This window comes from Ochotona princeps, chromosome X (assembly GCF_030435755.1).
Source record: "Ochotona princeps isolate mOchPri1 chromosome X, mOchPri1.hap1, whole genome shotgun sequence".
Taxonomy (NCBI): domain Eukaryota; kingdom Metazoa; phylum Chordata; class Mammalia; order Lagomorpha; family Ochotonidae; genus Ochotona; species Ochotona princeps.
The window spans coordinates 100,531,469-100,603,557 of NC_080865.1; the positions used below are offsets into that span (position 1 = coordinate 100,531,469).

Genomic DNA, 72,089 nt, shown 5'->3' on the forward strand with positions numbered 1-72,089 from the left:
ATCAGACACAATTTTTTTACAGTGTGACAAAGGCTTTAAGACTGCAGAGACAGTATTGAACTCTGCATATGCTGAGCTGGGAACAAACTCAGTCATTGTACTGATTCCACAGGGAAAATGATATCAAATTCAGCACCATATAAGTCAAATTAGGTCCATGTGGCTCACAGACATAATGGCAAGAGGTTCTGGCAAATCAGCACCACCATATGTAGGACTCCCGTTTTCTCCCTAATCCTGGGAACTGCTTGAATCAGACATGGAACAGAAGTTGTACAGACAACAATAGAAGACTAAATCAAGTAACAACACATTGCTAAAATGACAGGACCAAATTACCACCCATACATATTAACCCTGAATGTAAACGGCTTAAACTCATCAATCAAATGTCATGAACTAGTAGACTAGATTAAGAAAAAGAATCTTTGTTGCCTACAGAAGACATATATCAGCAACAAAAATCAGCGGAAACTGTATTTCATGGATTTTTATTTTTGTGATTGTTTTACAACTATTCAAACACTTTATTCCTCATTAAATTATTCACTGACTCATAGTTCATTCGGTAGCACCATTTTCTCCAATAACAGTCTTGATTTTCTTTTTCATTGCTGCATGGACACATTAGTCATTCAGTAGCATGTTATTTAACTTCATGGTGTTTTTCATTTGTTTTTTTTTCTTCCTGTTGTTGATTTTGTCCTGTGGTTTTTCATTTAACAGGATGTATAGTAATTGTGTAATGGAGAATATCATATCTAGATGTGAGGATACAATGCAGATTGTATCTCTACTTCTAAATCAAAGATGGACTCCCAATGAAATTGTGAACTATATCTTAACAATAGAATGCTTGACCCTTTGCCATTGTCCATGTCCACAATGATGGACATATGACTGTTTATGATGAACTATACTATATTAATAATACAGGGAAGCTCAGTGTGTAGGGGGGAGGGATATTGAGGAGGGGATTAGGGAAATCCCAGGGGGTAAGAAACTGTATCATTAAGGGCCCGACACAATACCCTAGAGGTTACAGTCTTACATTACATGTGCCAGGATCCCATATGGGCACTGGTTCTAATCCCGGTGGCGATCTTCCCGTCCAGCTTTCTGTTTGTGGCCTGGGAAAGCAGTCGAGGATGTCCAAAAGCCTTGGGATATTGCACCCATGTGGGAGACCCGGAGGAAGCTCTGGGCTTCTGGCTTCAGATTGTCTCAGCTCTAGCCGTTGCAGTTGCTTGGGGAGTAAATCAACAGATGAAAGATCTTCCTGTCTCTCCTCTTCTCTGTATATCTGACTTTCCAATAAAAATAAAATTTTTTTTAAAGTTAAAGAAAAGAAAAAAACTAAAAAGCTTCTGTACAGCAAAGTAATGATCAACAAAGTGAGAAAGCAACCAACGGAATAGGACAAAACTCTTGCACATTGCACAACTGATGGGAGATTAATATCCAGGATTTATAAAGTGCTTCAGAAACATGTGACAACAACAACAACAAATTGCCCTGTGAAAAAATTGGCAAAGGAATTGAACACATATTTTTTCAAAAGCACAAATTCAAATGGCTAACAAACATATAAAAAGATATTCAAGTTCAGTTGAGATTCCCTCATTGCAAGCATATACCAAACATAGAGTCCAGCATCTTATTGTCCAGTCAAGTTCAATGGCTTCTTAGGTATACCCTCTCTGGTTTGAAGACAGAGCCAGCAGAGTATCATCCCGATTAATTAAAAGCTCCAACATACCATCAGCAAAAATTTACATCATTATGGAATTAATTGACATAGTAATGAGTAGCCAATATGTTAAAAATAAATGCTAGTTCTTAACCACCTTCTGTGAACTGTGGTTATGCAACAAGGTGAAGGAATCCACCATGGTGGGAGGGTTTGGGGAGGGGTGGGGAGAATCCAAGTACCTATGAAACTGTGACACATAATACAATGTAATTAATGAATTAAAAAAAGAGAGAAAAAAAGATACTGATTTATCTTATAAAATGGAAAAAAATAAAAAGAACGTATATTTTACAACACTAAAAAAAAAAAAAAAAAAAGATATTCAGTTTCCTTAGCCCTCAGGGAGATGCAAATGAAAACGACATTGAGATTCCACCTAACTCTAGTGATGTTGGCCTAAATTCAGAGCTCTACAAACAACATCTCCTGGCATGGATGTGAGGAGAAAGGTACCCCCCTTCACTGTTGGTGAGAGTATAGGCTAGTACAACCACTGTGGAAGTCAGTATGGAGATTACTTAGGGAACTGAAAGTAAACCTGCTGTATGACCCAGCTATTCCACTCCTAAAAATAGAACAAAAGGAAATAAAATCCTGCATATGAGAAAAGGATCTATAATTCTGTATTTATAACAGCACATTCCACAATAGCAAAAATGTGGAAACAACCTGGATGCCTGTCGAAAGAGGAATGGATAAAAGAAACTGTGGTACATCTACTCCATGGAATACTACTTAGCCACTAAAAAGAATGAAACTCTACCATTTGCAACCAAATGGTCCCAATTAGAGACCATTATGCTCACTGAAATAAGTCAATCCCAAAAGGACAAATACCATACATTCTCTCGGATATAAGGCAACCTTCATGCAAACTGTAAGATCAATAGGCCTTTTAATACTGATTTTGTTGCAACTTGTGGGTTTAGATATTGTTGCTTTTATCTTGATTTCTTCAAAATAGTTTATTTTCTTTTATTAAATTCCTCACTAACTCATAGATAACACAGTAAGATCAGTTTCTCCAAAAAGATTTTTTGTTGTTTGCCTTCTTTTTCATTTTTTCATTGACACATAGGTCCTTCAGTAGCATGTTATTTAACTCCATGGTATTGTAAATTTTTTTAACTTTATCCCTGTTGTCGATTTTGTTTTATAGCTTTCATTTAAGGGAATGTGGAGCACTGTATAATAGAGACTATAAGGAGATATTCAGATATTCAGATATTCAGATGTAAAGAAACAATGCAGCATGAGTCTCTACTTCCAGAATAAAGATAGAATCCCAATGAAACTGTTCAATATATCTTGACAATAGGTTGCTAGACTGTCTGCCATTGTCTGTACCTGCATTGTCAAGATACACTTAGATACTAGAATGATGGACTTATGACTACTTATGGAGGCCTATATTGTTGTAATGATATGGCAGAAATCAGTTGGCGGCAGGGAATTTTTGGAGCAGGTAAGGGAAATCCCAGAGCCTATGGAATTGTACCATAAGACTAAAAATAAAATGAAAGAAAGGGAGATGGGGATTCTCCCTCAACATCCCCCTTCACCTCAGATACATAAATAGGATAATAAAAATATATATTAAAAAAAAAGAAAGGGAGAGAGAGAGAGAGAGAGAAATAGAAATAAATAAAAGAAAAGAAAAGAAAAGAAAATAGTCTAATCCTCATCCTGTTGTGCAGGCATTTCATATTGGTGTAGGTTCATGTCCCAGTGGCTCTGCTTCCGATGCAGCTCCCTAATTATGACATGGGAAAGTCACAGAGGATAGGCCAAAACATATGGACCTGCCACCATATGTGAATGCAGAAAGACACTCCAAGGTGCTTATTTCAAATTTGTCCAAATCCGGCTTTGTGACCATTTGCAGAGTAAACCACAAGATGGAAGATCTTTCTCAATGACTTTCCTTCTCTCTGTGAATCACTCATTCAAAACATAAATAAATAAACCTTATAAAAAACAGAAAAAGGTAATAATAAAAAATCCTAAAAGTCAATACAGGAATATATTATCAATTCTAAACCAAAAATGTTTTATCCAGATATTGCACAATATTCCTGAGATCTTTGAATCCCAAGCATAGACAATCAAAAGCTTTTTTTCTGGCAGGATTCATGGGAGAAATTGGCTCCACTAAAACGGACTCTGTACAGCTGGAACATGGATATCCTCTCAACCCAGTGCAAAGTAAAGACTCCGGTCACCCGAGGAAAATCCTGTGCTTATTATGCATATCTGTCTCCTAAACCACATGATTCTTCTCAAAATTTCTTCTCAAAATGGCCTGAATTGAGATTCCTTAGGATGTGAATGACCAGGGACCGGGTTCAGGCATTTCTCACTCTTAAAGGAATTATTCCAATTCTTAGCATTAAACTGTTCTCTCAGACAAAATGTCTATGAATGAATTTTCCATATATTGTCACAGAATTCAGTCCACAGTTTGAGCTTTTCAGATTTAGCATCCAGGTTATGGGCTAGTTCCTAAGCCTGGGCCTAGCCTCTTTAGCCAAATTTTAGAGCCTTGGTTGTCCAACAGCCCTGGGCTGAAGGCTGCAGGAACTTGTCTGGTGCTGAGGAGGGCTGGGAGCTCATTGTTCAGGAACTGAAAGGCAATGGATATCCCTGGGCTAGGTCCCTCACTGTTTAACCGAGATGGTTCCAGTTGCTGGTGTGAGTCCACTTCCAGTGCTCCTTCACACCCCTCATCCACATGAAGGCCATCTCATCCAATCTCATCCATACGTGCTGTCTGGGGTTCAGGATATAGCGGCATGGAAACTAAGCCTTACTATCCACGTCAAAGAGGGCATTCTTATTTCCACGCTACAACCCAGGGTGGTAATCTCACACCTGGAACCTTCTGCTTTTTGTCATTGGTTTTCCTTGCAGGGATACTTTTTGTGGAGTGAGAACTGGAGAGCCCCATTGCGGGGAATTTCTGACAGTGATTCTCCTTATTATTCCTACTATGATTCTCTCAAGTGACAAAATATTAAGAATGGAAAAACTAGAGTTTATAGCAGTTGCTACTACATGGATTAGGCAAGAGATCTCATTTTGTGAGATGCCACAACGTCCTATAGCTTGCTGGTTCTTCTGTTTGTACTGAAGCAAGCCAGCACGCACACAGAGGGAGATGCATACAGACTGCTGAGCTGTAAGTAGTCTCAGTGCCTTGGTTACTCAGCGTCAATGTCAGCTTCAGGGCGTTATGATGAATGCATTACATCACGTCAAGGGGTTGCATTAAAGAGTGTTGAGGAAGGGGACTTGCAACATGATTCCACATCTTGCTTGGTTAAGGTATTTCCAAATAAATACCTGTTAGAAATGCAATGAAAACAGAGGCCGACTTGGGTGTTGCGTTTTGCAAACAGCGGGGGAGGAGCCATTTCTGCTAGTGTTCTGGGATGGGCGGAAGTGACATCAGAATGCCAGAACAGTTGTCATAGCTTGGAACCTGAGATACCCCGCAGAGACTGGATTTTGGAGGCAGTACTGCGAGGCTGAGCTGGTGGTGACTGCAGAGGTGCGTTGAGGGCATTGGCGGCGGCGGCAGTGGTGGCAGGAACATCATCACCCAAACTTGTGAAGTACCTTTCCAGCCCGTGACTTCGCCTGTAAAGTTACATAGAGCAGCAGCAGCACAGGCCGAGAACTAGGCTGGACTCGCAAAGCCAAGCCATGTGTCACCATAAGCGGACTGGCCCCAAGAGACACTGCTGAGCTGACTCTGGGCCCTGCCTGCGTCACTGGGAAAGGCTCTGCCTTCCTTTGTATTCTGTAGGCCTGCTTCCAAGCTCAGCCCCGGGGAGGAGCCCCTGTGCAGTCAGTGTCCCCTCAAGCTTGTTGAATTTCCACTAATGACAGCACTTTCTAACGCAATGGCGAGTACCAGCGATGCCTTGAACGAATTCATTGTAGGAGGGAAGTATAAACTGGTCAGAAAGATAGGCTCTGGCACCTTTGGAAGCATATATCTGTCTGTTGATGTCAGGACTGGGGAGCAAGTGGCGGTCAAATTAGAATCGCTAACTATCAGATACCCTCGACTGCTATACGAGAGCAGGTGCTACGCAATTCTACAGGGTGGTGTCGGGATTCCCCGCTTAAGATGGTACGGGCAAGACAAAGGCTACAATGCACTGGCCATGGATCTTTTGGGACCCAACCTGGAAGTCCTCTTCCGCTATTGTTCACGGACTTTCACTATGAAAACGGTTCTAATGCTAGCTGATCAGATGATTAAAATAATTGAATATGTGCACACTAACGACATTATACACAGGGACATTAAACCACACAACTTCCTGATTGGCCGTGGACGTCACTGTAATAAGGTTTTCCTGGTAGATTTTGGTATAGCAAAAAAGTACATGTACGGTCCCTCAGGCAAACACATTCCTTTCAATCAACGTAAAAATCCCTTGGGCACTCCTCTCTATGCCAGCCTCAATGCCCATCTTGGCTTTGAGCAGAGTCGCCGAGATGACCTGGAGGCGATAGGGTATGTCTTGATGTATTTCGCCAGAGGTGGCCTGCCATGGCAAGGCCTACCTGGTAACACGAAGAAACAACGTCATGAGAAGATTACCGAGACGAAGCTGTCCACCCCTGTAGAAGTTTTATGTGAAGGCTTTCCGTCCGAGTTCGCCACTTACTTAAACTATTGCCGTGCTCTGCAGTTTGAAGAAACTCCAGATTACGTGTATCTGAGGAGGTTATTCCACAATCTTTTCCGGAGTCTGAATGACCCTCCTGACTACACCTTTGACTGGGCAACAGTAAACACAAACTCAGCACAACCAGCTACAACTGTCTCCAGACAGGTTCAGGAAGACCATCTTCCCGCTCACTTACAAGGATGAATTGTGGAGCAACACAGGCTAGGAGCAAGAATCTAGAAGTTTTCTTCCATTGTATGGTAATCTATGGCTGTCCGGAGCGATTTGCTTGGCCTTCGACACTAAGCGCATTAAACACTGTCTGAAAAGCCTTGGTACTACTTTTTTCTGACTTGCAGTCACTGTTATTGTGAATGTTCGCTGAAATACAGAAACATGGGCTCTGGCGTGTTGCATTTTCTTAGGTAGAAAAGCAAGGGCTTGACACACACAAATTGGAGGAATGGTCCTGATGCCCATTTTTGGTAGGCTCTTTTACTGGACTGGACTGCTTTGATGTCACATTTCAGAAGAGTGCACAAAAATTTTCAGCCACAGTAGTGGTGATGATAAAGTCACACAACTTTGCATTCTCAGGTTATGCCCTTCTTTACAGTTTGCAGTTTGCATACTTTAGCATTTATGAAATGATTGGTCTCTGGTTTGCACTCCGGTTGATTGATCGGGTGGTCAATAAAGATGCCGAGTGTTTGAGCACATGAGGGTGTACCCGCTTACCTGTGCTGGAACTAGCAGCTTCTCATGGGAAGCCTTTATTTAAACATTTCTTACACCTCAGGTTAGCAAGCAATGGATCTTCCAAATGCTACGAATGCAATATTTTATTACAGTAAAACCCTGGAACAGCTCATCTGCTCTCTCCCATATAGACTGGCCCAGTCAGAATGTCCGATAAATGAAATCATTCAGTATGTCTTCTTTGATTTCTGACTTGTGTGGCCATTTGGGGGACAGAATTATTGTATCAGGTATATCTTCATCACTTTGATTTTTTATACATTAGTCAGCTTTTCCAACCACTACAAAAGCAATGGAAATAACCCCGATTACAATGACTGAATGAATTTGTGTGGGTAGTGCTAAAATTGGTTGACAATGCGTATAATCAATACAATACAGTACTCAAAACTTTTGCATTGCAAGTTAGATTCTTTCATTTCATTTCCCAAATAACTGTGAAGGTTCTTCATGAATGCAATTGTAGCTTATGCACAGAATGAAACTCTAATTTATCTGCTGAATGTTTTCTATGATCTGTGGGAATTAATACATGAAGTAAAAAAGAGAAATCACTATTTGTATTTATATTTCAAAGATATAAAACCTAAATGCTTACATAAAATTTTGCATTGAGGGAATGTGTCTTTCTTTTAAAAAATAATTGTAATTATTGGAAAGGTAAATTTCAGAGGGAAGGAGAGACAGAAAATGCTCTTCCATCCAAAAATAGCTACAACACCTGGACTGAGCTGATCCAAAGCCACCAGCCAGGATCTGGGATCCAGGAGACTCTTCTGGGTCTCCCACTGTGTCCCCAGGCCATTGGCAGGGAAGTGGATTGGAGGAAGCACAGTCTGAATAAAAAGTGATGCCCACTTGGAGTGCCTGCCAGTGCAGACATGGGCTTAGCCAGATGAGCTGGGCCACATTACACACTGAAGTGAAATAATCCTATTTCCTACAAGTGTAGTATCAAACATGCTGCAAAAATAAAGACACATGACCCAAATCAGTGTGCATGTGCACATACACACACACACCATATCTCAAAAAAAAAAAAACCTTAAAAGCAAGAATCAAGTTCATTTAAGTGAGAGATTAGTTACATAATGGTGCTGTGAAATACAAACAGAAAATATGAATAATGGTATAACAAAAATTCAATAACAGTCAGAAAATTTGCAGAATGCAGTCTAATGAAAGCACAACTTCCATGATGCAGCAACACAGCTCAAAATGCTTGATATTTACAGTTAATAGAGGCAGTTAGCATGTCAAGCCATACTCTCAGGACCTGAGTGATCCTGATTATCTAGGAACTCTGTGTTCTGTACTAATCGTGCTCAACCCCAAATGGTCACATACACCACCCCTCATCAAAAGTATAATTCATTTTAAACATTGTTACCCATCACCATGTCAGTTTCTCAAGCAGCTCCATAAATGGCTAGAGAGCGTGGGTAGATGATGCTTTGGGAGTGTTAAGGATGTTACAGGAAAGGGCTGGGGGAGTATTTCCTCTTTGAGGTTGAATGTTGGTATGTTTGAATTTCCCAATGACACATTATAAAACAGCACAGTTTACATAGGAGCATAATTAGGAACCTGTGATTGGACACAAGAAGTTAAGCTACCACCCGTGACACTAGCAGCCCAACATAGGAGTGCAGGTTTGTGTTCTAAAGGCTATGCTTCCTTGTGCAACCAGAACAACAGGGTGTGATACGCACTTGGGCCACTGTCACCTGTTTAGAATAACTTGAATGAGTTTCTTCTTCCAGCTATGTGAATAGCCAAGCCCAAAACTACATGACCATTTGATGAGTGAACCAGCAAAAGGAAGGGTCTTTGATTTTGCTTTTCTTTTCTTCTTTTTCCTTTTCTTGTCTTTTCCTATATTTTCTTCTATTCTTTATTTTCTTCCTTCCTTCCTCCTTTCTTTCTTTCTTTCTTTCTTTCTTTCTTTCTTTCTTTCTTTCTTTCTTTCTTTCTTTCTTTCTTTCTTTCTTTTCTTTCTTTCTTTCTTTCTTTCTTTCTTTCTATTTTCAAATAAATTTATCATTATCAACACAATATAGAATGAGAAAGGAGGAAGGATGATGATTTTGGTCAAAAATATGTCACCAATGATCCATGGACATTGGAACTACATCATAACCAGTGCCTGATGTTTAATATAAAACGCATACACCAATGTTTAGTTTACCTGCCTGTCATACCCACCTCTTTGAAATCTTGCAACACAAGTATTAATATGAGATGCTCTACTGTGTTGGCACTAAACAATATGACACACAAACACAGGAAAACCAAGGACTGAAAGTAAAAGGAATCAATATGGAACAAATATGTCCAGACAATTGGGAAACGTAGCAAAAGAATAACAGCTGATTTTATACTATAAGCTACAAGAGTACAAAAACAACGGAAGACTAACTCTGAATTATTTACTTCACAGAGCATGAAGATTTATATCATGGTAAAACAGAACTTACTTGTTGGAATGTTAGAACATCGGAGTGAACAGAGCGGTTAAAGGAAAAGTTGTGTGCATTGATTCACTATGATAATGACCACAAGAGTACTTGGTACTGTCCAAAACCAGAAGCCTTAAACTCCATATGGATCTCCTACATGGACATCAGAGGCTGCGGCACTTGAGCCACCAACTCATGCCTTCCAACTTGACATTGTATTACATTTTTATGAAAGAAACAAGGGCTCCTTGAAGACATGAATGTTTAGTGACTGGATAAGTAGATATAAAAAGAAATTAGGGAATATATTTTTCAACCCTGAAAATACACACTGTTCAAAATAAATGTCAAAAAAAACTACCATAAACCAAAGTCACTGCTGCATAGGTATCAACTAAAATACTTTGAGCTAGTTGGAGCTCCTGTATCCCACACAGCAAAACAAATAAGACAGTATTAGATTATAAAATAAGCACCAATATCCAGGTCTCATGATGATTAATTAAATCACATAGACATAAACAATAGGTAAAGACAAAGCTACCATAACTAATAATTTCAAAATGCATGTAAGTTTTCTACACAGGAAAACACTGAATTAATGTAGCTCCTGTGAAGTACCTTCTTTAAAAGTGTACCGCTGTGAGGTTGAGGAACAGGGAAATGAGCCTCCGGTGAAGAAAACTGATGGACACCGTGTCAGTTATTCCAGCAAGATGTACACAAATTATAAATCATATTCATAGCCTGTACCTTGATATGATGGCCATTACATTTCAGAGCTTTTTCTAAAGTCCTTATACCAGAAGGTTATGCAAACATGTCATACAAATCCTGATGATACAGATTCAAAAAACAATACTGAGCCATGTGACTTCTGAGTTTTTCTTCACTAATCCAGTGTAAGGTCTGAATAGGAAACTCTACAATGACAAGAAGCCAAAAGTGACAGTAAAGCCAGCTTAAGTGTGTCCACTACACTGTTGTAATCCTGCAACAGATAAAGGGAATTATGAAAAAACTAACAAAATTTTGACCCTGTTTGCAGTTTAGTTAACAATATCTCAATATTGGTTTACTAGTTCTAACAAATGTACAACATTAATATCAAACATTAAAAATAGTGACAATCAGGAATGAGCTTATACGAACATTCTGTATTATCCACAAATTTCTGGCTATCCAAAGTTATTCTCAGACAGAGAAATCAAAAAGGTATTAGATATGTTTGTAATATGGTTCAAACAACTCAGGAAAGGGGTGATATAAGTATATTTTAAAGAAAATTTCACTGTATTGACCAACGCTGGATGATAAATTCTGACCCAAATTTCTGTTTTACATATGTATATATATAATATTTTTACATATTACATATATAATTTTCACAGCTACAAGTTTTTTTAAAGCTACAACATACAAATTTTAAAATAAGTTTTCAAAACAGAGAAAATGAAACTTTGTTTGCAAAGGTGTGTATACTTAATCAGAATTCCATATGAAGATTGTAAGGAGTTATTCCAATACCTGGTGCCATTCCTTCTTCCTCACAGCTCATGAAGTTCGCGCCGGCCTAGCTATCCACCAATCGGATGTAACCTGGCATTCCACCTGAATCCCACCTCCCAATCTTCCAGCCCCCCCCAACTCCGCCCACTCGCCAATCATCCCTAGGCATTCACCTGCAGGCACCAATCCCCTGGGGGCCTACCCTCAATCCCTCCCAATCCCCACCCCCTACACCTGGCAGACAAAAAGGCCCCCCCAGGTGCGGCTCTTTTTCTTTCCCCGCTCTTCCCTCGCCCCCCGCCCCCGCTCTTACCCCGCTCTTTCCCCGCTCTTATCCCGCTCTTATCCCGCTCTTATCTTACTCCTACCCCACTCTTATCCCTCTCTTATCCCTCCTTCTCTGGACTCTCTCTTCTCTCTCTTGCTTTTCTTTGCTCTCCGGTCTTCCTCCGGCCTCCCTTCCCCTTCCCCTCCACCCTGTTCCTGCCCCGTTGGAATAAACCTCCTAAGACACCTCTTTGCGTCTGGTGTGTTTCAGCTCACGGTAAAGAACCAGGTTGTGGGAATTAGCTGCACGTAATAATATCGTAATAATATAGTAATATCCTATGAACTAGAACTCTAACATCTTTTTAAATAACTAACAAAGATCATGATGTGATAACTGAGTTGGGGGCCATTGGCAAGTAGAGGTATTCTTGGGCCCAAGATGAAACCTTTTTCTCATTTTGACTTAGTGTTTTTCTCTGTTTTTTTTCTGGTGCAAATCCTAAAATTAGGCTTTGAGTGCTTTATATTTGAATTATTCCTTGTACATAAATTTGGGAATGCAATGACGAATTCATGGCAATGAAAAATTTTTGAAAATCATTATAAAACAAATAAACCTGCTTTTCACACATAATTTTAAAAGGGCATCTTGATTATGAAGCATTTACATTTAAACATTAAAATAGAGAATAGAGTTATACTTTAAATTGTATAAAGTTTATTTCAATGGAAATATAAATTTCATAATATTTCCTCAGTAATTCCGTTGAATTCCATTCCAGGTGTCATATATCCATTTCCTTGGTATTGAATACTGAAATATTGCATTTTGTGGTTGACATTATATCTACTTGTTTTTGTTATTTTTTTTCTTCCACATTATGCTAGTGACTGTGCATCTGTATTCATAAGTAATAATTCCGTCTTTGTCTAGAAAAACCCCTCACAACTCTACCTGCCCAGGCCTGTGTGTACACGGGTTTTGTAGAACCTGAGTTCATGGTGGCCATACAATTAATTAGTGGAGTGTCTTCTGTTAGGTCTGGGAAATGAATTTGCTGAAGGAGGGCCCCAAAAGTCATGGCCTTGGTCTGGAGACAGGAAGAAAGTACTGAGACAATGGAAGCCTGCAGCTGGTATCTCTAGTTCCAAGCAAGTGCTAAATTGGCGCTCTGAAGCTAGCTACAGGTGTTGACTTGCTGTTTACTGGGAGTGGAATTTCATTCACAGCAGGTACTCAGCAGGTTCATCATCCTGATGATTATACTTTCATTGGCCAGCCCAGGGATTTGTGATAGACAAAAGTCTCTGGCTATTGACATCAACGTGGTGTTGTAACCTAGTCTGTCACATAGGTATGAGCCAAGTGATACATGAGCCCATCAGGTGCTGGAGTATTCCTAGAAGCCCATTTTTGCCAGAATTGAGCTTTAAGGTTGGATCTCAGGATGTTTCTGCCCCAGCATTTTACTGATAGTGTTCAAGTTCTAGATGTTGAGGTAAATTTGAGTCTTGGGTGTTTTATAATTTTCCCAGGTGGAAATGGACAAACTTCCCTTGGTGCAGGTGAGAGTTTAAATATTTGGTTTTCTCGTTGGAACCAAAGAAAAAGCACAATTTTTGTAACCACTATTAATTATGCTAAATCACTGACTAGTTTTGTAACATGGTAGATTAGATGACTTTCTAGCATCCCAAATTAGGAGCACTGGTTTGAGTCCCAGCCACTTGGCTTCTGACCCAGATTCCTGTTTATGTTCCCAGAAAGAGTAGAGGACATGACACAACTGTAGGACTGACAACTGATTCTACAACATAAATTATCAGAGGTTATATACAATGGAATGCATCTAGGATTATTTTTATATATTCAAAAAACCACAGTCATTAACAGAATTAATACTTAATATCACACTTAAAACAGATGTGTCTACTTATGTGGAAGGCTGTATATTAGAGTGAAAGAGAGAGAGAGTGAGAGATTCTGATTCTCTTTGAGCCATTTCTAGCTGCATTCAAATGAACAGATATTATTCTTTTCTAATGAAATAATTCAGGGTTCATTGGGTGTAGGCATTACTGAAGGAATGGAAAATTTTATCTAAAAGGAAACTGTGGAATATTTGAAAGATCCAGAAATGAAAAGAAAAATTTTCAAGAAGGAAAAAGAATCTGCTATCAGGCTCTATCACTGTCACATAGGATGCAAATGAACAACTTTGAATCTGTCAGAACTCAAGAAATTTCACAAATCACAATATAGAGTAGCATTAGTTTATAAAAATAAGAATCCAGTATCCAAAAGCACATCATTTTATACATCAATAACATTAAAAAAATAAGTAGAAATGAAGATCCCATGCATAAGCGTTGACAAAAACTTATGTGAATTGTCTACCACTCAGGAATATGAGCATACAAACAAATTCTACATAGTTGTTTCATATAAAGTACAATATCAAAAGGGAAAATGATGAATTTTTAGTGGAGAAACTAGATAGATTTCAATGCAACATGACTTGGGTATCACTATGAAACAAACAAAAAAAACCAGTGTAATTCACAAGTAATTCTGAAGAGAATAATAGAATATGAAAGATGTATGATATACCATTGTTACTGAATCTTATTTGTAGATTGATTTGAGTACTTTATGTGTTTTGACAGGATGAGTTACTTCAATCAGTGAAATGGTGTTTTTTTTTATTAAGTCATTTACAGTTTCTTTAATCAGTGATTCATACTTCTCAATATACTGATCACTTCCCTCCTTTACTACGTTGATTCCTAAGTGGTTTATATATTTAATTCTTTATTAATTCAGGAAAGAGGCACACAGAAATGCTTTGCATTCAATCAGTCACCCATAAGTATTTTACAGCTTAGCATGAGAAATCTAAACAAAACAAAACAAAACAAAAAATACATAGGATACATCATACCGACTCAGAAATTAGACACTGTGTATAAAAATTTAGCAAAGAGTCTAAGTGACAATTACTCAGCAGCCAACTTAAAAAAACATGCACTGGTTGGAGATTTTGGCATTTGAACACGAAAACACATATAGTAGCATTGGGTAATAAACATAAATTTTAAATATACATAAACCCATAGTTATTTCATTAAATTACTTGATAAGACCAATATCCCATGTATAAGATGAATCTGCAATATATAAAAATTCTGCAACCTTTTGTAAATTTCTAACCCAAGCACATGAAATACAAATCTGACTTCTGAATACTTACATGCTTAAAAGTGCATGGCGAAGTGAAGCGAAAATGTTAAGGGAAGAGAACTAGTATTACTATATCAAGTACTTAACCAGCATGTGTAAATTTTATAAGCCATGTTCATAGTGTGCACCTTTGTTAGATATGATAGATACTCATTTACGTTATATCTCATATCAACCCAATATTCCTGTCAAATTATCATAAAAATTGTCTGACAAATCCTAATAAAGATGGATTCCAACAATATTTAGTTACTAGTACTGAGTATCCTCAAACCTTATCGAAATAAGGGTAATCTATAAACTGTTAAAGTGAAAATATACCAGGGGATATATAACTAGCAGGAATAGTATTGACAGTGTAATCTTACGACAGATTAAGGCACAGTAAAAAATTATTTTTAAAAATCCAAATAAAGTGATGATTTCAGGTAATAATATATCAATATTGATCCACTAGCAGTAGTAAATGTATCAAACTGATATAAAATGTTTGCAGAAAATAATTAGGTAGAGTTGTTCCAGCAGGGGTCCCTCCACATTCCCCCTACCAGCTTTACCCCCTCCTTGCCTAGTTCCTACTAATGCTGTGGCCCAGTCTGGCATGGCCCCCATCATCTTGGCATTTGCTTGGGTTCTGTAGCCTGGTCTGGCCCAGCCCACCCCCAATTCCACCTGGTGAGGGTTACAGTCTAGCCCAGCCCAGTTTGTACCCTAACCCAGCTGTAATGTGTACTGGTATGCGTTGCCAACATAGGCCTGACCCACACTGTTCTGGTGCACTTACCTACAGGGACTGTATCCTACACTTACCTACAGGGACTGTATCCTGCTAGAGGAGTTGCCCAGGCTCCTCTATAAGAACCTCTCCCAAAGCCACATTTCGCACATATCTGTGGGTCCATGAGCCAGCCCTATTCAGTGTACCTCCTGTCCTAGCAAAAACAGTGGCCTTCCTGACTGGCCTTCAACCCATTCTGGTTCTTACTTGTTGGATGTTTCATCCCAGTCAAGGCTCGTCCATACCCAAACACAGCTCACACACGGCTCAGTAGGGGCAGAGATCTATCCTAGTCCATCATTTATTTACCCTGGTCCTCCAGAGCACCAGATGGTGCTGGAGTCTAGCCCATCTTGGCGCATTCAGTCCCAGTCCACTCTTGTGCCAAGGGAGACTGCAGCCATATCCAGACCAGAACGCAGCCCCCACTCCAGCTCCCCATGCTCCTCAGGGGAAACCCTAACCCAGCTAGGGTGTCCCCTTAGCTCCCCAGCCAGGCCTGTTCCCAGCCCTAGATTACACGCATGCCAGTGTTTGCTGTGACCCAGATTGGCATAGCCCCTCACCTGTCTTGGCCTTTGCCTTAGATGTTGTGGTCCAGCATCCCTGGCTCATGCAAACCATCCAGTGTAAGAGCCTAGCTCGGCATGACCTGTGCTCCATCCTGATTTCTATTTTTGTTTGTGAGATAACGTTTGCTCAGCCCTGCCTTGTCCACCACATTCCATTACCAACCCTCACATTAGCCAACCATTGGAGCTACTTTGCCCAGTTTGTCTGACCCACAGGCCTGGACCATGTGTTCACCAGCGAGAGCTATGATCCACCAGGGGAGTTTGCCAAGTTCCTCCACTTGACCCATTCCCAGACCCAGTTCTCATACATGTCAGTGGGTGTTAGGCCAGTGTCTGGTATAGTCTGGCCTTCCATTTGGCCTTGTATGAGCTGGTGAACATTGCAGCTGGGCCACCCCACACCCTATTTAGGATGCACATTCTGGTACTGCTGCCTTGACCAGCCCAGACTGTTGTCAGTTCCTTTACCCGTGAGTGATGGCAGGCTAATCTTTAAAGTTAAACTACAGAACCATCCAGAAAGTGCATGATCTGGGAGTGGACTAGGAGTGAAATAATGGGCACCTCCCTCTTGGGCTACCACTCCCACTGGAGAGCATGAAAACCAGGACGGGGCAGGGGTGGCTGGACAGATTGGCACCAACCAGCATGTGTGTGGGCTGGATAGTAGGGTCTGTTGGGTTGAACTAGGCTTCAATGCCTGTAGATATGTATGAGAGCTGAATGAGCTGTGGACTAGTCTGCTGTACATACTGGCAAACAGGGGAACCAGGCCAGGGGGAGGTCCTGGTGGGGGTTATTGTGGGTCCTCCAACTAGGCTGCAGCTCCCACTGGTTTATGGGAGGGCCAAGTGTGTGGACAGCATAACGAAGTGTACATGGAGGATATGGCAGTCTATTGGAAACTGCATAGGACACCTGGTACTACAACAGATGACAGAGCAAATCAAACAAGTACCCCAGCCAAGTGTTGGTAGTGAAAATCTGGGCAAACAGAGACTCTAAGGTGGACTATGTCAATCAGTGGATTCTGCAGCGACTTCATTGTGCTTTGAATGGCGAGATTGGCAGCAATTCAGAACTAATGAAGTATCAAAACCACTTGAGCAAGACCCTGGGAGCATGCCCCACATCTGGGACCTTGGATGGGTGGGAGACTGGGTGGGGCTTCTCCTTTTATCTCCCCCTTTACCCCAGATTCAGGAAAAAAAAAATGTGGAAACAATTATCTTACGTACCACTTTTCTGTAGCCCTTGAACCTTTGTGCCTTAACTATGTAAAGATTGTCAAAAATAAAGAAAAAAGTACATGATAACTTTCCATGTTCTTTACAAGTTTCTGTATGTCTAAACCTATCATTAAAAACTCAAAATAATTTTATACAGGAGCCTGGCATGGGAGCCTAGTGGCTAAAGTCCTCGCCTCATAGGGTAAAAGGTAAAATACCATATTCAACTCTGAAAATAAGGCTTAGCAATCCAAGGGAAATTGAACCATTCATTACAAAGTTCTATACATTCATTTCTACAGCTATAGATCAAAACACTTTCTTTTCTACAGTGCAGATTTTTAAAAATTATTTTATGTAGCAGCATATAAGCAACGGGGATCTCCCTCCCCTTTAAAATGTTTTCTGCCCTCCCCACTATTCCCCCCTTCATTCATACAAGGGGTGTCTTTTGTGAATTTTCACAAGTCCATCATGCTGCTACGGAGGTGTCTCCTAGCAATGCAGAAGTTTGTCAGCCTTTTTGCTGAGAGACCATTCTTGTATTGCATGCACGGGGACATATTTCACTCTGTTTCCATCTATGAACATACTAATTTCTGCGACATTTAAGCATCCCCTTAGGCACAGTCCAGCACAGGGAGAAAAAATAGTGAACCTTCATCTCCATGAAGTTAACAAACATGTAGTGAAGGTGTCAGTGTGATGCTAGGGTGGTGAAAAGGAATGTCCAACTTCTTCATGTAGCAATAAATGCCAGCACACATCCCATGTGACACTAACGAAAGTACAATAAGGGCTAGATCATCATTACTTATGGGCAGTATTAGTAACAGTGATAAAAGGGACATTAACAATCATATGATTACAAGCAATCAGTCACTTATGGATGATTGATTAATGGATTACATCACAACATCTTGTTACAAAAGGTACAAATAACTAGGAAGTGTAATAATGTAAAATTCACATTAGGTTTGACATCATATTATCTTCTATTAGAGCAAACATATGATTTCTAACCTTTTGGTATTGGTTCACTTCCCTTAGCATAATCCTCCAGCTCGGCCCATTTGGCAACAAACAATTGTATTTCATTTTTTAAATAGCTGAGTAGAATCCCATAGATTACATGAAACACTGTTTCTTTGCCAGTCCTCTGTTAATGGGCATTTAGGTTGCTTCCACATTTTTGTGATTATTGATTGTCCTGCAATAAAGATTGGGGTGCACTTTGTTTTCTCATGTAATAGGCGTCTGGGTGTATTCCTAGAAGTGGTATTGCTGGCTCATATACTGGGTGGATTTTCAGTTGGCTATGACTTCCATAGTGGCTACACCAGCCTGTAATCCCACCAGCAGTGGAATAGTGTTTCTTTTTCTCCACAACCTCACCAGCAGATGTTGTTGGTAGCTTTCTGTATGTGGGCCATTCTTACTGACATTAAGTGGAACCTCAGTGTTGTTTTTGTTTGAATCTCCCTTATTACCAGGGACATTGAGCATTTTTTCATATGCCTGTTCATCATTTGGATGTGTTCCTTTGACAAGTGTCTGAACATTTACCTTGCCCATTCTTGACTGGCTTGTTTGTTTGGTTGTTCTGGTTGTTCTGGAATTCTTTGTATATTCTGCAAATTAGCCCCTTGTCTGCTGGGTAGGGTGCAAAGATTTTCTCCCATTCCGTTGGCTGCTTTTTTACTTGGTTGATTGTTACCTTTGCTGTGCAGAAGCTTCACAGCTTAATGCAGCTGAGGTTTGAGTTATAGCCACAGGCTATTTCAGGCCTTTTGGGCAGAATTCTTGGAGGAATATGGTCCTCCCCATACTAGACTTGCTGTACAACTGGAATTTTCCAAGTTTCTCGAGCAAGTAGGGGGCAAAGTCTGTTTCAACTTCACCAAAACCTGCTGTTGGAATATCTGCATTCTTAGCTCACTTGCCTCTCCTTAGAAGTCTCTTTCCCAGGTGTCTCAATGTAGGCACATGCCAGATTCCATGTCAAGGGAACCGGATCAGTCATCAAACTCCCCTTAACCCAATGTGATAATGTGATTCTATTTTTATTTGTTAAATAAATTATTTTTTAGTAGAAAGGCAGATGTACACAGAGAGGGAGAGACAAAGATCTTCCATCTGCCCTCTACTGCTTTCCCAGGCTACAAGCAGAGAGCTGAATGGGAAGTGGAGCAGTCAGGACTCAAACCAGTGTATGCAAAGCAAGGATTTAGCCAAGTAGCCATTGCATGGAGGCCTTACTGTTCCATTCTTAATACTTCCTTCTTCTTCCAGACCCAGTGTTGTAAATCAGCTTCTGTAGGTTGAATTGGATGATTCTTCAGACAATAAGGGTGGAATGGTAGGAATTAGAAATAAGTTGGGAACTGAATGGAACAAATAAACTTAAATTTCACTTGATCTTAGCCAAAACGCCGAGAAGCGATTAATGTGAGTCAGACTGCTTATGATCTACATCAAAAAATTGAAAACCTAATATACTTTTAAAACCCTATGCTACTCGGAAATGGGGTGGGAATCTTCCATCTCCTTAGATTGTGTGAGGAAGATGTGAAGTATAACCTATCACGAACATAACAGGTAACTTATAAACAACAGATTCAAATCAGCATTAGACAATAGTAAAAACTATAGAGACATATAGGGGGAATTAAGAGCGATCCTGACAACCTCTTAACAGGAGGTCATATGCACAGAGCAGGGGGAACCCCAGAGTGGAGCAGGCAGGCAGGAGGAGGCTTGTATCCCAACCCTGGAGACTCCAGGATCCTCACCAAGGACTATCAGTACGGGCACCAAGGACCACATCCCAACTGCCAAGGAGACCACGGGGAATTGGAGTGCCTTCGGAGGCCGAGAACTCTGAGATCATCCACCTCCGTTTTGATCTACCACATGGGATAGAAGAAGCCCAAATCCTTCCTCGCATGATCCAAGGTCATCGGAACAACAGCCAGGAACCCTGAGCGGTCTGCAGAAACAGAACAGTAAACTTCCTTCGGGACTAGGGAGGGGAGCTTTTCTCTTGTCCTTACTCAGTTCCAACTTTGGATCCCCACCCTCTCTTGCAATGACCATCAGGGTCACTCCAGAGGCCTCCCCAAAACACACACACACAAATTAGAATAGATAGAGAACAACAAAGAAAGCTTAGAGCCAGACAGGAAACGGTCGGCGTGGACTCACACATACCTTACTAGGTAGGACACAAAGATTAGTTACTCCTCACTAAGGTATTGAAGATTTCTCTGCACACCCCTCCTAAAACTCTTCTGCACCTCGATTGTTGATATATGCTTTGTTAGAGTTATAACCCAGTTTAGACTATCCTAAAATCTGCCAAGTTCAGCAAAATTATGCTTCAACACTATAAACTGCTAAATACTAAACTGAAAACAGATACAAGACAGCTGAATAGTACCCTAAAGCCATTTTAAGGTGTATAGCAGCCAGTGCAGTGTATAAGCTAAAATTAAAATGCCAATGAAGTAGTCACAGGATGTAGTTAAGAACTTGCATTTTTAAAAAACATATTGGTTACTCAATACCATGTCAATTAATTCCATAATGTTGCAAATTATCATTGATGTTACGTTGTGGCTTTGAATTGATCGGGATGATATTCTGCCAACTCTGCTTTCAGACCAGAGATGGTATCCCCAAGAAACCGTTGAATTTACCTGGACAATAAGATGCTGGATTCTATGCTTGGTATATGCTTGAAATGAAAGAATTTTGACTGAATTTGAACTGTAATACAGCAACAAGGTGGAGGAATCCACCATGGGGGGAGGGCACAGGGAGAAGTTGGAGGAATCCCAGAGCCTATGAAACTGTGTCACATAATGAAATGTACTTAATAATATATACAATATGATAATAATATATTACTATATATGTGTATATATATATATATATATATATATATATTTAAAAAGAAATAAGCTTACATTTCATCTGGAATTCACAAGTGGAAACTGGGCTATGAAGGACTTGAATTTAATTCTTGAAATACAGAAAATTGACATTTTAGGATGCATAAGGTTTTCCATTTTTAGAAAGTAGAATTGCTTAATGGTTCTTAGAAATATTCATTTGAGTTCTTCCACTGTTGTTCCATATGCATGTCCTCAGTTTTATCTACTGGATAATAGTGTTCTAATGGTTGTGACATATCTTTTACTTCTTCCTTATTTACTCCTGATTTTCTTTTTGCCTCTTGCGGATCACTACACATGTGCAAAAGTAAAGGCAGATTCCAGACTCTGTAGGGTGTGTTTGTCTAGGAAAGCCCTTCACCAGACGTCATGTACAGGTTTTGGATCAGTGTGTACTTGGGTAGTGCGAGAACCTGAGTCCACAGGGCCAACACATGCACTGGGATCTATTCTTATAGAATGGCTCTAGAGGTGATGAAATAGAGCCCCAATAGACCAGGCAGTGTGGGTGGAACCATGAAGAATGGTTTGAGACCAGAAAGACCCACCACTGGTGTTTATAGCCAACTTCAGTTTGCAGTGAAGAATGCTGAATTGGTTCTCAGTTGCACCTACATCCTGAGGCTGTAGAATCAGTCTTGGGGGATTCGTCTTCCTGAGATTGTTTTACAAGCTGAGTCTTCCAGTCCCATCCAAAGGCAGAGGCTTACATGGGCCTTGACACCTAATGCAGTGGACCAGAGCCTGGGACTATGGACTTTAACCTTGTGCCACAGCCTAGCTTTCACATTAGCTTGAACCAAGGCATGCAGGAACCTGCCTGGTGCTGCAGCACACAGAGGGCCTCGTTTTAAAGATGCTAAACTAGAACGTAGGGCCCTGAGGGCCTACTGGCACTGTGTTTTTCTGAGATGGTTCCAGTTAGTGTGAGACTAATTCCAGGGCTCATTTCTCCTGGATTTCAGGGTATGGTGGCAAAGATAAACTGAAAGTACCCGGTCCACCCATGTCACACAATCTTCTCTAATTGCGTACTGGGCAAAGACGGCACTCTCACACATGGATTCCTTAGCTTTGTAAAGGCATGGCCATGTAAAGATACCTCATGCTGATTCTGCAGAGTGACCTGTACTAGAGTCTCATTTCAGACACTTGCTCAAATTCCACACCCCTTATAATTCTATCTGTGTGTAATTCTGAATGACAAAAATCAGACATGGAAAGCTAATATTTAATAGCATGGGGGAAAGGAAGCTTCTCCATAGATGTGGCAAGAGGATATTCCTTTATGATTATGAATGTTTTCTACAGTTGATTACTGTGGTGGTCATGTGAATACTACACAAAACACTGACACATAGAATAGACAACACTGAAATCTAAGAAAATGTAGTTTATTGTGTCAATGTCCATGTCAGGATCTTGATAATATTTCCATTCACTTCACAGCAGTTTAGAATGGCTATCCTCCACAAAATATTGGATAGATAGAAAGAGATAGATAGATAGATAGATAGATAGATAGATAGATAGATAGATAGATAGATAGATGCTGGCAATAATGTGTTTGGGATAAAGGTATCTAGGTTATTGTTGAGAATGTAAACTCGTGCAGTGATTATGGACGACAGTATTGGAGAGTCTTCAGAGATTTGAAATAGCTGTAGTAGGTGACTAGCCATCTTGCTCCAGGAAATTCATGCAAACAGAGGAAATGAATGTGGAAGAGTATTTGTATCCCCAATATGGTCTGCAGCTCTCTTCTCAGTAGCTAAACTCTAGAAGGTGGCCAGATGCCCATTAATTGGTACCTGGATAATCAAAAATTTTGGCCTGGCATGTTGGTTCACTGGCTAAATCCTCAATTTGCAAGTGCTGGGATGCCAAATGGGTAAAAATTTGAGTTCCAGCTGCTCCACTTCCCATCCAGCTCCCTGCTTGTGGCCTGGGAAGCAGCAGAGGATGGCCCAAAGCCCTGGAACCCTGCAACCACATGGGAGACCTAAAAGAAGCTCCTGGATCCTGGCTTAGGATTGGCTCACTTCCGGCCTTTGTATCCGCTTGGGAACGAATCAACTGGTAGAAGATTTTTCTCTCTGTCTCTCCTTCGTGCATGTATCTGCCTTTCCAGTAAAATTACAATGTTAAAAAACAATGTAAAAAAAAAAGCATGTGTGTTCGTGTGTGTGTGTTTACACACTGTGTATTATTGAATCAAGAAAACAATGAAATCCAGTAACTGACGGAGAGCATAAGGGGCCATAATTCATGATCGATATGTGTTTGTACATATTGTGTATTAGCCGATCATTAAAAAAATGAAATTCGAAATTTGACGGAAAGCATACACGACCATAATGCATAATCGTTATACCACATACTGCCTTGGAGACCAAAGCAAAGGGTGGCTTGAATTCATTGTTCTTTTTTTTCAAAGTATTGTTTATTTAAAAAGTCTTCATGTGGAAACGGTTGAGAACAGACATGAGGAAGTACAAGCGGGCTGTTGGAACAGGCTGGCCGGAGCCCTTACCCACAGTGCTCAGCGCGGAGCATCAGGGCCTTCTGACATCCGGGACTTCCAGCCCTGGCTGGCAGCGGCCTCAGTGATGGCGGCTGAGGCTGACTGACAGGAATTCTGTCAGGCGCGAGATCAGGTCAGATCGGGCGGTGTTGGCGGCCCTGTGGCCTGACTCGCTCCACACCCTTAGCCCGTGGGATCTCCACGGAGGAGAGGCAGCACAGCTGCCCAGAAACAAGTGGCACAGCCGCCAAACCGCCCCTTCAGCCTGGGCCGCCCTCCGGGTCAAGGAAAGCCCTGTGAGCCTTGGTGGCTGGGCTGGTCGGCGCCATCTGGGCACTGAGCCGGCAAGAAAGGCTGCGGTTTCCCGCTGGCCTCTGTCTGCCTTCCGCCTCAGCCTCGCCTGGGCCTGGGGACCCCGGGCACCAGCCCTCCAAGCGCCTCCGTGCCCTGAGCTCTGTTGCCATCAGCCTGTCACAATGGCCAGTGGCAGCAGCAGCAGCGACACCATGAGAGGACTCATTGTCGGAAGAAGGTACCGACTGGTAAGGAAGATCGGGTCAGGCTCCTTCGGGGACATTTATCTGTCGGTTGACACCACTACCGGCCAGGAAGTGGCGGTCAAGTTAGAATCCAGGAGGGCCAAGCAACCCATCCTGCAGTTCGAGAGCAGGTGCTACAGGATTCTGGAGGGCGGGGTGGGCATCCCCCGCGTAAGGTGGTGTGGTCTGGAAAAAGGCTACAATGCCCTGGTCATGGACCTGCTGGGACCCAGCCTGGAAGACCGCTTCAATTTCTGCTCGAGGAAGTTCACCCTGAAAACCGTACTTATGCTGGCTGACCAGATGATCAGCAGAATTGAATACGTGCACAGCAAGGATTTTATACACCGAGACATTAAGCCGCAGAACTTCCTCTTGGGGAGCGGGCGTCAGAGGAACAAGCTCTTCCTGATTGACTTTGGACTGGCCAAAAGGTACCGCTCCAGCCGCACAGGGCAACACATTCCCTATAGAGAATATGCGTCGCTCACCGGCACTCCCCGATATGCCAGCATCAATGCCCACCTTGGAATTGAGCAGAGTCGCCGAGATGACCTGGAGTCCTTAGGGTACGTCCTGATGTATTTTAACACTAGCAAGCTGCCATGGCAGGCAATGAAAGGTCCCACAAAGCAACAGCGCAGCGAAATGCTCACTGAAGTGAAGATGACCACTCCTGTGGACGTTTTATGCAAGGGCTTTCCCACAGAGTTCGCCACTTACTTGAACTACTGTCGGGAGCTGTCCTTTGAGGAAACTCCAGACTACACCTATCTCAAGCAGCTCTTCCGCAACCTTTTAGAGACCCTGAGTGACCCAGGTGACTGCACATTTGACTGGACAGTGTTGGAGCAGAGAGCAGCCCAGCAGGCAGGTTCTCGTGCTGGGCAGGGTCAACAGGCACAGCCACCCCCAGACTTTGAAGCATGACTTGTGTGTCCAAAGGAGCAGAGCAGGCGGCAGGAGCTGCATTGGAGTCCCTCCAAAGCTAGCCTTTTAATGTGTTTGCACACATTAACCTGTGGTTGTGGGCAGCATTTACTGGCATTAAAAGCTTAACTTCATTGCAAACTGGCTCTGCAGTATCGGCGCTTTTGTGTTGGGAGTTGTAATCTCTGCTTTGTGAATCTCAACTGAAAGAGTGAAGAGTGTGGCATGCGATTTTCTCTTGTGTTTTCCGAGTTGAAGAGTTAGCTAAGTGCTCAACATAGGCAAATGGGTTAAAAATTTTGCTGTACCTTTTTTTTGTAAGTTCTAAAGGTCTTTTATTCTGAAGTAAACTGATTTAAAATCTCATTTTGCTGGGAACTCGCATTTACTTTTAACATATTGGTTACTCATTACTATGTCAATTAATTCCATAATGATGTAAATTTTTGCTGATGGTATGTTGGAGCTTTCAATTGACTGGGATGATACTCTGCTGGCTCTGTCTTCAGACCAGAGAGGGTATACCTAAGAAGCCTTTGAACTTGACTGGACAATAAGATGCTGCACTCTATGTTTGGTATACGCTTGCAATGGGGGAATCTCAACTGAACTTGAGCTGTGGTTATGCAACAAGGTGGAGGAATCCACCATGGTGGGAGGGTTTGGGGAGGGGTGGGAGAACCCAAGTATCTATGTAACTGTGTCACATAATACAATGTAATTAATGAAGTTAAATAATAAATAATTAAAAAAAAGACACAAAAAAAATAAAATAAAATCTCATTTTGCAAGCAAGAAATAGAGCATCTGGAGCCACAGCTGTAGAGATTGGAAATTTATACCATTGTGCATTCTTAGCGATGTTCCTCCACCTTAGGAGTTCCCAAGTTGTTCATTGAAACCATTGTTAACCTGCTCAGAGTAGCAAGCAAAGGTTCAGGAGAGAGTTGGCAGATGAAATCATTCCATGGGTAGTCACCTTCTTTCACTCTTCAATTTTAAAATGTGCTTGTGGATCTTTCTAGTTATGTGTTTTAAAAGTGTGTTCCTTTTTGTTGATAGAAAAACATTGGATGAATGTATGCTTTGGTAATCTGTTACTACTTAAAGACAATTTATTCTATTCAGGGTTATAAGTGACTGCGTTCAGGATTCTGATAGTGGTTGTCAGCTGTTATGGATTGTAATTTTCATTTTATTGAGGGAGGACCCTTATAGAGCAGCTTCTTTTCTTCTTGTCGGTATTGAAAAGGTCCAGTAGAGGGCCTGTTTAGCAGTCAGTGGTTGAAACGTCGTGTGTCCTAATGATGGCATTGCATCCTAGCCTGTGTACACTGGTTAAAAAATGTATGAAAGAGTAAAAGGATTAGAATTAATCTTACTGTGTATAAATTTAAATCTTTGTCAAAGCATTTGTTAGGAATAATGTACCACTGTAGTTTTAATAATCTGTTTTCAAATTTCTTGTATGCAGGTAAAATATACATGTCTTCATTGCATTATTGTGTTTAGACCTGATCTTTATTCTTACTGAATTAATGTCTTCTACACTACTTGTTAAAATGTTCAGGTGGTGAAGCATTAAGCCTTTGACGATAATGCAAATTAAAAATATTGCAAAAATAAAATGGGAATGTAAGTAAGAAAATATTTCCATGGATGTGTCGTTTCAACATTTCAAATGAGTATCCCTTTACTTTCTGTTTTTGCATTTTTTTTGATGAAAAGTCGTTTAGCATACACAATCAATCTTTTGGCAAAAGGACATGTACGTGAACACGTGGAGCACACCTGAGAGCCTGGAAATTAGCTCTGCATGTTCATGGTTAGTTAATTTTTAAAATGTTACCGTTTCACTGAGTGCACGAAGGATACACTTTTCAAGCAATAGGTCTGAGACACACATTTGACTATCCTTGAGGAAGGGAAAACCATCAGTAACTCATGCCATTACAAAACTGAACTGAAATGGGTGATACACCTAAATGTTATTCCCTGAAGATGAGAAAGCATAGAAGAACAGATCGTGTTCATGGATTGGGATTCTCAAATATGTTTCATATGTAGTACCAAAAAAAAATATGCACAAATATAGGAATTGCAATTTAAGAAAGATAATATTTCTGTTCTTTGAAAGACAATATTCAGAGCTTTAATGGTAAATTTAAGCAGGAAAAGAGGATCGGTGCCTGAGGGATAAAAAGATAGAAATGCAGAAATGTACAGATTACATAGAAATACTTCACACAGGTAGGTGTGATGTACTGTGCTCAGAGAATTGTCTGTGGACTGGTTGTCTGCAAAGAATGTAGAGAAATGCAGAAGACCACGTACAGTCACAGCACATTTTAAAGGTGGGAAGGTCAAAGGTTTGCTACTGTCAGTCTAAGACCTAGGACCAAAGAACGCATTTCCTGGAGATGGCGCAGTAGCCTAGCGGTTAAAGTCCTCGCTTTGAACACGCTGGGATACCATAGGTGCACTGGTTCTAATCCCAGCAGCCTCCCTTCCTATCTAGCTGCCTGTTTCTGGCTTGGGAAAGGAGTTGAGGACGGCCCAAAACCTTGGGACTCTGTACCCGTGTAGGAGACCTGGAAGACTTCCTGGCTCCTGGCTTCGGAATGGCACAGCTCCGAACATTGTGGTCACCTGGGAGAGAATCACTGGATGGAAGATCTTCCTCTCTGTCTCTCCTCGTCTCTGTATATCCGAGTTTGCAATTAAACAAAAGTAACTCTTTGAAAAACCAAAAGAATGCTTTTCCCATAGCCCTGCCTGTAGGAGATGGCAACAGCTTTTCAGGCTCAAGGACTTTAATATCAAAATTCGTTCCAAGTACGCAGATGTATGAATGACATTAGAAAGCTTACTAATAGTGACAGATACAACATATATATGTGTATGTTTATAAAATACATATAATATGTAATATATATTTTATAAATGTGCAATATATATTTTATATATTACAAATGTGTAAATATGTAAAATTTGAATAAATATAAATAAAATAAAATATTTATAAAATATTGTGAAATATATTGGTAACAGTTGTGTATGGAAATACAAATTTTGACAAAGCATTTATGTTTAAGAAAATAAGGTCTGGAAATTGACAGATATAAAATTGAAATTATAAGAAAAAATATATATATTTAAAAAGTTCATGAAGGTCATGAAGTAATTGATGAAATACATACAGTTGTAAATGTGTTCATTTCTAGGAATTAGCATAGTCATTGAAGATAGGATATCTTCAGTTTAAGGTGAATTTTGTAAAGTCAATAATCAACTGCTAACCGTTATCCAAAACAGACATAGGAAAGGTAAATTGAGGATATGCATGACTATGAGAGCAGTTGTCAACAAGGAATGTATAGCTGAAGGAATACAGTATAAATAATATCAATGGAAAATAAATATAAGTACTGTCAATTTAAGAGGAAGTATATTAAGAATTATGCCACAAAGCAGACATCAATACTAGGTTCATATTTGACCCTAAGAAAATCATGTATTCACTGAAAATCAGCACAACAATTACTTAAACCATAGAATTACACAGCCAAGATTCTGTAAATTTCTTGCCCACCATGTGCTTGTATATGTGCCAATATCTACATCTATGTATTAGATACTATTTCCTCACACATGCGACATGTAGCTACCTTTGCAGTATAATTCTTCAGGTGGGCAATTACGGCTTACCTCAAAGGTCATATAGAACCTAAAATATTTGTTATTTCTTGCATTATAATAATGTTTTCCTATTGAGATACACGATGTTTTCTAAAGGCAAATGCAGTGAAGTTAACACTGAGTTATCAAAAAACAATCCTAAACTTATCGACTATTACACGTTAAATCGTACAATCTATAGTATCTTCTTCAAAATAGACAGTTGTGAGGTAGGAGTCGCCCAGGAGTTGGGTAGTCAAGTCCAAAGAGAAATGCGAGGTTAAGTAGAGTAATCTAGGACTGTATAAGATCCTTCGCTCTTTGAACAAGTTATGGATTCTGGCTCTGGAGCATCATTTCAACAATTCTGAGAGGAATGAATAGAGTCCCATAACTAAGAGGCAAAATGCTCAGTAGGTTTGTCATCATCTATATGTGTCTAGAGACACAAAGAGTGCAGTTAGGCTCCAGCAGGCCATACCTAATACTAGGGAGAAAATTGCTCTTCTTCCTCTGGTCCAGACCCCAAGATTCTTGAACGGAGCTTCCAGTTGAGTAATGGTCATTTTTCCACAACTATATTCCCTGAATAACTTGCATCTCCCACTGAAAGCCGCAGTCCTGGAGGGAGGCCATCACCTGGTAGAACATCAGCAAGAATTGGAAATCCATTAGATACTCTTTATCAGCAGAAGCCTGAAAATGCACAGTGCTGAAAGAAGCATACTCTGTGTAGAATTCAGTTAAGAGAGAGAGAGAGAAAGAGAGAGATAATCTGATGGAGGACGCTGAGGCTTCATTAACTCAAATCAGGACAGTGCAAACAATGAGTAGTGAGTACTAGAATCCACATGCTAATGAGATGGGGTGCCAGTTTTCAATTCCATTTTGAACACCATATTACAAAAAATTATTTTTAATTTTTTAAAAAATTGAGTAAAGAAAAAAAAAAGAATCATTGAATGACCCTCTGTTTGTTCCTGATAAACTTCAATGACATCTTCTTCCTGCATGCCCAGTTCCTTTGCAGTATCATTATCAACAATTTTCTGACTTTTGAAAGAAATCTTAATGACCTGTTGGAACACCCTGTGTTTGATAGACTGATTCTTTCAGTTTCTTGAGAAGTATTGTGATCTTCACTTTGAAGTGACTCACTACTGTCCAATGCCTGAGTTTAATACATCTGTCTTCCTCCTTATGCCCTAGTCCTCAGATGCAGGTTTTGCCTGCTGGTCAGACTTGGTGATAATGGCTTTCCCTGGGTGAAGTCCAATATCCAAGCTCTTAGCTTCAGTCTTGCTCTTCCCCAGCCATTATGGATACATTGTAGTGAGCCAGTCATTGGAAGAACACTAAGATAAAATTTTGCATAATCAGTAAGACCGACAACATAGTGCACAATATAATGAGGACAGTACAAACAATGGGATAGTAACTGTGAATAATTCCTGTTATAAACCATTTGTTAAAGGAAAAATAAATTGTAAAATTCATATCATTCTACACTTGGTCTTAGCCAAAAGGCTCAGATCAGATTATTAATATCATTCTAAAACAAGATTATTTACTTACTTGAAAGGTAGAACATGAGAGAGTGAAAAGAAAAGTGAAAGCTGTCATTACTGGTTCCTCCCCAAATTGCCACAAAAAGACACCCTGGGAAAGGATGGGTGTTATGGTTCCACGAGAAGGGTGGAGTTTGCGTCAGACCCTACACATCACTGGGGCTTCAGCCGGATTCGGAAGAGGCAGGAAAGTTTGGGCACATCACCAGGGCAGCAAAAATCTGACGGAAGTGTGTTCAGCTGTTGACCAATGCAAGCCTCACCTAATAAGGACCAGAGCAGGATATGCTGGGGCCTCCGTATTAGGAAGGGTTTCAAAACATCCTGCGTGCTCTCTTGTACGTCTTTTTGTCACTGCAGCTCCCCTCTTTCTGTTTCATGTTGCATGGAAGAAAGGCTCAAGGCAGAGTTTCCTGAATAAAGGCCTTTTACAATTTTTCTATACTCGACTGCTGTGTTTCTTCACTGGAGGTAGATGAATCTAACAGGAAAGAAATAAGCCAAATATGGAACTCCATCAGGGTAGCATGCACCCAATACTTCGTTGATCACATGTTGCCTTCCAAGATATAATGATATCATTTTCTAACTAAAGAACCAATGATTCCTTGAGGGTATGGATTACATATGAACTAGAATGCTATATATAAAAGGGAATTCTGGACCATCTAATGGACAAATTATAAAAGTGTTTTCAAGCAAGAAAACAAATCTAGCATAAATTTGCGACACTCTCACACAGGATCTTGGGTTTCTCAGAGCTCCAGAAATAGGAGCAACAAAAACACACAATAGTATTCAATTATAAAAATAAGCGTAAAATATCCATAAGCCCATAGTGATATAAATGAATTTTAAAAAGATGTTAGAAAACACAAAATCTCCATAGAAAATAACTTCCAACTATTTATGAAAGTTTTCCACCCACAAGGGAAAAGAACATGATCTGGCTTCTACGGTTACCTCTTTTATAAATATAGCATTCAAATCAGGGAAATGGGGCATTTCCAGTGGTGAGAATGGAAACAAAATCTATATCAGTTACTTGAGAAAGATGAGGATAAAATTACAACTCACGTTCATATCAGGTAAGTTAAAGTGCCATACACTTCACTTCTAGCTTTTATTTCTAAAGCTGTCTGAGGAGTAAACTAGCCAGTGGAGGATCTCTTGTTAAGACGATCAATCAACTGTTGTCTTGTAATCCCAACAATATCATCAGTGCATAGTATTGTTCTCCGATTGACCTTTTCTAAAGAATTTCATGTAGTCCTTTAAAAACAGTGTTTTCCCTATTGATAGAAACTTCATGATTATTACATTTTTGTCTTGTGTTTATAAAGGGGAAAGATTTGGTTACATATGAATACACATACTGAAGCAGCTGATTAGTTGTCATAGCAAGAGATCTTTCATATTTTCTAAGTCAACTGGTGAGTAATCTGCTTTCCTTTGTGACAAGCGTTTCTCAGAATACTACTAAAGGAGCAAAACAAATAGCTTATATAGGCATACACACAATTACACAATTTACAGATTGGTGTGTTTATGGAAAAGAAGACAGGCATGAAAATTCCTAGATTTTTCCAGCAAAGTCGTAAAAAACAGATATTTCCCTCAAGTTTAGACCAAACTATCTTGATCTGAATGCCTCAATGTGAAATAGTTTTATATATGTAAAATTCCCCAGCAGTAGAAACACTGAAATTATGAGGTAGTGGAATGCTTGAAAGATTTGAACAAAAACATGGTTAGAGCAGTTGCAAGGATGGCCAATAAACACGAATGTTCAACATAATTAGTTTCTAGGGAAATACAAATCAAAACTACAAGGATATGCCTCGTTACGCCTGTAAGATATCTGAAATAAAAGTACTGGATATAATTCCAGAAAGTCCTCTAACTTGATTGCTGTGGAGATTATGCAATAAAAATGCACAGAGACACATAAAGGATGCATACAAACTGCTGACATTGAGATAAGACTTGTGGCTTAGTTATGTTGTATCAGTGTCAACTTCTGCGATTTTATGATGTATTATAGCTATGCAATATTCTACCATCAGGGAAACTCGGGAAGCAGAATTAAAACTCACTGCTTTTCAGTTTTTGGTTGTATATAATATAACCAAAAATGTTTACCAAAAATAGTGATGAAAATAAAAATGAGTAAATAAAAACGTGCTTTTTAAAAATACTGTCACTACTGCCTTCACATAGTGATTTGAACCTGGGAAGTAATTTCGGTGCATATAAATAAAGTCCAATTTACATATATTTTACAATACAAATGTAGGAGTGTGAGGGGATCCTTTCTTCCCCTTATATATCCGCTTTCCTTATTTTTACCCAAATTATTGCAATATTATATTTTTCTTTTGCTTCTCAATCACAAGCTTAACACTCCAATAGGCAAGCATATCATGACACAGCAAGTAGACGACAAAGAAAAAAAAGATGGAAATTCTACCATTAATTAGGAATATAAACATAGGTTCTAAACAGTAAGTCCCAGGATATCAGTCTCACTTATATCAATTACACATTTTTTGTGCTCTTTTATTAGCTGTCACAGATTTGAGAAAACATATGGTATTTTTCTTTTAGGTTTATTTCCCTAAGCATAATGGCTTCCAACTGCACCCATTAAGTTGCAAAATACAAGATTTCATTCTTTTCTATAGCTGGTAAGTATTCCATGGTATATATGCACCACATTTTTCTTATCCAGTCATCTCTTGATGGGTATCTGGACTGATTCTACACCTTAGCTATTGTTCATTGAACTGCACTAAACATGGTGGTAGAGATAATTCTCTCATATTCTCATCTCATTGCATTTGGATATATTCCCAGACATGGGATGACTGGCTCATTCTCAGCTCTCTGAGGAATCTCCAAAATGTCTTCCATAATGTTTGCACCAGTTCACATTCTCACTAACAGTGGATTAGGGTAGCTTTTTCTCTACATCCTTGTTGTCATTGATTGCTTTCTTACTTCTGTATAATAGCTATTCTCACTGGGATGAGGTAAAACCTCGTTGTGGTATTTGTTCATATTTCCCTCATGGTGCAAAATGGCTGTGCCACACTCATCATCATCGCCACTCTGAAAAGTGGTTGATCTTTTTCTGTCTTTTGAAGTATTATACAAAGGCCTCAGCTGCAGGCCGAGTCATGCTTTATGTGCACCTGAGCATGATCTCCTCCCCTGCACAGGAATAAACATAGGAGGTAGCACAACACGCCCTGTGTGTTAAGATACCAGGACATAGTACCCGGACTTGGGTCCCTGAGACCAGAGAACTTTTTGCATCTAGGAGCAATAGGACATGAAAGTTCAGGTTTCCTGGTGAAGGTGAAGGCTATCAAATTCCTCAGGCATCTCACCTAGTACCTAGTGATTTGACGCACTGCATTCCAGCCTGCATAGTACCACGAGGTCCCAGCATACCCACTCACAGAGCTATACTTTAGTGTTCCTCTGGTGCTGCCTGCCTAGGATCCCAGCATTAAGCCACTGGCCTGCCTGATTCTAGACCAGCATTAGGTAGGTTGGCACACCCTGATGTGGTCCACCTAGGACCCATGTGTGTGGCCTTCCAAAATCACCCAGGTCACCGGCCTTTCTCTTCCTAGACCAGTCCTTTGCTACACTTTGGTGCAGCCTACCTAGGATCCCTCAGCAGGCCCTTGGTCTGCCTGCTCCCAAACTGGTGTTTTGGTGTGTTTTTTATGCAGCCTGTCTAAGACCCCAGAGTCAGACTCTCACCCTGCCTGCTCCCAGCCCAGCACATTGGCACACTGTAGGTGTGGCTTGACTAGGAGCTCTGATGTCCCTGGAATGTCTGTTTCCAGACCAGAGCTTTGGCACATCATGAGTACAGGCTGTAGAGGATCCATGTGGCCTGAGCCTGCAATCTCCCAGACCTCCATGTTGGCACACCAAGGGTTTGGGCTTCCTGGAATTTCTGAATTCACCAGCCTGCCTGCTTCTAGAATGGTGCTTTGGCACATATGGATGTGGCCTGCACAGACCCCTGGTGCCTCATTCCTGCTGGCTCTTTGGCGGTTTGGCACATCACATTGCGGCTTGCATAGGACCTGCCCGGTGCTGAATAGCACTCTCACACCACCATTTGGTTGTTTTTTGTTTTTTTTTTTTTAAGATTTATTTTATTTTTTATTACAAAGCCAGATATACTGAGAGGAGGAGAGATAGAGAGGAAGTGGAGCTGCCGGGATTAGAACCAGCAGCCATATGGGATCAAGGCAAGGACCTTAGCCACTAGGCCACGCCGCCAAGCCCATATTTGGTTGGTTTTGATGCAGCCTGTCTAGGATCACTGAAGTCCCTGCCCAGCTGGTATCCAGTCAGCCCATTGACATTTTGGCATACCACATGTTGGCTTGAAGAGCCCCCAGACAACTTGATCCGAAGCAGCATTTTGAATTGTTGCAGGATTGGTCTGCCTAGGTCCTGTGAGGCCCATCCGGCCTGCTCCCGGACTAGTGCTTTGGTGTGCTTTTCGTACATCCTTCCTAGGACCCCTGAGGCCTCTGGTCTGACTGCTGACACATCAAAATTTTGGGGTGTCATGGTGAGCATATAAGTTAGTAAAACCACTAGGGAAAACTGTGGAGATTCTTCAGATACCAGCAAATAGTTCTAACATACAACAGAGCCAACCTGGGAATTTACCCAGACAAAATAAAATGTCCATACAAGACAGATATTTCATACCTATGTCTATTGCAGCTCAAATCACAGTTAGTAAGATATTGAATCAACCCAGATGCCCATCAACAGATGACAGAATAAAGGAAATGTGGTATAGATATAGTATGAAATATTGCTCAGCCATAAAATATGAAACTTTATTTTGCAACAAAGTGCATGTAACTAGAAATCATTATGCTTAGTGAAATAAGATAACCCAAAACAACAAAAACCAAATATTTTCTCTGATATGTGACAATTAACATATAATATATCAATATGTATGATTGTTTTTAGTTCTAGTTTATAATATTTTGAACTGTGGTCTTCCTACTTTTAACCAGTTCAATATTAAGATTAGTGGTGAACTCAGGCTGTGACTATGGAGGGATTGAAATTATATATTTTTAAAAAAATGTTCTGCACCTTAAATGTCGACAAATATCTTGTTAGAGTTACAAGCCAGTCTAGATTATCCTAAAATCTGCCAAGATCAGCAAAATTATACTTCAACACAACAAATGGCTAAATACTAAAATGAAATAGACACGAGACAGCTGAATGGTACCTTATAGCCATTTTAAGGTATATAGCAGCCGGTCCTGTATATAAACTAAAATTGAAATGTCAATGAGCTAATCATAGGTTGTGGTTAGGACTGGGTTTTTTTTTTTTAACATACTGGTTACTCAAAACCATGTCAATTCCATAATATTGCAAATTGCTGTTGATGTTATATTGGGACTCTTAATTGACTGGGATGATATTCTACCAGCTCTAACTTCGGACCAGAAATGGTCTCCCCAAGAAACTGTTCAACCCATCTGGACAATAAGTAGCTGGACTCTATGCTTGGTATATGTTTGCAAGGAAGGAATCTTGATTGAATTTGAACTGTAATACTGCATCAAGGTGGAGGAATCCACCAGGGGGGAGGGGCGTGGGGAGGGGTGGGGGGATTCCCAGAGCCTATGAAACTGTCACATAATGCAAAATAATTAATAAAAAAGGAAAAGAAATTATATATTTTTAAAACTTAAAGAAAAATAGAGAGGAAGGATGGATGGGGATTGAGAGAGGGAGGGGGATTATGTTTATCATCTGGGAACTGTACTTATGAAATATGTGAGATGTGTTCTCTTTATATTCATAAAATTTTAAATATATAAATGTAATTATGTGAGGTAAAAGTTTGTGGTAATTTCACAAGCTATACATATGTCAAAAACATCAAGTTTTAATTGTTTGATATATGCTATTTTTCTTTGTTACTCATTTGTCAATATACACAAAAAACAATGTAGTACTATTTATTAATGACTCAAACTGGTATGAAAACTATAAATCATGTTTTAATCATTTCTAATTGCTTCATTAAACAAAGTAATGAAAATATTGAGGATAATATTGATAATGCACTTAGGAATGTGGTAAAAGATGTTTCAAGAGCTCGGAACATTGCCACCACATGAGAGAAGGATCTGACTTTGGCCAGGTTCAGCACTGCCCATTGAAGTCATTTCATGGAAATCTCTCTCCTCTGCAACTTTGCCTTCCAAATAAAGAAATAAGTCTTTAAAAAGACACAATAGGGCTGGTGCTGTGGCCTAGTGGCTAAAGTCCTAGCCTTGAACCTGCCAGGATCCGATATGGGCACTGGTTCTAATCTCGGCGGCCCCGCTTCCCATCCAGCTCCTTGCTTGTGGCCTGGCAAAGCAGTCGAGGATGGCCCAAAGCCTTGGCACCCTGCACCCACGTGGGAGACCTGGAAGAACTCCTGGCTCCTAGCTTCGGGTTGGCGCAGCTTCTGCATTGCGGTCACTTGGGGAGTGAATCATCAGAAAGATCTTCCTCTATGTCTCTCCTCCTCCCTGTATATGTGACTTTCCAATAAAAATAAAATATATTTTTTTTAAAAGACACAATAACATGACAGTTTGTAGAATTCACCCAAGGTGATTGGCAAATCGCTGGAAACTACATTGGCAAAGCTTGATTCACACGAAGACCACCAAACTAGGTGAGTCTGGAATAGCTTGGAGACTTTTTCTCCAAGTATCTCAGTGGGTTCTCACTGAAAGATGGTTCAAAGAGAGTCCCTAGGAATTTCATCCTAGAATGCAGACCAGAGGAAGAGGAAGACTTACCAATGTGAAAATCATCCAACTCAACTTAGAAACGTATCACTTGATAGCCTCATGGAAACAAATTCATAATTTGTGGTGGAGTGGGAGGAATACACTACTGTTTCTCTTAGAGCAGTGGTGAAAATGTAGTAACAAAAGGAAAAAGAACATACATTTTAGCACTCTATCTTAGAGAAGGGTTACTACACCTGGAATAAGAATATGAAGACTGAGAAGATCAGACCAAAGAGATCAAATTACATCTTGCCTACCTGTGATACATCACAGGGGCTGCAAATCTGTCAGCACCACTTTGGTGGTATTTTTGCTAAAATTAGATAACTTCAGTCTACTCAGGAGAAAGCATCAGATTAAAGGACATTCTACAAAACATTTGAATAGTACTCTTCAAAACCGTCAGTGTCCTGAAAGATAAAGGACACAGAGGAACTTCATGGATTAGAAGGAACTTAGGTGACAATACAGGTCAACACTACATGTCATCATGGACTCTATCTTGGAGCCTGTGAGGGAAAAAATCCTGGAATCTGGCTTTGGCATATTTAACAAATTTAAATCCCCTGGCTATAATAATTTTACTGTTCTTATTTGATGTTAACATTAGGGAAAGCTATATGAATGACATACAGAACATCTTTATGCCTGTACTATTATTCGCAAAGATTTAACATGATCTCAACAGCACATAATACTTTATGCTCTCCCCTGAAGTCTCAGTTATGTATTTCAGTAGTATTGTTTTACTCTGTTTATCCTTTCCATATATTGTGAGGGAGTTTTCTAGCTTACTTTTTCTGTATTTCTGGAAACAGAAACACTCATCTACTCTTATATACTTGTATATCAACTAAGCATATCATGACACTACTCCAAAATTAACAGGGATTTACTTATTACTGACTCCATTAATAATTTTTATGTATCTCAAAGCCTTTGAGCACTCCTTACCTTCTCCCTAAATTATCTTTTCCTTTAAGTTATATAACACTATACACTCTTTGTTCTAACACTAATCTCTAGATATGTATGTCTAAGGGATCCCTAAAAATGACATATCTTTACTGTACCTAAACCCCAAGCTTAGAATTCTCATTTTTATTAATCTTCTATATCCAATGAATTATTTAATCATGTTGATCTTGTTCCTTATCTGCTTTGGTTTATCTGTCGATTCTTCTCTACCACCACTAGCCCTATCTCTGACCAGGAAAGCATTGTCAATATTAAAGTTAACAATCTTTTGGGCCTGGCACAGTGGCCTAGCGGCTGAAGTCCTCGCCCAGGATCCCATATGGGCGCTGGTTCTAATCCCGGCAGCTCCACTTCCCCAGCTCCCTGCTTGTGGCCTGGGAAAGCAGTTGAGGACAGCCCAATGCTTTGGGACCCTGCACCCGCATGGGAGACCCGGAAGAGGTTCCTGGTTTCTGGCTTCGGATGAGCACGCACCGGCCGTTGCAGCTCACTTGGGGAGTGACTCATCGGACGGAAGATCTTCCTCTCTGTCTCTCCTCCTCTCTGTATATCTGACTTTGTAATAAAATAAATAAATCTTAAAAAAAAAGTAACAATCTTTTGACTAGCATCTGGCATCTGGCATCTTTGATTCATTTTTCTTTTAAAGTAATTATTAAAAGATATACCTGAACAAGATAAGTCCCTGCTTGAAATTAATCAATAGCATCCTGTTGCCTTCACGGGGATTTCAATGCTCTTCAAAACCTGACACCAATGAATTTCTCAACTGCCATTATTCTCAACTGAGGCTTTCTGTTATGGTCATACCCAGAACAGTATTTATCTTACCATGTGTCTATTTGCAGATTTTTATCACCTTTTTCCTTTAAACCCTCTTTCATAGCTCTCTCCTCTCTGTCCCCTAATTCTTACTCATGCTAGAGACATTTCCTGACTCCCAGAAATGAGTTAAATGCCCTGCCCCTGGTTTTTTAAACTTCTGTAATAACCTCTGCTTGCCTCTATTTAAGTACTTCTTAAACACACTTTCTGATTACTCATTTGCTTCTCCTCACTATTCTGCAGCTTCCTAAGGCACCACAACCTTATGTAGTCCCTGTGTACTCCTTACTGGAAGTGTAACAGAGTGTACAGAGTTAACAACATTTAGTTTTTGAGTGCATAAATAGCATCAAGAGAGGGAAAGCATTATTTATGAATGCCACTTCAAATGAGATATTGGGCTTTGGTTATGCATACTCAAGGTTAGGCCTCTATTCGAGTTTAAGGGATTAGTTTTTCACGCTACTATTCTGAATGAGTGCTTCTTTTTTGCATTCCTTCTGCCATGTAGCCATTTTATCATTTTCATGATATGCAGAAAGCCAATGGATGGAGATCAATTCACTGGTATTTATAGGGTTTGTCGAAAAAACACTCACATCATAAAATAATTTCTTTTACATATCTTATTCTGGACCATGCTGGCTACTCTTGGCTAGTACAATTAAGTTCATCAAAATGATAGTTGATTTATTTGTCTTGAGCATATTGCAAAATAGTGAGGTAGTGTAGAGACATAGTAGAGAATCTATGGTGAGAGTATATGTTCTCATGCCTCTTCTTTGGGGAATACTGTGTATGGGTTTCTGCCATTGTCACCCATTTTCCCTCTATAAAAATGAAACATTTCTCTGAAGTCAATAAGATATATATATATATATATAATAAGTTAATAAGTTATATGTTAGTAAGTTAATAAGTTATATAAGTTATATAAGTTAGTAAGTCAATAAGTTTTATATATATACAGTGATTGAGTCCAACAATCACAGCTAAGGTCTCCAAGGTGGGTGGGGGTTTACTGGTTTGGCCCCTAAATGTCCTCTGATTTACCTTCTCTAAATCAGCTGGGCTCAATCCCCTCATTTACCTGCAAGTTCTATAGCCAGTTTGATGGAGGCCCCCCAGAATTCACTCCTCACCTGAAACAATCACCCTCAGCAGTCCTCCCTCCCACACATCTCCAGAACTGTTTACTACAATCCATAGCCTCCCATGTCCAGTCCTCTGATGGTGGGTCATGTGAGCCAAAGGCCCTGCCTGCCTATCCAGGGCCCATGCACACTTGTGCATGGGTCCCCAGACCCTGACTGTTGGCGTGCTGGCATCTGTGCCTCCACATATCTTAAAAATAAAGAATAGAATAGGTGAGTATGCTGGCACACTGGTATGCGTAACACAAATTTGGCATTACGCAGGCCCAGGAAGCCCACTAGCTATCAGCTGCTTTTCTCCCAATAGCTTAACACTAGCCTAAGTACAATACAACCTAGGTCATTGCTCACAGCTGGGGCATATTTTCTAATTTCAAAAGATATTACCAAGTTCCAATAATTTATTCACCGTGATACCAGCACAAAATAATTATACGAACTGCTATAACATATTAGAGTGGCTACAAACACACCAAAAGCTATATAGATATCTGATCTTTGAAAATAATACCAGAGTACCCAAGGAGAAACAAATGGCTTGGGGAAAACTGGATGACATCATGCAAAAGAATGATAGTGAACATCTTATTACATCATACATTACAAAAAACTCAAAACAGAATAGTTAAATATGTAGCAGAAACTATTAAACTCCAAACAGAACAAAGAGGGGAAACTTTGTTGTTCTAGGCAATGATAGAGTGTGTACGACAACAAAAAATAGATAATAAATGCAAAAGTGTTAAACCAAAATTTTCTTCATAGCTAAGGCAACAACCAGCAGAATAATATCGAATACTACTATGCTATAAAAAGAATGAAATCTGGTGTTTTGCAACAACATGAATGCACCTGGAAATGCTTTGTTTATTAAAACAAGCTAGTCTCAAAAAGACAAGCATGATTTTCTTTAATATGTAGCAATTATCATAGAATATTTGAAAATGTATAGAAATGAAACAGATCTTTGTGACATGGTTGCAATTTTTAGCCTTTGTTTATATTCCTGTGAAAGTATGGTTTTCCTAATTTTCACTTACTGAACCTTGTGGTTAGTGTTGAGTTCATCTATGGTTACAGAGTGTATTAAAATTATGTCTTTGCAAATATTAATGAAAAGAAAAGAAGGAGGATTGAGGGACGAAAAGAGGGGAAGGAAAGGAGAAGGGGGAGAGAGGGAGGGAGGAAAGAAGTATGAATTTCTTCTTATAATATTACCTATGAAAATACATACAGACAGACTGAACCAGTTCACATCACCTGCTGGCGAATCCGAGCACCAGAACAGAGTATGGGTTGGGCTAGGTTTGGTTGCAACACATTCGAGTGTACATTACAGAAAGCCAAGGTGAGTTGAGCCATACCAGATGTGGCCGCAGCACCCAACCAGCACATGTGAGAACCAGGGAGGGTGGGGGCAAAGCCAGCAGGCAGAATGTGGGCTCCCCTGCTGGACAACCACTCCCACTGGAGAGCATGAGCTGGGATGGGGGCAGACCAGACCAGGCAGGGCTATAACACCTGTGGGCCTCATGTGAGCTAGATCAGGGAAAAGCCAGGTTGGGTTGACTGCTCTGACTGGTGCAAGCATACAGTGGGTGAGGGTTGGTTGGGCTTTGCCACAGCATCAGATGGCAGAGGCTGGCAATGGGGGCTAAATCTGTCAAGTTAAACTCCAGAACCACCTATAGAGTACATAATCCCAGAGTGGGAGTGGGAAATAGTGGGCACCTCCCTCTGAAAATGCATACACTCCCACTGAAGAGCATGAAAACCAGAACATGGGCAGGGGTGGATAAACAGAAAGACACCCGCCAGTATGTATGTGGACTGGATAGTAAGGCTGGTTGTGTTGAACAAGGCTTCACTGCCCATTGACATGTATGAGAGCTAAACAGGATGTGGGACAGAGTGAACAAGTCTGCGGTACATAGTGCCAAGCACGGGAACTAGGGTAGAGGGCAAGCCTGGTGGGGATTATGGAGAGTTGCCCTGACTAGGCTGCAGCTCCCATTGGTTTGTGCAAAGGCCGAGTATAAAGTGGGCAGGACCAGGCTGGACTGCAATAACCATTGGTTCATGTGGAAGACAGGACTGGAAACAGAACTGACCAAGCAATTGCAACAACCAGCATGTGCATAAAACGATTGGGATGATGGACGGTGCCGGACCCTGTACTGGCGAGCACACACAAGACTCAGGTCTGGGATCACCTCAGACAAAGTTTCTTTGGAGACCCCTCCAACTGAACTGCTGATCTCAGAACCCCAACCATGTAAAACTATGTCAGCAAGTGGATTCTGAGTAGATTTCATCGCACTTGGAACAACAAGATTGGCAGCAATTCAGAACTATTGAACTATCAAAACTACTTGAGCAGGATCCTCGGAGCATGCCTCACATCGGGGACCTTGGATGAGTGGGAGGCTGGGTGGGGCTTCTCACTTTGTTTCTCCCCTTACCCCAGATGCAGGCAAAAAAACAAATGATATTAGTGTGGAAACAATGGTCTTACCCACTTTCGTGTAACCCTTGAACCTTTGTGCCCTAATCAACTATGTAAGATTATCAAAATAAAAAAAGGCAAAGAAAATACATACATACATACTTAGAAAGAATGAGGGTCCAGAATGGTGGCATGGCACTAATCCTGTCTGTGGTACCATCGTGCATGGGGTGCCAGTTCACGTCCTGATTACTCTGCTTCTGACCCAGCTCCCTGCTTATGGCCTGGGAAAGCAACAGAAGATGGCACAAAGCCTTGAAACAGTTTTGTTCCACTTACAACCCAACTCTTTGCTTAAGGCCTGGCAAAGCAACAGAGGACAACTTAAACATCTGCACACATGTAGGAAGCCAGGGAGAAGATCCTGGCTCCTTGCTCCTGGCTCCTGGCTTCAGATTGGTTCAGGTTTGGCTGACCATTGTGCCATTTGGACAGTGAAATAGTGGATGGAAGACTTCTCTTTCTATCTTTTCTCCTCTCTCGCTTTAATTATCTGTCTTTCAAATAAGCATAAATAGATAGATAAATAAAGATCTTGTGAATATACAGAACCCAGTTAAACAATACTTTTTTCATTCATTAGAATCTTTAGTCTTAATCACATCTGTAAGCCCCTTTACCCAGTAAGTTAACACCTTCACAAGTTCTACTATTTAGGACATGAGCATCTTTAGGAGACAATTACACTGTCTGCCATACTTTGCATCTGCCTGAATGTTAGGGATATTGTGTGAGGCAGACTTGATAACCACTACACTATGGAAACGAGCTATGTTAGAGATATTGTTACATGAACCTAGTGTAGTGGTTGCATGCTTTTAAAAATACTCTATTTCTCTCTATGATAAAGTTGAATGTTTCCCCAAAACGCCTGTGTTGAAGACTAGATCCTAAGAATGGCTCTATTGAGAGGTGATGGAAATTTTAGGAGGTGAGACCTAAAGGGAAATCTTTAGAAAATTGGACAGATTGCCCTCCAAGATACCTAATTTCTCCAGTTCTTGACTCTCCATTGCACTTCTTCTTCTGCCTGTGGTCTGTAATTGCCACCTGCCAACCTCGCAAGGTACCATACTAATGGGCCACTCATATTCTTAGCTTCAAGCTAAATAAAAAAAAAATCTCTTTTAAAGGCAGTAGTCTAAGTTTTGTTGCTGTAGTCATAGAAAGCTGATTAATATATTTCTAATTTTTTGCTGCTGTCTCTAGGTCAAATTGCTGTTTAGTTTTATTTATTAATGCATTTCTTTAAGAGGAAAACACAAAAAGGGCAAAGGAGGGAGAGAAGTAGTAGATAGAAGAGAAGGAGAGGTGGAGATGGAGGCCGGCGAGAGAGAAGAAGGTGTGGAAGGAGAACGAAGGAGGGAAGAGAATCTGTTTTTTGACTCCCAGATACCTGCAGTGACAGGAGTAGGTCAAAGCTGAAGCTTGGATGTAAGAGCTCGGTCCATGTCTCCAACTTGCATAGAAGGGACAAATTGCTTGGGTTTTCACCAATGTTACACAATTAGGAAGCTGGAATAAAGAGCCTGAGTTGAGCATCACACTCAAGCTCTCAAATATGGGATGCAAAGTGTCACCAGGCTAAATGCTTGTCTCCAGGTCAAAATTTTTGAAAAGGAAAATGTCACAAGAACAATTAAATTTGCAATGATTGTGTCCTTAATTTTGGTAAGAACTGTGAGAAAAGTTCAAACCAGAAATGCAACAACAACAATAAAAAATGGGTTAATTCTACAGTTTATTTTCCTAGAAAATACAGTTAGCACAAGCCTATTTAGACAATTGTCTAAATTGTGCTCCTCACATCTTCCATATCTATGCACTTTGCTGAAGTTTTCACAACACTGAAAAATATTTGAAGAGTGATAATGTGCATAAGTACATATAGATTTAGGAATAAAAAGATAATGCTTTCTATTATGCAGCATATTCCTTGAATAATAAATATGCTCCCATCAGTGTTCCTTTCAAACTATGCAAATGGCGTAAGTTTGATGTTTAATTTGTGTTGTATGCTTTATTTGTGCACCATATGTTTTTTACAGATAACTGAAGTCTAATTGGTTTGAATCAAACAAAATCCACAAATATGCAAATACATTCAGAATAGACTATATTTCTACCATACTTCCGTTCTGCAGTATTGATTGAAATATGAATACTTAAAAATAGTCCCATAGAGCTAGACTGTTTGAATAGTGTGTAATTACATCCATTTTCAATTGTCTGCTTTCAGAAGTATGACAAGCAAGAAGGAAAAAGTGACCAAGTGCATTTATTTAACATAGTACCCACTCTAGAAGAATATTGAGTTTTTGATTATCTGTGTTCAGTTAACACAGTATCAGCACGTTTCTCAACAAAATTGCTGTCTAAAGAAAGACCGCTGTATGACAAAATGCTGTATTAGGCTAATTCTAGACTATATCTTTGGTAAAGTTGTTAAATGAATAGCTGTAACATGGAAAGAATTTGTCTTTCTTTTTGTGTAACTTCCACTATTTGTATTTATTGAAAGCCAAGTAGAGTTGCTTTAATTAAGATCGCTAGCTGATTCTATCCCCATGTTCTTTACTGTTACCATGTCTTCCTTCTGACCTTCCACAATCTGTTACATTGAATACAAGGTGGACCGTGTCATCAGTGAGCAAATTTTTATTTGAAGGACTGCCAGGATAGCTTTTCTGCTGTTCCTTTCTATTAGTTCAAAAGTGTCAAAGGGATTATACTGTCTTCTTTTTTTAGTATTTAGTTGCTACACAATTACCAAAGATTTTCATAAAAGCTGGGTCACCCATGATCCTTTGTCATCTTCGTGGTTCAGCATTTCCTTATCACCGAGGACCTTGTTTTTCTTGATGTTTTGGAAGTACCAATTTAATTCCAAAGACTATTTTCCTGCAAATATATGCTCTTCCAGAACCCAGCAACACTGAAAGTTTGAAGAAAAGGTACATTTTCTACTTCGTATGCCTATATACAGTACGTACATAGCAGCAAACTCTACATACAGCGCATGCACAATAAAGGCTGATGACTGTGAACCCAGGTAGAATCACAGTACGCTGCAAAATAACACGTTGTATCAGCCAGTAGTTTCCAGTGTGTATATATTTTCTGAGTTAAACTGCTACAATTTTAAGGGAGAAGGAGGAAATGATTTAATGAGGTCAAAGAAACAATTGTATTAGCAGTTAATGGACACCTGAATAATAATTTTCATTATTAAACTGTCTTCAGAATTTCAGAAGTCTTTTCAAGTTGATTATAAAGTTTATAAAGCTGTTGCTTACTTCTTTGAGAGACCCAATTCCAAGTATACTTTAGTGAATTTGTGCTTCTGTTGAAATGACATAACAAAGAAAAGCAAAGATAAAGTGATAACTTACTGCTTTGTGTTACTTTGCATTTCCCAATGAACTAGTGGGGAAAAAAATAACATGAGTTTTTTTTATTATTATGACTTAGAATAGTTACATATACATTACCAGATAATGTAGAGAACAGAAATTATGGTGACTGTTAAATTCTGTCTACATTTTGTCTTTGAAGAAAGTACTTCCTTCAAGAAATGATTCATCAGCCAGTATTTTTGTCAACATTGAATTTTAATTTCTCTTTCATATTTTCACTGAATACGTTTTACTTGTACTTGGGAGACTTTCAATGGCAAGAATTACATGTGCAAGATAAAAATAAGATGGATATGGGAAAAGATTTCTAAAAAAAACGAAATTTCTTTTTACCCTTGGACTTGGAAAATTGTTATTATAGCGATTTGACTTTTCAGTAACCTACTTTTTCACTGATGTTAGCATTACCAATCTACCCACCCTCAGACAATTACATACACATGGAATCATCTAAGAGCACATTTCAGCATATTTTGGGGTTATTTCTGCATTGAACTGGCTGAGAATTAGACCATTAAAAACTGAAGTAATGTTATTTGACATAGAAACCAGATGGAGGCATGGACAAGGGTTATGTGTAATGACCCCACTATATAGGGGACAAATTTACTTTTTGCCAAGAAACACTTTCGCTTCTCCTCAGGGAATCTTACTCACTTCTGTATCCTCATGTGCCATCTGAGCCCAGTCCATCTGTGACTCACCTTCAGGCCAAAAAGCGCTTGTATTTCCTATTATAATGAAAAACTCTTCATATCACATAGAGTCATGCTTCCTCTAGGACAAGTTTTCATGTTAAGTCTGTCCCTTGACAATAGCCTCCTCTGTACTACTTTGAGTTAGGAAAATGTAAACAATCCAGCAAGAAGAAACCATTGCTATGATGACAGATGATATTTAACATTCAAAGCCTTGCATTGGTCCAGGTGGTATATAATGCATAACCACTACTTGTTTGCAAACAGCATATAAAGACATCCTTGGGTACCATGGCTAATTATTATAACCTGTAAATGCTCTGGTGTAGCCACTTGAACAAAAAAAAAATAATGGATGGTGAAAATAACTATATAATTTAAAAAGACTTTTAAAACACGAATACTATTAGTAATTTGCAGATCAAATATAAATATGTGTAACTGGTCCTGGGAGTAGCAGTCTTTCCTCACTGGTCAGTAAATTCCCAGACACCAGAGCATCAAGATCACAGAAAATACAATTAAATAATCATAACTATAAATAATAATAACTATAAGTTGCTGTTAGGATTCAACAAGTCAATACTATTGGTATTTTTAATTCATTCCTTTGAGATGGCAAATGAGTTACCCAGTGATATAAATTTCATATGCAAAGGAACCAATCCCAAGTTCAAACTCACCAACTACCTTCACTCTACAGCACTGTCCACCTGCCTTAATCACTCAAGAGCCAGGAGTAAGACAATTTGGTGCATTTTATACCTCAGAACCCATTGAAGTTGAAACTAGCCTACCTATGTCGTTTTACCTGCCTTGCCTGTAAAAAACACAGCAAGTTCCATCATTTTCCCTGTAATACCCTGCCTAATGATTAAGCCTAGTGATTTCCCAGGTGTCTTTCATGGCTATTATTTCTATGAAAGGGAGACTAAAAACGTCCTTCTTTCATGAAAACTTTTCCTGATTTATGCATCTTCCTGATTCAAACATGCTCCCCCTCCGTAAATTTTAGACCAGAAGTATGCATAGACATGTATTTCTTTACTTCATTTGTTTGTTTTGCTTTTTATTTCTTAAAAACTTTAACTCCCACATGTAGGAGAGAACAGGTAGTATTTATCTTTTTGTGCCCAGTTATTTCACTCAGCATGATGTCCTCAAGTAGCAATGATTTTGACGCAAATGACAGAATTTTATTCTGCTTTATGGCTTAATAATACTCAATTGTGTGATTATTTGTACATATATGTGTATATAAATGTTTAATATATTTATATATAAATCATGATATCATATATATTATATATATAAATGCTTGTGTATATATGCATATATATATATAAAGTTTTCCTTGTGCATCTGATGGATTGATTCCATATTTGGCTGTTGTAATCAACTTGCTATAAATATGGTGGTACAGGTATCTTTATGATGAATCTGTCCATACCTAGTAGTTGGACTTGTGGATCATATAGAAATTCTATTCTATGTTTAAAAAAGTAATTCCACAATGCTTGCCACAGTGGTTGCACCAACTTAAAGTCTCACCAATAGTGTATAAGACTTCCCTTTTGGGCCCAGCGGCGTGGCCTAGCGGCTAAAGTCCTCGCCTTGAACACCCCAGGATCCCATATGGGCGTCGGTTCTAATCCTGGCAGCTCCAGTTCCCATCCAGCTCCCTGCTTGTGGCCTGGGAAAGCAGTCGAGGACAGCCCAATGCTTTGGGACCCTGCACCCGCGTGGGAGACCCGGAAGAGGTTCCTGGTTTCTGGCTTTGGATCGGCGTGCACCGGCCCGTTGCGGCTCACTTGGGGAGTGACTCATTGGACGGAAGATCTTCCTCTCTGTCTCTCCTCCTATCTGTATATCCGGCTTTCCAATAATAATAAAATCTTAAAAAAAAAAAAAGACTTCCCTTTTAGGCAACCACAAAGACCACCTTTGACTCCCACAGTCTGGCGCGGGAGGAGACTGCAGCTTACTCAGCAAGGTGGAGACTTATTGTAACAGCCTGGATTACTTTAGAATCTTGCAGACAATACTGATTGATTGGGGCTTATAATAGTGTTAAAGTGCAAGCATCCCCAGATCACTCTGTGTGTGGGGGCCTGGTGTCACATCTTTCACCCCTGCCCTGACCTGAATACCTAGACAAAAGAAAAGTTAACACCAATTGAAAGTTCAGGGAGGGTGTGACAGTTTTTGCACATGCTGACTGTGAAACCCACTGTGGTGGATAACACTCCCAGACCGCAAATCTTGGAAATCACAGCAACTTCAGGTTCACATTGGAGCCAGAGAAGGTAGTGGGATGTCCAGTAACAATGGGGGAAGAGCCCACACTTCCCCCATCCCCTTACAGGGATTTCCAGAGCAACCAGGGAATGATGTCACTTAATAGTGAAATTAGGCAGAGACTGCAAAACTTGCTAGCATCTAAATGTGTATGCAACTAATGGATTTTAAAAGAGGTATAGATCTGTGTTCCCCACTGATGTTGAGTCTGTGCTGGTAGTTTGGCATCGGGACTGTACACACCCACTACATATAGGCTCGGGCATCCCTTTACCCTGCTATAATGCCTCAGGGTGCAAATTCTTACCTCAGAGCACCCATAGACATCTCACATGGGAAATGCTTCTGCTGTCTGTGGCTCCTAAGGTCAGTTAATCTGCAATACTTGTTGGCTGTGGGAGTTCTAAGCATAAAGACTGAAAAGTCTATGATGGCATAATGGGGCATAATATGTTGGTGGATCGCCAGACATTAAACATGTCTGACAATAGAGAGATATCCCAAATTGCCAGGGGTGAGTTATAGCAGGGATCTGTGCTCACACAGACACCACTGAGATTCCCTGTGTATTCCATGTGCCACGGTTGGGGGAGTTATAGCCACAGTGGGCTAATTTCTGACATTGAACAACATGAGAGGAGGTGAAGTGTTGACAACACTGACAATCATGATCACTTCCTTCCCTCTACGACAAACGAGGAAACTACCATGCACAGCTTGGGGGTCACATGGCACTCTCACCCCATGCTTGAGTGTTGGCCAGATTATCTTGTTCTCACCCTGAATATAACAATTCTGGATTTGTACTGAAGGAGCAGTCACCACACCAGGACTCACAAGAGTATTTATTCAAAGATTAAAACTATAAGAAAAAAAAACCACAAGGGTTTCCAAAAATTCATAGGATAAATCGGAGACACGAGAAATAATAAGAAAATGATTTCTCCCAAACAGCACAACTCTTCCATATTAGAATATGAAGAGGGATTTGATGAAATGCCTGAAAATGAATGGCAAAAAGAAAAAATATTGACGTGAAGAAACCCATACATGATATGGATGAAAAATGAAAATAAGTAGATATTGAGGAGAAATCAGAGAGATTAGAAATGAACAATTTAATCTTCCAAATAGAAAAGACAGTGGAAAACTTCATCTACAACCTTGAGGAGAGAGAAGAATTTTCTGAGGCAGACGATGAATCCTTGAACATTTCAGTTCGAAAAAAAATAGAAAAGCAAAAATTAGAAAAGCTCAAAACAGTATTTAAGATTTATGGATCATTTTCAAGCAACCAAACATACGTATCTTAGGAGTTCCTGAATGTAAGGAGAGAGCAACTAGATTAGAAGGACAAAAGGGACATCCAAACACAGCAAGCACATAGAACTCCTTATAGACATGATCAGAAATGCTCTTCACCATGACATTACACTCAAACTATCAACGGGAAAACAGAAAGCATTCTAGGAAGTGCATGAGAGAAATGTCAGGACACCTTCATTGGATCCCTAATTAGACAAATCGCTGACTTCTCACCAGAAACCTTACAGGTTGGGAGAGAATGGTGAGATGCAGTCCAGGTCCTCAAATAAACCAATTGCCAACCCAGAACACTATACCCAGAAAAGCTCTTATTCAAGCATTAGGTAGGTGTAAAAATCTTCTGAAACAAATGTTAGTCGAAAGAATTTGCCATGGCCTACCCAGCCCTTCAAATGATACTTAAGTATGGGCTACACACAGAGAAATAGAGAATGATAATCACCGTAATGAAAATCTACAAAGGAAATGCAAAGCAAACAAAATGTTTATGGAAAATGGTCGCATCGATTCGTCACTTTTCAATAAACCTGAATGCAAATAGACTAATTATCCAATGAAATGATACACACTGGTGGTTGGATTAGAAAACAAATCCCATGCATTTTCTGCCTGAAAGAAAACCTCATAAACAAAGATACATACAGAATGAAAGTGGTACTATGAAAACATATATACCACATAAAAGGAAAGGAAAAAATGAGCAAGTGTAGCCATTCTAATATTAGACAAAATATAACACAGAACTATTATAGAGCATGAAGAAGTACATTGCATAATGGTTAAGGGATCCATAAATGCCTGTGGTGAAAATGTCCCTGCACAAAGCCAGTCCCCAAAGACAAAGATGTATTTTCTCTGATCTGTGATAATATTACACATAAATGCAATCTTTAGGAGTAAGGTTGATACCTTGAGATCTGGTTATTGTTTATAGCTACCTCTACACTTCTGAGGAATAGTGTAAAGTTTTTTCTCCAAGTTATTTGTGGAAATCTTTACCTTACGGAGTGTGAAGCCTGTGATTGTGAAGTGAAATTAAAGGATGTCATTGTAGAACTTGGAAAAGAAACACAAATAAGGAAAGTGGAGTGTAGGTGGGGAACGTGGGCAAGAGATACGATATGGTGGGAAGTATTACTATTTTCCTAAGTTTTTGTTGTGAAATACATGAAATCTGTTTACTGTATACAAACAAAATGAGCTTTCACATGATTTGCATTTTCTCTATAGCCTCACTAGCACTGGAGAGTTTCTGTGCCTTTAACAATAGCCTTTCTGAAATTCTATAAATTCAGGGGAGGTAATACCTCATCATGGTTTAGATTTGCACTTCCCTGATTACTAGCGATGTTGAGCTGTTTTTGTTTTTCTTTTCACATAATAGACGGCCATCTGTATTTCTTCTTTTGAGAACCATCAGCCAAGGTGCCCTGCCCGTTTCTTAACCAGATTGAGTTTTTGCTGTGTTCGTTTCTGTTGTTGAGTTTCTGAAGTTGCTGATATTTTTTGGATCTTGATCCTTTCTCAGACAAGTAGGTTGCAAATACGTTTTTCCATTCTGTTGGATGTCTCTGTTTTCTATTGATTGTTTCCTTTGAAGTGCAAAAATGTTTTAGTTTGATGTAACCCTATTTATCTAATTTTGTTTTTGGTTTTCCTTGCTTATACTTTGAGTTTCTTATATTCAAGAAGTTATCATCTACAGCACTTTCCCAGTTCTGCTGCAAACATAGTATTCTGTCAAGCTTTGTTTAAAATGTTATCAAGTTATTAAAAATGATATCCTGGATTACTGGAAATTTGGATTAGTATTTTGTGGGATTCAAAACAATTGATAAACTCAGCTGGAGAAAAATTGTTAAGGAACTGGAATGACAAATTAGGGCACAAGTCCTAATGATTTTGCCAACATAAAATTTTGCCATCGATATTACAGAAGACAGAGAAAATAAATAGTTTGTGGGAATGATTAAGGTTAAATGGTTTAGGAAAATGGCATGTTTTAAATGTTTCTTTAACCTGAATCTGGGCTTTTACTACCTATTCTCACCACACACTGTCTTTTCCAAAGGTATCAGAATGAGTGTCCTAAACAAAACCAAAAATCATCTTTGCGTTTCCGTGAATCAAGCTTCTGATATGCACTATTTATAGAATTCTGAATATCACTGTAATTTTTGCAGTACCTTTCTTATTCTAAAACTTTCTTATTATATCCCACTTGGAACTTGTTTCTTTTGAAGGCCTGTTACTATTTTTGATTGCATCTCCTATTCATCTCCATCTTGCTCACTTTGACCCAGAAACAGAAACTTCTAGTACTTCATGTAAGACATAAAGTGCACTTTTGCCTCAGTGTTTATATTCTTTCCTCATTTTGCCAGGAATATACTTCAAATAATATATGCTTTTTAAAATATTTATTCTATTTTTATTGCAAAAATCAGATATACAGAGAGGAGGAGAGACAGAGATCAAGATCTTCTGGTCAATGATTCACTCCCCAAGAGAACACGATGCAGAAGCTGAGCTGATCTGAAGCCAGGAGCCAGCAACTCCTCCAGGTCTCCCACACGGGTGCAGGGTCCCAAAGCTTTGGGCCGTCCTCGACTGCTTTCCCAGGTCACAAGCAGGGAGCTGGATGGGAAGTAGGGCTGTTGGGATTAGAACCATGACCCATATGGGATCCCGGCACATCCAAGGTGAGGACTTCAGCCATTAGGCCACCACGCTGGGCCCAAATAATATATGCTTTTTAAGGTACTAATCTGAAATTTGAATTCAGGTTTCTTTCACTCTGAAAGCATTTCTTTTAATTTACTGCATTTTGCCATCACTAATACATTTATTCCCCTTTCAGTTTTTATACTTTCTCACATTAAGACAAACTTGGAGAACTGTGGGGAAGTATAGACATGATGAACCTAAGTCTCTTCTAGCTCAGATAGCAATGGCTCCATTATTCCAACTTCCCTTTCTTTTTCTTTCATACCCTTCATTCAGTACATTGGCAGGTACTGACATCTCTACTCCAGAAATACTTGAACATTCTATTTCTTGTTAACTTCATTGTTACCATTCTGGAGGAGACCAAGGTCTTCTCTCACCGGTTCAGTAAGCCTCTCAACTAGGCTCCTTGCTTCCACCTTTGGTTCACTTTCGTCTAATTTACATACAGCAGTTAAAATTATGTCACTTCTGCGATCAAAATTCTTCCTTGGATTCCTGTCTAACCAAAGTCTATATTCACTATTTCCAGTCCTGCTTCTCAGATGATTGCCCTGTAGGATTGCTTCACAAAATGGCTCTCATTGATAATCTCAATGACATCAAAGTTTCTAAGAGCACTGACAATTTCTCAGTCTTCACCTCATCCGACCCATAAGCAACAGCTGTTTTTTATTTTAATTTTTAAAATTTATTTATTTTTATTGAAAAGTCAGATATGCAGAGAGGAGGAGAGGCAGAGAGGAAGATCTTCCATTCAATGATTCACTTCCCAAGTGACCGTAACAGCTGGAACTAAGCCTATCCGAAGCCAGGAGCCAGGATATTCTTCCAGGTCTCCCAAAGGGGTGGGGGGTCCCAAAGCTTTGAGCTGATCTGGACTGTTTTCCCAAGCTGTGAGCAGGGAGCTGGATGGGAAGCGGAGCTGCTGGGATTAGAACCGGCGACCGTATGAGATCCCGGCGCATTGAAGGTGAGGACTTTAGTTACTAGGCCACTCTGCTGGGCCCTAAATATAATTTTACATTATATTTTCACCCAAATTCATGAAGTGTGTGTGTGTGTTTCTGCAGTCATGTAAGAACTTTTGGTAGCAAAATCTGTTCTTCAGAGAAAATTATATAGTTTGTAAGTTTATGGTTAATTCTTACTGTTATGAAGGACTATACTATTGTCATAATGTTGAGAAAAACAGTTGGGAGGAGGGAATGTACCATAAAATTCAAAATAAAAAATATTGCTTAAAAAATAAATAGGTACCATTTTTTAAGCTGACATTTATTTATTCCCCTACAACAATGGGTTTTTCTTTGCTCTTCCTCCCCTCTTCTTTCTTTTCCTCTATTTCATCTTCATCTTATGAGTCACATATTCTAATGTTCCACAAAACACTCTGCTTGTCAAAAATAGTGAAGATGTAATTATGTAACTAGGTCTATGAAAGATTGTGTTTGTATGTATATCTGATTTGTGAATTCCATGACAGAAACTTAATTGTGTTTTGGTCAGGCTTTGTTTTCTCCAGTATTTAAAGACACTAGCTGAAATGCTGCATTCCATATCACAGTCCTTTGATTTGATGCCTAGTTCTGGTTTTGGAATCTTGTTTCATAGTAATGCCAAATGATGGGCATCAAGTTACGGCTCAAGCAATTGGGTTCGTGTCACCCGAAAAGAAGTCCTGGATTCAAGTTCCTAGTGCCCTATTTCAAGCTGGCTTAGTAGCAAATATTACAATCATTTAGAAAGTTAATCAATGAAGCCCTACAGTGAAGTCCTCTTAAATAAATTAATTAAAATGTTAAAAAATATAAAATGTAGTAAATTAGCCTGGCAAGAGTGACTACCTCAATGTATTTATGATGCATTTTACTTACATAATTAATTATAAGGAAGAAATTCACTAATCGAACCTTCACACTGAAAGATAATCCAAATATGCAAGCTTAAATGAATGCAATCTTTTTTTCTTAATTAGTAAGTTTAATGATGTACTGGGTTCTCACTAATGAGGAAAGCATAAAAATATACAATGATTAGTATATTACGAAAACATCTTTGTCTTGCCAATATCAGAGACCAGGTCAGGGACTGGGTGCAGGAACTTAGAACAGAAGGGTGAGAAAAGCACACATTTGCAACTCTGCAGAAATAGTGTTCTCCTGAACACCATGGTTGGGGACTTCTTTGTAAGGTGAGACATGCACTTAGGAAATTCCTATGAAGAGCAAAGCTGATGAACACAGAGTCCTAAAGTCCTGCATTGGCAAATGATGTTAAACATTATAGGTGAGTTTTAGAGATTAAATAAATTTATGTCAGTGCTCCATGGAGAAGAGCGATCAACATAGATTATAAAAAATTAATATTTTAGTAGGTGACCAAAGAACTTGGAAACACTGATTAAAAAGACTTGTACTATTATATCAATATTCATTTTGCTCATCTTCATGTATCAGAACTCAATTTTTACCAGTTCCTGGATGTATCAAAAAATTCTAGCTTTAGTGGGTCTTCCTTGTTGTATTATAGCACAAATAAAGTTATTTATGCAAAATGATTTCCAAGTGTGTTTCAGTTAATTATGCCTTATTGTGATATTTTCACTCTTGGCTTCACTAAGGGGTGATCTGAGCATGTCTAGCCACTAGAGGTCGCCATGTGCCACAGCAACAGCAAAAGTGTCTCTATCCTACATCTGAGGCTGTGTAGTTAGCCTGAACACAAAACAACATTTAGGGCTTGATTTGGGCCTGCAAGAAATGGTAAGGTTTGGATACACAGAACCGAACGTGAAAAGACCCTTAGCTGTCCCAATATTAGCAACATAAGAGAGGACGATATGTAGGAAGTTAATGGAAAAAGCTAACTTTGTTGGGCTGGAATATGGAGTATGTAAAAGATATGAATAGAACATAATATTGGAGGAGTGGATTAGGATGAAATATTCAGAATCTTACCTATAACGATAAGAATTTTTAATCTTTTATATTAAAAATTGGGAGACTTTATACACAGAGGAAACAGTATTTTGAAAGCTTTTCAAATATCCCAGTAAGACCTAATGAAATAAATGTCAGTAGCAGCCAATAACTAAAATAAAGAACACAAAAGGAGGGGGTCTGAGAGAGAACTTGAGTTACTGTTTACACATGCTGTGGACATACTGATTTAATGCACCTGTGGATTTTTCAAATGGAACGTAAAATCGGCAGTTGGAATGGAAAAAAAAAATTAAGTCCTAGGGAAGCTGAAGGCTGGGCACAAAATCAAAGCCAATAAACTTAAAGGTAGCTATTAATGTCCCAAGCTAACACATAAGAATGGAAACAGAGAAAACCTAGATGGGCATTTGGACAATTGTCAATATTGGAATACGGGATGTTGAAGAAGCAATAAAGAACATATATTGTAAAAAGGTTCATCTTTTCAATAAGCAGTGCTGCAAAAGCTGGACATATATGCATGCAATAATTAGATCCCTCCCTATGGCAATGTACAAACTTAGATCAAATGCTTACATCCCAAAATCAAGACTTTGAATTTTCTATAAGGAAATGTGGGAAACACCTCAAGACACTGAAGTAGGTGATAATTTCCTGGGTAAGAACACCAAAGCTCAAACAACAGAAACGAAACTGGGTAAGTAGGATTATTACAAACCCATAGGCTGCTGCACACTAAAGGAAACAATAGACTCTAGAGACATTCATCTGAATGAGATAAAACTGATTCCAAGCTAAGCAACAACAAATCCAGTTAGGAAACATAAAATTTGTGAAAAGATCATTCTCGAAAAAGAAATACAAATGGCCAATAAACATGAGAAAATGCTCAATGTCTCTAGCAATCTGAGAAATGCAAATCAAGAGTACAATGCCCTATCATCTCACCTCTGTCGTAATGGTAATTATCAAAAAGACAAATGTTGCTGAGAATCTAAAGGGAAACTCCTATACCTTTGGTGGGAATGTGTGTTAGAGCAGCCATTGCAAAAAACAGCATCATGATTTCTCAAAAGACTAGAAATAGAAGTGCCATATCATCCCCAAATCCTACCACTGGATATACACACAGCAGATAAGCTTACTATTATCTGATAGATACCTACTACATCATGATTATAACAGCACTGTTCCCAACAGCCAAAGCATGGAATTAACCAAGGCATTCATCATCAGATGAATGGTTTATTTGTATCAAAATGATTGCAACTGAAGGACATCATGTTGAGTGAAATAGGTCAGTTATAGAAGGACAAGTAGTACATTTTCCCCTTATACATGTGATTTAAAAGCAAAAAATTAAATATGACTCCATCTAAATGCAGAATTCTCATTACTAGGAGGGGGATGGTGGATAATCGTTTTATTTTTTAAACGTGGTAAACTGAGTGTGATTCATTGCAACAAAGATACTAACATATAAGATAGCATTACTACTTCACAAGTTTAGTTTTTTTAAATGTAGAGTCCTTCTGAAGTAAAATTTTAGAAAGAAAGGGTGACAGAATGAGAATGGTCAGAATACCGGTGCTGCTAAAGGCAGTCAATGAGGAAAGCAGCTAAGAAGGACAGTTTTTATGTACTTCATTGAGGCAGAAATTGGCAAGAAATAAAAGCCAATGATAGATATATTCAGCTAATTAAATTCAATGACAATGAGGTAAACTGTAGAGCAAAGAAGTTCAGAGTTGGGTGATCTGAGTCAGATAAACTGAGAATGGAATTCTACTCTGCTGTGAGACCTTAGACACCTTTCTCTCCTCTCTAACATCAATTATCTCTTAAGGCAAATATAAATTGTCAGGATTAATCAGACAGACAACAAGAAGATACTTAACAGAGAAATGGTTCTATTCATCTACACTGAGGCCATTATGCACATTTTCAGGATGACATGCTTTGTTTAAGAATGCACAGCCTTTTATACCCAGAAAGAACCTGGATGTCATGCAAAGGTATCAGTAATCCTTATCTTACGCGAAGCTAACAATTCTTAGAATAGAGAGGGAGAAGACATTAACACAGAGTCTTGGTATGGTTTGATTCATTGCTTGTGACTCATGCACAGAAAGAGGGAACCATAGTATTGGGGCCAGGGACTCTCTCTCTTGTTATTTTTAAACAGAAGGAGGCAAAAAGGAGAGATAGCACCATGGATTTCGGTCTGCAGTTCCAGGCTAGTCAAGTCCAGATGTTCCTGGCTCGCACCAAGCACTCCCTTGCGCACCAAGCACTCAGATCCTTCGATAGGTAGCAGAATGTATGCATTGTTGTTATACCTTATATGTAACAAGACACAAATAACATAACGTAGCACCTTTATTAGATAATGTTTATTAACAACTTACCCTGTGTTGCTTATTATAACATGCAGCACAGATAGGTGATGACTCTCCGACTGGCTGTGGCATCTGCAAAGGTTCACATGCAGGATTATCTTAGAAAATGTTATAAGGAACAACAAGGCTGATTTTTTGAAAAAGAAATTAATGATTTTCCTGCTTTGTAATAATGGAGTTACATAAATTTTGAGACTTTTTTTTAAATTTAGGAGATCTGTATTCCTTTGTTTTTGTTTCCTGAAATACCCAGACTGGTTTGGAATTCAAACCTGGCAACAAAATAACCCATCCAATTTCTACATTTTCTTCTTCGTTTCATGCTTCTGATTTTTTTTTTAACGTTACTCACAACTTTTGATTATACTTTGTTATATAGTGGTTTTGGTCTGGCAGTGTTAGTTACTCCAATACAATCTCAAAACATCCTTATAAATGTAAGAATTAGTAACCTAGCCTTTTAGATGAGAAAATTCTTCCAAAGACATATTGTTATTAAGTGCAACAGTAAAGATTTTAAACTTTATCTCAAATCCCAACACTTACTATTTCTACTACGAATCTTAAGCATGTGTAAAGGAGGGGCCAACATGATGGCTCAATTAGCTAATCCTCTGCCTGCAACCTCTGACATCTTATATAGGCACAAGTTCATGTCACAGTTGCTTCATTTCCTACCCAGCTCTTTGCTTGTGGCCTCGGAAAGCAGTAGTGCATAAGCCTGGGACTCTGCACCCACATGGGAGACCAGAAGAAGCTCTGACTCTTGGTTTCAGATCAGCTCATCTCAGCTGTGGCTATTGTGGACATTTACGGAGTGAACCAGCAGATGGAAGATCTTTGTATCCATCCTCCTCCATTAAATCTGCCTTTCCAATAAAAATAAATGAGTATTTGTGTTTTTTCAGCATTGGTAAAGGAATAATAAAAACGGATATTTTTGATGGCCAATACATTTTTTAAAACCTGGGTTATTAAAGAATTGCACAAGTAGAATATATAATCCCTAAGATATGACTGTCAAAAAAAAAAACTGTGTGGGATTCATTCACTTTGTCATGGCATGATTACATTCAGTTCTATACACTGCATTCCAGAAAGGGACAGTCAAACTAGACTAGGCAAGAGGTTCATCAATCAATAAAGAGACCTTGATTCATGACACATAAACTTGAGAACGCTGTATGAAGAGACTATACAGTTCAAGTATCTTTGTTGGTTTTATATTCGTGAGGTATTAAGTGGTTAGATTTACTTCATACGGCACAAAATGACAGAGCTAGGAACTATGACATGAAACAAAATTGTCTACTATTAAAGAGTTTTTACATTAGTAGAATAAAGTGTCACAAAAGACTGAACTTCAAAGCATTTGGGATTCTTAAGTGACTAGAGGTGTTGGCACTAGCACATAGTTAATACGCTGCCTGCAGTTCGGCAGATTCCATATGGGTGCTGAGTTGATCTCTGACTGCTTCACTTCTGATCCAAATTCCTCTATGCACCTGGGACAGTAGCTGAAGATGTCCAAATTCCTTGGGCGTCTGTATGCATGTGGGAGACTCAGAGGAAGCTCCTGGTTCCTGGCTTCTGCCTAGCCAAATCTCAGTCATTATAGGCATTTGGGGAGTGTTCCAGTAGATGGACGAATCCTCTCTTTGTCTCTCCCTCCTTCTGTGCAGTTCTGCCTTTTAGATAAATAATTGTTTATGTACTTATGCAAACATATAATATACAAACATACTGTATAGAATATAACATAAAATGTGATATAAATCTAGACAAACATATTTTATAAAATACATAGAAAGTGAGATTGGAAAGTCATTTGGCAGGGCTATGACACAGCGTACTTAGCCTAGCTAGTAAGTATGATATTGGCCATTTCTAAGGCCATTTGAACTATAATATCTGTAAATATTTAATGAATACAACTATGTTAGATATATAAATATGCATGTGTATGTGTGCTCTTTCGTGTTATTGCATTAAAATATAAATCATGATAAGAAAGCAATTACAGAATTCCGATATTTCCAGTGTGTAAACTAAAGAAGCTCTATTTAGTGATTCTTATAGAGCTTTGTTGTGGATCAACAGAATTCTCTGCTCACACATGTGACTCTGTGCGATGACTTCTGATGTTAATTACCCTAGAGTTAGGCCAGACTTCACAGGTCAACAGCACAATCCTCCATAAGACTTTCCTTATTCCAGATGCAAAACAAAACTTGGCTGTTCCCAGTGCCACCCCTACTTCTTTTTTTTTCTTAAGATTTATTTATTTTTATTGGAAAGGCAGATACACAAAGTGGAAAAGAGACAGAGAGGAAGATCTTCCACCAGATGGCTCACTCCCCAAGTGGCCGCAACAGCTAGAGCTGAGCCAATTCGAAGCCAGAAGCACGGAGCTCTTCCAGGCCTCCCACATGGGTGCCAGGTTCCAAGGCTTTGGGCCGTCCTGGACTGCTTTCCCAGGCCACAAGCAGGGAGCTGGATGGGAAGTGGGGCTGCCAGGATTAGAACCGGTGCCCATATGGGATCACGGCGGATTCAAGGTGAGGACTTCAGCCATTACACTATCGCGCCGGGCCCGCCACTCCTATGTCTAAGCTCACAGCTAAAAATGTGGGTTTGCCACCACCCGTTTAGATTCAGTAATTCACTACAATGACTCATAGAACTCAGTAAATACTGAATGTACAATTATGAATAGAAATTAGAACCAGCACATAGATGCATTATGCAAGACTGCAAGACTTAAGAATGTCCTTAATATGAAAATGCCATGCCCCAGTGATGTTAGATTGTTATCCAGGCAGGCTCACGTTACTTTTCAGTTTTATTGAGGATTCCATTGTGTAGTCAAGATAGAGTGAATCATTCACCTGTGATTGAAGTTACCCTCTACCTCTGCCTATGTCTGCAGACTGGACTAATGTCATATGACACAGAGTTCTAACTCTAATCAGAATGGTTGATCCTTTTGGCTAGCCAACCACCACCTTCAGGCAGTAGTTCAGTATAAACCACACTAGGGGTCACTATGAATAATAAAGCAGTAAGTGTAGCAAATGGCCTTACCATGAATAAGATGTCTTTATTGTTGCTGGCAATTCCACATGAAAATAGGAAAGTGACCTTCATATCAGTTCTTATCTCACAGGAAAGAATTTCCATGTGGACAGTTTCAGTGAGAAAAGCAAGATGTATTAAATATAATAAAGATAGAAGCCTCTTTTAGCAGCATCAGGAGGAGAGGAGTCATAGAGAACATCAGTAAAATGCTGGAAGTGGTAGCTTTCAAGCATATTTTTGAAGGGAAAAAGACGAGATCAATTGGAAAACAGGGAGGAAACTCAACAAAAGGCTGTAATCTTGTCTAGAGCCTTGCTTTAACAAAACAAACAACAGCAAAAAAAAAAAAAATCAAATCATCTGACTGACAGCCTCCTTCCCATGCTCATGATAAACTGAAATATTTTTGTTGTTATTTTGTTTTAATTTTATGATACAGTCCCATAGACTTCGGGATTTCCCTTTCCCCTCCCAAAACCTCCTCCCCCCCCACCCCCGCTTATTTCCCTTACATTATTACAATAGTATAGTGTTTCAAACATAGTGCTAAGCCCATCATTCTGCTATTTAAGTTTAACCTGACGTTGTAGGTATGGACAACGACAGAGAGTCCAGCATTCTATTGTCAAGATATGTTTAACAGTTTCATTGGGATTCCATCTTAGGTACCATCCCCTTGCTTTCTCATGATAAATACTCAAAATGATGGGGGTTGACATTTTGATCTTCTCAAAGCTTTTGGGGAGGTCCTTTGTATTCTCTCAAGAGACTTTGGGATTAGGATTCATATTCCAATAGGAGCTTCACCTAGTTGCTCTTCTTATGATAAAACCAAAAGCATTTTATACTTTCAAAGGAGCACTTCACCAGGGACCCTGAGCCTCTCTTCCAATTAACCCACCTGATTCCTTAAGCTATCATTCAAGAAATTGTAATAATTTAGAGGCTATCTCCCCAAATGAAGAGCTAAAGATAGATTATTTATTACATGCCATTCAGGAACCCCAGGATGATAAAAACACCATAATATTGAACTACGGTTGTTGACGTGAGAGAGAGACATGTGGATGCTCTAAAGCTGGTCACTAAATGTCTTGGCTTGTTGTTTTTGTTCCCAATCTTTGGTCCAAACTAGCCATAGTATCCCACCAAAACCACAGGGGATCTACAAAGTGCAGTCCTTCAATGAGATTGTAAGGGAAGGATCAAAATTAGTCCCAGTAACTCATCATATAATTATTTCAACTGGATCATTTTCTTAGCATAGTCATGATTAACCAACATTTGCACACACGAATTGATTTTTCTATATGAACATGGTCCTTAAACCAATCTAAAATGTCATATCATTATAAGTGGCTTTATATCACAGCTCATGATTATTTTCATAGGCTTAAGGATTTTAATGACATAAATGATGTCCATATTTAGCATTTATATTTGTTTTATTTTTATTAACAGTGTTGATTTTAAATTTTATATTGAAAATAAAAATAATATGTTATAGATAATTGGACACTTCAAATATTTTGCTTTAGTTTAATTATCTTGAGAATAATAATTTAAAATGGTAAAAATACAATCATTATATTACATTAAAATAAAAGCTCGGGGTTAAGAAATGAATATTTGTCTTTTATTTGCTAAATACTTTACACCAATATCTAGCTTTATTTTAATTTCACAAATTGTAAGAGAAATTAAATAGTCAAATTATTGACTGAAATGGCATGTAATAACACAGATATTAGTTATTAATGATTTAGAAGGTAATGGATTTTTTTTCCTTTGCAAAATAGAACTTTATAAATAGATTAAATGAATTAGGAAAACTCAAAACCTGTATTCAAGGACATTCATCTGACATTCAGGATTCAGTATATATAAGCACTTCTGGATGATGTCAAGAAAATCGCATCTGTGGAGAAGAATGACAAGAATTGAGACGGGGAGAGATGATTGTTTTTTAGAACAGACATGCTTTTGTTTAGAGACTTAGAGAAGTTGAATCCCCTCCCTTTCCACACGCCCCAGGCCTATGTGAATAATTGCTGGGCATATCACTTCGCATCATCACCTCACATCAATCATCACCTAATAAAATGGCACTTCTGGGATCTTTTAAAATTGCTACATACTTCCCCTCATTGACTCTTCTGCTAGGAATTCAAAGAAAGAAAATGCCTAACTTGTAAGGCAGCATGGAAATTCAGTTAATTTTGGAATGTATTAGAAACATTGCATATAAAATGTATAAATGTATAAATTGTATGTAAAACATTCTGCTAAAAAAAAGTCAAAAAATTAGCTGGATATTTCCAAGTCAACAGATAGCCTATAGAAAAGCAAAAGCATAATTTAACATTGATAACACAAATCCCGATGGGATTCATTTCATTGGTCCATAAAAGCAATATGAAAATGTGACAATGATTTGCATATATTGAGAGCCTAATGTGTATGTGTAATATACATTGGATACATCTGTATCCAACCTACCAATGTGTGACATAAATATCAGGCTACTTAATTTTACAGTTAGAAACTGTGAAATATCATATACAATCACATGAATACATGTATGCATTATATGTATCAGATAATTTTTAAAAGCAATTATTTGCAAAATGATACTTTCTGGATTCAATAGTAGACCATAGTCACTAGAGTCATGTCTGTGATTACTGTACTTTCCTTCCAAGCAGTAGTGTGTTAGTGCTCATCTGTGCAAGAGACAACTGTTACATTTGCAGGAAGTCTGCAGGCCAATTGTTCAGGTATGATTATAATTAAATTTTATAAATTTATAATAAAATTGCATCAGTGTATTAATAAATATTCAAAACCCATCACTTCCAAAGTGTTTTAATAGTTTTTTTATTAATTATCTATTTAGCATTTGGAGAATAACAGCTATAGAATTGATGCTGCCAAACAAAACCCCCAACTGGTAAGAGGCATTGTTGTGGAACTTTAATCTGGGTTGCTTGCCTGACACACAGAAACCAATCATTGACATCAGGGAAGTGGAAGAAAGTAGGCATTTATTGCAAAGCAGAGTAAGGAACTGGATCAGCTATTGCTTAATCCTGCGCTCTCTGAGAAGTTAGGTGTGAAGGTTCTTATACATTGGAATTGATGCTGGGAGGTTCATTCTCAGCTCATGTCCACGTTCCTGGTTTGTTCAGTAGAGCTCATGACCTTCCTGTGATTGGCCAGTGATGCCCTGGTGTTCTTCGTGAAATTTATGATGGCCAGGTGGGCTCCAGTTGAGTGCAGCAGAAAAATTTTGCCTTAACCTGAAATTCCTCTACTCAAAGCACTTCAGGACAGTATTGGCCATTGAGATTCTTATCTACTAAAGAAGCAGAAGCCTTCTTGAGTTCAGTTCTTAGAAGCTTCTAGTCTCCAGATTACTCACTCCCTTAGGTCAATGAATTCCTTTTGATAAAAGATAGGCAAGGAAACTTTGTGCTAAGGGAGAGACATGAGGCGCGGTTCTGTTTCTACATATGGAAGCTTGATTTCATTGATAATAAAATGTTTTAAATAATATTGTATATTTTATTACTACTTCTAAATTATATATATTAAATCACTAATATAGTTAAAATTTATTAAAATATACGCGTGTGTACTATAAACACACACTATGAGTACATATTAAACATTTGCCCAAATTCCACAGCTTTCAGTGGTATGATATTGTCAAAATTCAATGCTACTGCTTTTGTCAAAGAAACTGACAAGTCTCCTAGTTGCTAAATTCAATTCCTCTTTGTTTGATTCCTTTGTAGCACTTAGCACTTCCTCGACTCAGGTTTTGAGTGAATTATTCTTACCTCCCAGAAGTCATACCTTTGCTTTTATCATATTTCAATATAAGTTCCTTAATTTGATCTGTCCTCTTGCATACTAAATACTTATATTGAAAGAACTTAGCATAAGGTTTCTATCGTTACTATATTTTGGACAATTCGGGTACTCAGAAGGTTTTTGTATTGATTTTTGGTTTTGCTTTTTTAAATTTGCTTATTGGTTTATTGGAAAGCCAGAGTGACAGAGAGCTAGGGAGAAACACACATGTGTGAGCGCCCACCCACATACCCACACACACGGAAGAAGAGAAAGGACAGAGAGACTGATGTTCAGTGCACTGCTTTGCACTCTAATTGGGAGCAACAGCCAGGCCTGAGGCCATGCCAAAGCCTATCTTTTGCTGTCTTCCCAGGTTTATTAGAAGGAAGATGGCAGTGTGATGAGAACCAGAACTTTAATATATGATGTGTGAATTGTAACCAGTAGCTTAACCTGATGAGCCACAATTCTTATAATGTTTTAATTCATTATCCCTATTCACAAGCCTTTAACAATGAAGTATGTCTTAATAGCACACAAATATGTACCTACGGTCTAGTCATTTGCCTTAGTATTATATAGATAAATGTATTAGTGAATATCAATAACCTCAGTGAATCTATTAGTGAATATCAATAACCCCTTAGTGAATGTCAATGACCTTGCTCTTAACTAAATAAAAACTAAATGTGATTCACCTTCAAAGTGGTTTTTTTTCTGTTACTTTCTAACCTGAATAATGGTATTATGTAACCATTCAAGATGAAATATGTGAGTCATCCTACTTTATTCAGTTCTCAACCAATTAAATTACTTTCTCTGGCACATCTCATCTTTTCTATTCTAATCCTTAAGAGAGGTTTAGCTGGATTCTAACCTAAAATATCTGGACAACTATAAGTCTAATTCACATACAGTTTACACACACACACACACACACACACACACATTCTCAATGTAACTACTACCTGAATAATGCATCTAAAATACAAATATGATAGCTTTTACATGAAATTCAACTTTCTAAAAGTTATCTATTTATTTTATTGGGAAGGCAGATATACAAACAGAAGATATATAGTGAGAAAGAGCTTCTGTCTGCTGGTTCACTCCCTAATTAGCCACAGCAGCCAGAGTTGAGCCAGCCTGAAACCAGAAGCCTCTTCTGGGCCTCCCATGCAGATGCACGGTTACCAGGAGCCATCCTCTACTGCTTTTCCAGGCCACAGGCAGAGAGCTGGATGGAAAGTGGAGCCTCTGTTGCATGAACCAGCACCGATATGGGATACTAGAACTTGCAAAGCAAGCATTTAGCCACTAGGCTATCTTGTCAGGCCATAAATTCAATTTTATATGGCAGTGCTTCAGTCACGTCATTGTACCTTCTGGATGCTATACTTTAGTAGGTCACAGTATGCACACAGGCATGTGAAAATAAAGCAATGTGCATGCACACACTTACAACTGAAATATAAAGTATAATCTAACAACTCAATTTTCTTGTATGTATTATACTCTACAATTTTGTATTACATTACATTTTAAATGCTGAAAACAGGGCACTTTTTCTTTTTCTTTTTTTTATTTTAATTTTTGAATTTTATCGTACAATTCTGTATAGTCTGGGATTCCCCTCCCCCCAATTTCTGCTTTTACTTCATGATTTCCTAATGGAAGATGAATGATTACTTTGTAAAATACTGAAGTGGGAGGAACTAATACATCTTACATAGCACACAAAGCCTTTCTTGAGCAAAAACAAAACCAGAAAATATTTTTAAGTAAATTGTAGTAAAATACAATTTATCCGAATTTGTTTAATCAGTCATAAGTCTAAAAACTATTCAAAAAGAAAATTTGGTTTAAAGAAATTGAATGTAGGTAAAATCACACTTATAGGATTATTTATTATTTTAAAAATGTGTATTCTTTTTAAAATAAAGTAGAAACAGTAAAATAAATGAGATTCAAATAAATAGCAAAATCAGCATGTATACTATCACAGACCAATAAAAGAAAACAAATTAACAAAAAATCATAAGGGCCTGGAACATTCACCTAGTGGCTAAATCCTCACTTTGCAAGCACTAGGCTACCATATGGGCATCTGTTTGTATCCTAGCTGCTCCACTTCCCTTCCAGCTTACTGCTTGTGGCCTAGGAATGCAGTGGAGAGTAACCTCAGGACTCTGCACCAGAGCAGGGGACCCAGAAGAAGCTCCTGTCTCCTAGCTTTTAATCGGCTCAACTCCGGCTGTTGTGACCACTTGGGGAGCAAACCAGCAAATAAAAGATTTTTCTCTCTGTATCTCCTGTCTCTGTTTTTATGGCTTTCCAGTAAAAAAAAAAAAAAACAAAAAAAAACAAAAAAAAAAAAACAAAAAAAAAACTTTAAAAATTGTAAAATATCAAAATGCATTTACCTTAAATAATATCAATATAATCTAAAAAGTTGGATGAAAAATGATAGAAAATAGAATTTGCCAATCTTTTTAATTAAGTAGAAATAGCCTAGCAGAATCTACAGCAGAACAGTTTACTGTAAGTTTCTGGGCTAGATCAATGAACAACCCATTGCTAAAATGAAAGGACCAAATTATAACCCACACATATTAACCCTGAAAGTAATTGGCTTAAGGTCAAACATGACCCATCTATTTTTGGCCTACAGGAGACACATTTCACCAACAAAGATCAGCAGAAACTGTATCTCACAGACTTTGATTTTTTATTTTTGTTGTTAGTTTCATCTCTTCAAAACAGTTTCTTGTGATTAAATTATTCAGTGACTCATTGATCATACAGTAGCATCATTTTCTTCAAGAAGGTTCTTGATTTTCTTTTTCATTTCTTCAGTGACACATTAATCATTCAGTAGCATGTTATGTAACTTCATGGTGTTGTTAATTTCTATTTTGCTTCCTATTGTTGATTTTGTTTTGTGGCTTTTCATTTAAGGGGATGTATAATAGCTGTGTAATGGAGACTCTCATATCTAGTAACATGCTATTTAACTTCATGGCATTGTAAATTTCTATTTTTCTTCCTGCTGTTGATTTTGCATTGTGGCTTTTCATTTAAGGGGATGTACAGTAACTGTGTAATGGAGACTATCATATCCAGATGTGAGGATACAATGTAGTATGCATCTCTACTTCCAGACAGAGATGAACTTACAATGAAACTGTTTACTATATCTTGACAATAGGATGCTGGACTCTCTGCCATTGTCCATGTCCACAATTATGGACATATCACTGTGTATGAAGAACTATACTTTAGTAATGATATAGAGGAACTAGGTGGGGGCGGTATTGGAGAGGGGATCAGGGAAATCCCAGGGGCCTAGGAACTGTATCATAAAATAATAATAATAATAATAATAATAATAATAATAATAATAGGGGCCCGGTTAACAATAGGGTTAACAATCTTTTGGGCCCGGCGGCGTGGCCTAGTGGCTGAAGTCCTCGCCTCGAACGCCCCGGGATCACATATGGGCGTTGGTTCTAATCCCGGCAGCTCCACTTCCCATCCAGCTCCCTGCTTGTGGCCTGGGAAAGCAGTCGAGAACGGCCCAAAGCCTTGGGACCCTGCACCCATGTGGGAGACCCGGAAGAGGTTCCTGGTTCCCAGCATCGGGTCGGCGCAGCACCGGCCCGTTGTGGCTCACTTGGGGAGTGAATCATCGGATGGAAGATCTTCCTCTCTGTCTCTCCTCCTCTCTGTATATCCGGCTTTCCAATAACAATAAAATCTTAGAAGTAATAATAATAATAATAATAATTCTGGCTTTCCAATAACAATAAAATCTTAGAAGTAATAATAATAATAATAATAATAGCTGTCAATCTAAAAAAATGAATGGCCTGGAAAGGGCAAAATAATATAATCATATGGAACATAAACACTCTAATTGGGGGATGGTTACATGAGGTTTTATCAGAATTTTTCAAATGTACACTTATGATCTTTGTATTTAGTACATGTAAATGCTATTTGAATTTTAAAATAAAAGTATTAAAAACAAAGAACATCATAACATCAAACATGTTCAATTCATAAAAAATGTATTTGTTAAACAACACAATAAAGGGGTCTTCATAATGATAAAATGAATAATTCCTACATAGATGTTAGGAGGAGATATTAATGTATCAAATAGCATCAGAATTTATAGTGCAATAACACAAGTTTAATGAAGTCCGAATCCGTGATTGTGTTTACATGCTTCCGTTTCTCAATTACTCTCTTTTCCCCTTACATTCTATATCTAACCAAGGTAACGAGAAAGTCTTGATGCTACTTTCCTTAGTGCCATTCATTTCAAAACATGTAAGGCCCATACAGGCAATACCTCAAAGCACCCCTAGCTCCCATCATGACAACCTGAAGCCAGTCTCCTTCCCCTGTGTAGCAATATATATATGGCATCATCCGGATCAAAATTTGAACCAGACTTTGTATGAGAGAACCTGTTTTGCCACCAATGTATCTATCCACTTAGAGCACAGAAGGCAATAACTGAAAAAGAACATAGGCATGTACTTTTCATCTTTTCAAAACCGTTTTGATTTTATATATATATATATACCTAGAAGTTGTATTACGGAATCACATGGATGTTTTAATTTGTGAGGAAAGTCCATACTGTTTTCCATGAGTCTTAACATTTATTTTTACTTCCTTTTACAGTAGACAAGGATTTCAATTGGCCCACATCCTCACCAATGCTTGTAATCTTGTATTTTAAAAATAATAGCCATAATAAGTGCTAGATGATTATCATGTATAGTTTTTCCCTGCATTGGCCTATGAGCTAACGACACTAAGCATCACCGTGTCATATATTTTTATTATAGTTTAGTAATGCCCAAATTTGTAGACTTACACTGCATTAGGAAAGAAGGAATTTTGATGCCACAGCTTTTGTACGTTTTCAACATTGGTTTGACTGTCATGGACTTTCTGTGATTCCATATGAATTTTATTATTTTGTTTACTGTTTCTGTAAAGAAAAATTCCATTAGGTTTTTCATTGGGGATAGCATGGAATCTCGATAAGTTTATTCCTAAGTGTTTTACCCTTTTTCTTTCTATTTCCAGTGAGAGCATTTTCTTAATTTCATTTATCATTCACTCAGTGTTTAGGATGATAACAGATTTTGGTGTCTCAATTTTGTAATCTCAGTCTTTATTGAATTTAAAATTATTTTTATATGTGGGGTATTTAAGATTTTCTACATATAGGATCATGTCATCAGTATACAAAAATTATTTTATTTCTTCTTTTCATTATTTAGATGGCTTTACTTCTTTTTATTGCTTAACTATTCTATCTGGGATTTCTTGTCCACTGTTGAACACAAGTTTTGAGTATGAGCTTATTTGTCTTAACCTTACTTTTTTATGAAAAGGTTTCAAATTTTCATTTTTGAGGATGTTAACTGGAATCTTATCATATGTGGCCCCTATTATATTGAGCTAATTTACTTAGATTTTTAGTTTAATGATACTTTTCTTTCATATATTGAGATGATGGCATGATTTTTATTCATTTTCCAGTTAATCTGATGCATCTCATCTTTTGATTTACATATGCTAAATCATATTAAGATCTCACAGAAAAATCACAATTGAGCAGATGATCCCTTTACATGTACTACTGTACTCAGCTAAAGCTTTCCTGGTGTTTTTTGCATGTCCCTCATGGATATTGACAAGTAATTTTTTTCTTGTAGTGTCTCTGACTTCTGTATCAAGGTAATTTTGGTCTTATACAATGAGAGTTCTTTGAATTCTCAGTAGAATTGATCAATGAAGCCATCAATCGAATTCTGGGATTTGTTTTGTTGTAGATATTTTTTGGTTTTGTTTTGTTATTATTTTTGGCCACAATATGTATTTATATATTTAACTTGAAAAGCAGAATTATCAATAGAGCAAGATATAGCAAAAGAAAAAAATCTTGCATCTGTTGGTTCATTTCTGAAATGGATGCAATGTCCTGGGCTGGGACAGGTCAAAGCCAGGAGCCGGGAGATCCATCCGGTTCTCCCACATAGGTGGTAGTGGCCCAAGAATTTTAACATCTTCTGTTGCTTTTCCTAGGTAATTAGCCCGGAGCTGGATTGCAAGTAGGGCAGGTAGAAGATGAACTAGCATCCATAAGTGATACCAGTGTCACAGGCAGAAGTTGTGACGACTAGCCAACAATGCTGGTCATGGGAGGTTTTTGATTAATAATTCTTACACATTTTATTTTTTATTTCTTTATTATTATTATTATTAATATCATTTTATGATACAGGTCCATAGGCCTTGGGATTTTCTATACCCCTTCCCCAAGTCCCTTCCCCTTCACTGAGTGCCCCTATATCATTACTATAGCATAGTTCTTCATAAGCAGTCATATGTCCATATTTGCAGGCATGGACAATGGCAAAGAGGCCAGGATTCTACTGTCAAGATACAATCAACAGTTTCTTTGGGAATCCATCTTTGTCTGGAAGTAGAGATGCATATTGCATTGTATCCTCACATCTAGATATGATAGTCTCCATTA

At 38.8% G+C, this 72,089-nt stretch overlaps 2 protein-coding genes across 2 annotated transcripts; both read left to right on the forward strand.

Moving 5' to 3' along the window:
- Positions 1-5,491: 5,491 nt before the first annotated feature.
- Positions 5,492-6,722, forward strand: LOC101530782 (casein kinase I-like). Its single transcript, XM_036497833.2, has one exon. The coding sequence runs from the start codon at positions 5,638-5,640 to the stop codon at positions 6,640-6,642; it is 1,005 nt and encodes a 334-aa protein (XP_036353726.2). The 5' UTR covers positions 5,492-5,637; the 3' UTR covers positions 6,643-6,722.
- Positions 6,723-24,214: 17,492 nt separating this feature from the next.
- LOC101530428 (casein kinase I-like) lies at positions 24,215-25,238 on the forward strand. The gene has a single exon (XM_036498189.2). It carries the CDS (start codon positions 24,215-24,217, stop codon positions 25,205-25,207), a length of 993 nt encoding a protein of 330 aa, XP_036354082.2. The 3' UTR covers positions 25,208-25,238.
- Positions 25,239-72,089: the final 46,851 nt, after the last annotated feature.

Excerpts from the sequence above, each read along its gene's own strand:
- LOC101530782 (XM_036497833.2), top strand. The coding sequence starts at position 5,638 with ATGACAGCACTTTCTAACGCAATGGCGAGTACCAGCGATGCCTTGAAC.
- LOC101530428 (XM_036498189.2), top strand. The coding sequence starts at position 24,215 with ATGGCCAGTGGCAGCAGCAGCAGCGACACCATGAGAGGACTCATTGTC.